The sequence below is a fragment of the Gossypium hirsutum genome, chromosome D12 (assembly GCF_007990345.1).
Source record: "Gossypium hirsutum isolate 1008001.06 chromosome D12, Gossypium_hirsutum_v2.1, whole genome shotgun sequence".
Classification (NCBI taxonomy): domain Eukaryota; kingdom Viridiplantae; phylum Streptophyta; class Magnoliopsida; order Malvales; family Malvaceae; genus Gossypium; species Gossypium hirsutum.
In genome coordinates this window covers 10624360-10696448 of record NC_053448.1, presented here as the reverse complement: position 1 = coordinate 10696448, position 72089 = coordinate 10624360, and the positions used below count along the sequence as shown (strand labels likewise).

Sequence of the window (72089 nt, the reverse complement as noted above, 5' to 3'; positions counted from 1 at the left end):
TGTGCTTAATATTGAAGAAGGAGACAATGAGGGACTTGTCTATCCTCTGGACTTTACACCCCAACAAGTTGAGATATACCTGCGTAGGTCCTCTGTTACCATTAATCCTCCGGGCGACGCTACAACGCAAATAAATTTCCAGGCGGGATCAGGCTCTAACCCCAGAGCCAACTTTGCTAATCCTGCTATTCATGATTTCGATGAGACGGCTGGAAAGGAAAAAATGAATGATGAATTACCAAAACAGCTAGAGGAAAAGTTCAAATGGCTGGAAGAGAAATTTAGAGCGATGGAAAGTGCAGAAGGCTACGATGGAATGGATGCTAAAGAATTGAGTCTGGTTTCGGATTTAGTACTCCCTTATAAATTCAAAATGCTAGGGTTTGAGAAATGTAATGGAACCAGTAGCCCCGAAGCTCATATTACCATGTTCTGCAGGCGAATGACCGGTTACATCAATAATGACCAACTCTTGATTCATTACTTCTAGGATAGCCTCATAGGGGCAGCATCCAAGTGGTACAATCGATTGAACCGTACCCAGATTAATTCATGGAGAGATTTGGCACAGGCGTTCATAAAGTAGTACAGCCATGTGACTGACATGGTACCTGATAGGATCACTCTGTAGAATATGGAAAAGAAACCAGGCGAAAGTTTTAGGCAATATGCACAGAGATAGAGGGAGGTTGCCGTACAAGTTCAGCCCGCTCTTCTAGAAAGAGAGATGACGATGCTTTTTGTCAACACATTGAAGGCACCATTTATTACACATATGTTAGGGAGTGCTACTAAGAGTTTTTCTGACATAGTTATGAATGGTGAGATGATAGAAAATACTATCAGAAGTGGGAAAATAGATGCTGGAGAAAGTAGCAGAAGGGTGGCCTCGAATAAGAAAGAGAACGAGGTTAACAACACGAGTTCATATTCGAAGACAGTTATAGTGAATCAACCGGGAAAAGTGGCTGTTAACCAGCAATGATCATCAAAGCAGAGATCTGATATAAGACAAAATACAGATAAAATTCAATTTAGGCCAATTTCAATGACGTATAGGGAGCTATATCAGAATCTATTCAATGCATACGTGGTTGCTCATTTCCACTTGAAACCACTGCAGCCTCCATACCCCAAGTGGTACGATGCAAATGCACGGTGCGACTATCACGCGGGAATTAAGGGGCATTCTATAGAACATTGTACGACGTTCAAAAAGGTGGTGGAAAGACTTATAAGTTTGGGCGTGGTAAAATTAGATGATTCACCCAATACAGAAAATCCGTTACCTGATCATAACAGAGTGAACATGATAGGTGGGAGCATGGGTAGAAAGATCAAGGAAGACATATCAGAGGTGAAAATTCCTTTGAGGTGGGTCTGGAAAAATATGGTGAAAAGGGGATTGATCATCCTGAGTTCAGAGAAATGCTTCGAAAGGGTGGAAAATTACTATAAGTTCCATCACGAGGAGGGACATAAAATCCAGGAATGTGCATAATTCAGAGCCTTGGTTCAAGACTTGATAGATAACAAGGAGATGGAATTTTATGAAGAAGTTAAGGAGGAGGGAAGCATTTGCACATCAGAGGCTTCGAAGGTTCCAAGAGTAGTGCGGCCTGTGGTCATTATCTCGCGACCCAAGAAGGATGAGGTGAGAACTCCAGCAATGCTAAGGATCATAATAAAGAAACCAGCAACCTTTCCTTACCAAGACAGCAAGAGGGTTCCATGGAACTACGAATGCAATACGACTGTCCTAGGAAAAGAAACTGCAAAGAACCAGTGTGTGAGTGCCAATCCAGAATCTATGAAAGAGGAGTAAAAAGGGAAAATAGTTGAGCTAGTGAACGAGGAAGAAACTGTGGAATTCCTCAAATTTTTAAAGCATAGTGAGTATAATGTCATTGAGCAGTTGCATAAATAACCGGCCCGCATATCTGTACTGTCCTTACTTTTGAATTCAGAAATACATCGAAATACGTTGATGAAGATGCTAAATGAAGCCTATGTGTCCAAGGATATTTCTGTCAGTAAGCTAGATCGGTTGGTCAATAATATCAGTGCTGATAATTTCATATTTTTCAATGATGATGAAATACCTTCTGGGGGCATGAGATCTACCAAAGCTTTGCATATCATTGCACGATGCAAGGGGCGTATTTTTCCAGGAGTACTGATTGACAATGGATCAGCTTTGAACGTATTACCGTTATTCACTCTTAACAGGCTACCCATAGACAATTCGCAGATGAAAACTTGTCAAAATGTAGTGAGGGCATTTGACGGTACAGAAAGGAAGGTCATAGGAAGAATTGAGGTACCCTTACTGATCGGTCCAACAGTTTATGAGGTAGATTTTATTGTGATGGACATCAAACCTTCCTATAATTGCTTATTAGGAAGACCATGGATACATTCGGCAGGGGCAGTACCGTCATCATTACATCAGATGTTGAAGTTAGTGTCAGATGGTCGGCTAGTGACAATAAAAGTCGAAGAGGATATAATAGCAGTTGTATCCAGTGAAACGCCATATGTAGAAACCAATGACGAGTCGATAGAGTGCTCATTTCGATCTTTGGAGTTTGTAAATACGGCATTTGTTCCTGAAGGGAACAAAATTTTGGTGCCAAAATTATCCAAAACTACAGAGATGGGTTTACAGTTGTTGATGGGAAAATGAGCTTTACCCGGAAGAGGGCTAGGGAGATATCTTCAAGGGAGAACTGAGGTTCCGGTGTTGAAAGAAAAGCAAGATAATTTTGGCTTAGGATACAAGCCAGATAGAGGACGGAGAAGGAAGGAGATAGAGAAAAGGCAGGAAAGATGAAGGGCGCGTTTAAATATGGAAAAAGCTAAGTGGGAGCCAATGATAATTCCCCACATATCCAAAACTTTCGTATCTAGAGGAATTATTCATCAGGAGAGAAAGAAATCGGTTGAGGAGACGTTGGGAGATATGCACATTAATGCCATTCATGAGCTTGGGAATGAAGAGAGAAGTTGGCTGGACATTTGTCCTTATGAGCCTGGGAGTGTTCTAGACAATTGGACTACGGAAGAAATACCTAAAGTCTTTAGAACTGTCTCAGAGTAATATTCAGAACAAACTTGTTGTTTTAGCCTAGAAATGACAAGAATTCTTTTGTGAAATAGGTTTATGTTTAAAAATTATTATTTTAATAAAATACATCTTTGCATTTGTTTCGAGTAAATATTCTTTCATTCTTTCATACGCCTAAATATATTCGTTCATTACATAAATAATTGTACATAAATTCATACATTCTTTTGTAACCATAATAGGTCTCTGTGTATCAATGACGTGAATAACACTGCTACGAGCTCAGAGTGCCCTTTTAAACGAAATGTGTGTTTAGAGGAATCGCATGACTTTGAAGGTGATGAAGAGGGTGGTTTATCTTTGGACTTTTTGAGGATGGTGGAACAAGAGGAAAAGCAAATCCTACCTCACAAAGAGTCAGTAGAAGTTGTGAGTCTGGAAAAAGGGAATGAGGTGAAAATTGGAACTGAAATCCTCGCAAAGACAAGACGAGACCTCATTGAATTACTCCATGAATTCAAAGATGTCTTCATATGGTCATACCAGGATATGCCTGGATTAAGTGCTGACATTGTAGTGCATCGCTTACCCATAAAAGAGGATTGCAAACCAGTTCAACAGAAGCTCAGAAGAATGAGGCCTGATATTGTGCTCAAGATAAAGGAGGAGGTTAAGAAACAGTTTAATGCTGGTTTTTTACTGGAGGTCAAATATTCTGAGTGGGTAGCTAATATCGTCCCAGTCCCTAAGAAAGATGAAAAAGTACGGATGTGCATCGATTACAAGGATTTGAACAAAGCAAGCCCAAAGGACAATTTCCCATTGCCACATGTTGATACTCTGGTGGATAATACAGCGGGATTTTCGTTGTTTTCTTTTATGGATGGATTCTCAGGATATAATCAGATAAAGATGCATCCAGAAGATATGGGAAAGACTACGTTCATTACTTTATGAGGAACGTTTTGCTATAAGGTGATGCCATTTGGATTAAAGAATGCGGGAGCAACATATTAGAGAGCTATGGTAGCCTTGTTTCATGACATGATGCACAAAGAAATCGAGGTGTACGTTGATGATATGATTGCCAAATCCAGAACAGAGAAGGAACATGTGCAGGTCCTGAGAAGATTGTTCTTAAGATTAAGGAAGTTTCAGCTCAAGCTTAATCCGACAAAGTGCACTTTCGGAGTCAGGTCAGGAAAATTGTTGGGCTTTGTAGTCAGTGAAAAAGGAATCGAGATTAATCCAGACAAAGTCAAAGCAATACGAGATCTATCGTCACCACGTACCCAGAAAGAAGTTCGAGGTTTCTTAGGAAGATTGAATTACATTGCTCGGTTCATTTCACAATTGACCGAGAAATGTGATCCCATATTTCTCCTTTTGAAGAAACATAATCCTGATGTCTGGAATGAAGAATGTCAGAAAGCCTTTGAAAAGATAAAGCAATACTTATCCAATACCCCAATTCTGTCACCACCCAGCCCAGATAGACCCTTGATTTTGTATTTAACAGTGTTCAACAACTCCATGGGATGCGTGCTGGGTCAACATGATACGACTGGATTGTGTTGCGCCTTGATTTGTGTTGCGCCTATTGAAAAATTGTGTTGCGCCTTGATTTGGACAACCAAGAGGTTGAGGCAATACTTACTCTATCATACGACTTGGCTAATTTCAAAATTAGACCCTTTGAAGTATATGATGGAGTCAACAGCATTGAATAGAAGAATGGCTAGATAACAAATCTTGCTCTCTGAGTTTGATATCGTATACGTAAGTCAGAAGGCCATCAAGGGAAGTGCGATAGCAGATTTCTTGGCTAGCAGGGCTCTGGAAGATTATGAGCCTCTAGACTTTGATTTCCCAAATGAAGATTTGATGTATGTGGCAAATGCTGAAAAGGATCCCCAAGAGAATCATTCCTGGAGATTAAACTTTGACGGAGCATCGAATGCATTAGGCAAAGGGATTGGGGCAGCCCTGGTGTCTCCGAATGGAGATTATCATCCTTTCACCAGTAGATTAGACTTTGATTGCACTAATAACATGGCTGAGTATGAAACTTGCATCATGGGTCTACGGGCAGCCATAGAGCGGAAAATCAAGACATTAGAGGTGTACGGAGACTCAGCATTGGTAATATACCAGCTAAGAGGGGAATGGGAGACGAGAGATCCGAAATTGATCCGTTACCAGAGATTGGTTTTGGGATTGATCGAAGAGTTTGACAACATTACCTTCTGTTATCTCCCACGAGAAGAAAATCAAATGGCGGATGCTCTTACTACTTTAGCTTTCATGATTAAAGTAAATCAATTAGATGACATGAAGCCTATTCAAATTAGTATTTATGAGATCCCAGCCCACTGTTACAGCATTAAGGAGGCAGAGAATGATAATCATCCCTGGTACCAAGATATATTGCAATATATGAAGAATCGCGAATATCCTGATCAGGCAACGGAGAATGATAAGAGGACATTGAGGAGGCTAGCCATTGACTATGTCTTAGATGGGGAGATCCTATACAAAAGGGGAAAAAATCGAGTACTGTTGAGATGCGTGGACGCTGTAGAGGCTAAGGAAATTTTAGAAGAAGTCCATGAGGGTGTTTGTGGAAAACATGCTAATGGATTCACCATGGCTAGACAGATTATGAGATCCGGGTATTACTGGTCCACCATGGAGGGAGATTGCATCAATCATGCCAAGAAATGCCATAAATGCCAAATTTATAGGGATAAAATGCACGCGCCTCCTTCTCCTCTTCACGTCATGACTTCTCCATGGCCTTTTTCCATGTGGGGTATGGACGTCATTGGACCAATATCACCGAAGGCTTCTAATGGACATCGTTTCATTTTTGTGGTTATTGACTATTTCACTAAGTGGGTAGAAGCAGCCTCATATGTTAATGTCACGAAGTCAGTAGTCAGTAAGTTTTTGAAGAAGGAGATCATATGTCGATATGGAATGCCTGAAAGGATCATATCTGACAATGCGTTGAATCTGAATAATAGCACAATAGCGGAAGTCTACGATCAGTTTAACATTAGACATCATAATTCATCACTGTATCGCCTGAAAATAAATGGTGCAGTGGAGGCGGCGAATAAAAATATCAAGAAAATCGTGGCGAAAATGGCTGAAACTTACAAAGATTGGCATGAGAAGTTACCTTTCGCTCTTCTTGCTTACCGAACATCTATCAGGACTTCTACTGGGGCAACACCTTTTTCGTTGGTTTATGGAATGGAGGCAGTGTTACCCATTGAGGTTGAAATCTCTTCCCTCCGGGTATTGGCTGAGTTAAAACTGGATGAAGCCGAATGGATCCAATCTCGATATGATCAACTGAACCTAATTGAAGAGAAAAGATTAAAAGCCATTCGTCATGGCCAAATGTATCAGAAGCGAATGATGCGAGCTTACAATAAGAAGGTTCGTCCCAGAGAATTTCATGAAGGGGATTTGGTTCTGAAAAAGATCCTCCCTTTACAAAAGGATTTCAAAGGGAAATGGATGCCAAACTGAGAAGAACCTTATGTTGTGAAAAAGGCTTTTTCCGGAGGTGCTTTGATTTTGAATGAAATGGATGGCAAAACTCTTCCGAATCCTGTAAATTCATGGCAAAAATATTTCGAATCCTGTAAATTCAGACTCAGTTAAGAAATATTTCACTTGAAGAAAGGGAGGAATCAAAGTGAAAACCCGTAAAGGGCGCTCTGATTTCCAAAAAAAAAAGGGAGAGGCCAAGGTGAAAACCCGAAAAGGGCACCTTAAGACCAAAGGGAGTTTGAGTTGAAAACCCGAAAAGGGCGGCTCAAACATTGTTAGATTGGGGCATATGGTGATCTTGCTAAAGTCAACAATAAAAGGATGTACGACGTCTTGGGGGCATTAACAAAGTACTGTAGATTCCCTAAACATATGTTAAATTCATAATGGTTCTTGGCTTGCATGGAGAAGTTCAAGCGGCGATATCCAAAGCACCTAGTCTTCATAATATTTGTACCAAGTTTGTTGGTTCTTGTAAAAAAACTTCATTCTTTCCCGTTCTTGAATATTTTTCTTTTCAGGACACTTACTATCAATAAATTCTTGAATTAATTCATCTCTTACTCAGTATTTTTGATTCTTGTGCAAGCATGTCACATTAGAATAATGATTGATGGACTAATAATCTTTCACAAAAGAAGTTTTGTATATTACTTTGGGAATTTCTAAATAATTTAGTAACCTGAAACAGAGCTATTGTTTAAGAACACCCCAAGTTCAAAGATTAAAGAGCCTAAGAAGGAGAAGTCCAAATTAAGACTGCTTTTTCAGATTTGGTTGTCTAAATATCGAATGAGACAGCAAGAAGTCCTGATGGGGATGGAAGAAATCCCCTATAGAAAGGAAGTTCCTCATTTGGGCATGAATATTTGGCAGAACACCCTGAGAGTGGTGTGAACAAATTTCATAATTCGTATCATTGAATTACAATAGGAGAAGATTGAGAAGAGTCAAAATTTTCCTACTCTTAAAGTCATGGGAGAAGGAATATAGTACGAATTCTACGTCCTAGAGAGTTGAACTTTGAGGTGCACAATGGGGAGCAATTTGATAAAGCGTTCTTTTTGGAAATATCAGCCAAGCAAAAGGCGTCAACGACAAAACCTTAATAAACTTCAAAAATGATAATTCTTGAAAAATGACATCCTGCATTCATTCAAATGTCACTCACACATGTCTAGTTAGGAGCACTTGATGTATTTTTATGTCATCCTACTCATTAAGCATAATTAGGTTCACTATACAGGTCATGTCCCCCAAAGAGCAGATCAGTGAAGATAACAGATCGCATCTAGTCTTATCTCCCTGAAGTTGCAGTGGAGCAGACTAAACAAAGCAAGTCTTATCCTCCTGAAGTTGCAGTGAGGCAGGCTGAAGATGGCAAATCTTATCTCTCTGAAGTTGCGGTGGAGCAGATTAAAGCCGACAGTGGAGTGGATTAAAACCTCAGATCTTATCTCTTTGAAGATGCAGAGAGTAGATCGCATGTAGTTTTATCTCCCTGAAGTTGCAGTGGAGCAGACTAAGCAAAGCAAGTCTTATCCTCTTGAAGTTGCAGTGAGGCAGACTGAAGATGGCAAATCTTATCTCCCTGAAGTTGCGGTGGAGCAGATTAAAGCCGATAATCCTATCTCCCTGAAGTTACAGTGGAGTGGATTAAAACCTCATATCTTATCTCTCTGAAGATGCAGAGAGTAGATCGTATCTAGCCTTATCTCCCTGAAGTTGTAGTGGAGCAGATTATAATCGCAGATCTTATCTCTCTGAAGTTGCAGTAGAGTAAATCACATCGGGTCTTAATCTCCCTAAAGTTGCAGTGGAGTAGACTCAAGAAAGCAAGTCTTATCCCCTTGAAATTGCTGTGGGACAGACTAAACATATCAATCCTATCTCCCCGACGTTGCAGTGGAGTAGATCGAGACACCAATTCCTATACCTCTGAAGATACAGTAGGATGGAATGTGGGGTTGAATAAGAAGAGCGCCAAGGTCCAGCATGATCGGGCAAAATTGGGCATTTTAAAGTCTTTGCTCTATTCCTGTTACACGATAACGAGCAAAGAGGGGCAACTGTAATGCCTAAATTTCGTCCGGCCCTTAATAAATAAAAGTCCATTTTTTTACAAGTCCAAAACCAGATAAGGTGGCCCAAAATACATGGCCCAAACTGAAATAAAACAGGCCCAAATACAATGGCCCGAAAAAATTAGAAACCCTAGGGTTTCTAGGTCATCTACGCCGCAACCACCAAGCTCGTTTGTGCCATAGCCGAATCTTCACCGGCAAACACAAGAAAGGAAAGAAAAATCAAATCGAATCAAGATCAAATCAAGCAAATTTCTTGTTTCTATTATTGTATTTTCATTCGGCTATATAAAGCCATAGACAATACTGTAAAAGGGGCCGGGATTTTTGAAATAAAAGAATACAAACTACTACTTACGCAATATCAAAAGCAAAGATTGAAGCAAAGGTTGATACTTTCAATTTCTATTTATTTTTCTACTGTTACATGTATTTTTCATTTACGTACGAATAAAATAGATAAGGGAAGGAAGGAAACAACCTGCGTTCGGAGCCTAAACCGTCGTGTGCCTCCGAGGCAACCGTCTCCGAGGAAAGACGGTCAAAAACCGAAAGGTTTCTCAAGTTTTTGAGGCATCTCTGCCTTTATTTTGAAAGTTTTAAGCCCAGATTTGGGCAAAGGGGGTCGAGAAGGCTAAAAGGAGGATTTTTTTCCCTTTTCCGGCCACCACAGACGGTGGTTCCGGCGTCGGAGAATGGCGGCCGGCGCGGTGGCTGGTGATCGTCCGATGACCGACTGATGGTCGGAGGACTGAAGGGCTGAGAGGTTTTTTTTCTGAAAGATTTGGTTTTTTTTAAAAATGGGTTTTGAAATGAAATTTGGTTTTAATTTTGGCTTAAATAGCCAATTGAAAATGGCGCCGTTTTGAGGGGAGGATCCGCGCGTCGACCCGACCCGGACCCAGGATCCGCGTGTTTTTATGCGGAGGGGCAAATTACGCTTTTAGCCCCTCCGCCTTTAAATATCTTTATAATTAGGTTTTTTATTTTTTTTAAATTCCCCCTTCAATTTATTTTAATTTCAATTTAACCCTTCTTGAACGACACCGTTTTAGAGGAGAAGGGAAAATTTCCCTTCCAGCCCCTCTATGTAATTCGCGTATTCAATTTAGTCCTCCAAACTTTATTTATTTGCGAAATTACCCCATATTTTTTATTTGTAATCCAATTTAGTCCTTTTTTTCATATTTTCTTCAAAAATCAATATTTTTTTTCTTTTTTTTGATAATGCAATTATTTTTATCTTATCTTATAATTCTTATATGTAATTATTATTATATTGTATATATGTTTTTAAAAAAAAACATGTAGTTATGCCCTTTTTTAAATTAGTATTTTTTTCGCGTACTTATATATATACTTGTTTTATTTATTTAATTATCTTTGATATTATTTATTTCAAACCTATGTATATGTATTTCTTATTATTTATTTTAATTATTCGCTTATTAATTTATGTTTGCATATTTTCTGCTCATTTATTTTATATCTTTTGCATGTCATTATTTATATTCATTTGTTTGTATTATTTCCATGCTATTATTGTACTTGTTATCATTGTTATTATGACATTTGTGCATATAAAATAATGTTGCATCATTTTATTTTTTATTTAAAAAAAACTCAAATTTAAAAATATAATTTTCAAAATTGAGATCATACTCGTATTTAGGATTGCTCAAGGAAATTGAGCCCTAACGTATTGGGTTCTGATTTTTTTTGAAAATCTAACAATTGAGGATTGCTCTTTAAACCAACTAAAAACTCATTATTGGGAATTCAACACGTTGTGTCCTAACGTATTGGATGTGACGCATTGATTTCTCGAAATGAAGATTTTTTAAAAATTATAAAGGAAATATTTCGAGTTTGAGATTTTAAAGGAATTGTACCCTAACGTATTGGATGTGATTTCTTAAATCTTGGACAAGTGGATGTTCTTTTAAAGTAAAGGAAATATTCCGAGTTTGGGATTCTAGAGGAATCGTACCCTAATGTATTGGGTGTGATTTCTTAAATCTTGGATAAGTGGATATTCTTTTAAAGTTTTATTGTACAAGTATTTTGGCCCAATTCATTTTTTGGGGAAAATTAGAATGCTGTGCCCTAACGCATTGGGTGTGGTATCTTCTTTCTTTGAAATAATAAGGGTATTAATACGTAGCCTTTTAAGTTTTGCTAAGGACTACGTTTTTCTAAATTTTCGACCTTAAGACATTAATTAATTAACTAGGTACCAATTTTTGGGCGTTACGAGGGTGCTAATCCTTCCTCGTACGCAACTGACTCCCGAACCCATTTTCTAAACTTGTAGACCAAAGCTGTTTTTTTAGGTGATCCAATCACACCTTAATAAAATATTGGTGGCGACTCCCAATTTTCATTTTTTTAAGTCGACAACTAAATTTTTTGTTTTCAAAAAAATGGTTTTGACAGAGAGTTTTAGAGAGATTTAATATGTATAATTTTGCAACAAGAAATTTTCTTATACAAAAAGGGGACAAATTTAGTCTCATGTAATGTCCAAAGAATGATATAGAATGAAAGTGAAATGAAAGGTATGGGAGAGGCATCCTATGTTATAGGAATTGAAATATTCCGTGATAGATCACAAGGATTGTTAGGTTTATCTCAGAAAAATTATATGCAAAGAGTTTTAGAGAGATTTAATATGTATAATTGTTCAACAGGAATTGTTATTATACAAAAAGGGGAAAAATTTAGTCTCATGCAATGTCCAAAGAATGATGTGGATTGAAAGTGAATGGAATCAATTCCTTACACTTCTATTATTGGTGGGATGTTTGGAAGATATCAAAGTAATCCTGTAATTGATCATTGAAAGGCTGCAAAGAAAGTTTTATAGTACCTACAAGGAAAAAATTTACATGATTACATATACGAGATATAATAAGTTGGAAGTGATTGGATACTCAAATTCAGATTTTGTTGAATGTCTTGATAGTAGAAAGTCCACATTTAGCTTCTTCTTTTTTTCTTTTTTTTGTTGAATGAGCTATACCATGGTAAAGTGCTAAATAGTCTGGTGCATCATCTATGATGAAAAAAGAATTTGTGGCATGTTTTGAGGCCATTATTCATGCATTATGGTTGCAGAACTTTATTCCAGGACTTGGGGTAGTCGACACCATTATCAAGCCACTGAAAATTTATTGTGATAATTTCGTAGCATTATTTTTCTCCAAAAATGACAAATATTCAAAAGGTGCAAAGAATTAGGAATTAAAATATTTTTCCATTGAGGAAGTTTAGAAACAAAGAGTGTTTATAAAGCATATCAGGCTGGATCTTATGATTGCAGATTTGTTAATTAAAGCCTTATAACCAAAGATATTTAAAGAATGTGTACATAGAATGGATATTGGTTATATTGATAAACGAAATTTTATGATGTTTTGACACTCTAAGCTCAATTATGGTGTTTTACTATGATTATTTGCACATAATTTTTGGAATTATTTAAAAATAGAAAAATATTTATAGTTACTTAAAGACCTATTGTATTAAATTGCAATGTTGTAGTATATAAAAGAAAGCATGTGACTTAAACTATGTACGACCGTCATAACTCACATTTGCAATTCACTATAATGTGGTAATTATGATGAGTGTTATTTTTATGCGTGCTCAACGTTTAAAGTTTATGTTTTACCTCATTGGGCCAAGTGAGAGAATGTAAGATTTTAGCCGAATTATGTGAACCCAATTAAGTCTAAAATAATGTAGCCCAGTTTAAAGGAGATAAGAGTTTTACTTTGAATAAAGTTAGATTCTGTCCATTCATTTGGTTACCTGATGGATGTACCCAATTAAAAGTTGATCATTATAAATTGATCCTCTCTCTACCTATTAGGATTTTACATACAAAAAAAAAACATTAAAAATTATAGCCTTCATCACTTAGGGTTTGTGTAATTAATGGAAGAGGTCAAGAGGGAGAAATCAATTTATTGGGTGTTCTTTATTTTCTTCATCAAGTCTAATGGTCAACTCTAATTTCACATCAGGTATTTTTTAAGCTAGTAAAAATCATATTATTCTAAAGATCCTAAAATAATTGTTTATACAATTTTAGGGATTTGATTTGCATAATATTTAGATCCAAAAGATTTTACACGCAACGCATCAATTAGTACCTTACAATTACGCTCCACCATGACGTTGTCAACGTGAAAGGACTTAAGCCACGAGAGAGCCTCACAAATTACCATAGTTTCAACCAACATCAGGTCCATCCCAACCTGCACCAAAACAATGTTTCACTCGATGAAATAACAGTGCTCATTGAAAATGATAGTTGCCAGTATCATTACTTGCCAATCCGATGAGATAACAACATTCACATTGCAATTAAAGTATCCAATCGTAGGTCTTGTCCGGTGCTGCACTTGTGAAGATTGTTTGGAAAAAGCACCTTGAACCTGTTGAAACACAACATTCGTCTCACTCCAAACATGCAAAAAATGAATCAACAAAGGACACAATACGATTAGGTTGCGTCACCACGTTCTTCCAACACAAAAGGTTTCGATGGAATCTAATACTCCACAAAATAGTGAGGTAATGTTTGCTACTCGGAGAATTCCAATGGATGATGTGTTACATGACTGTTTTGTCAATGATGACATGCCATTGGTGGTGTTGATAGAAAATATTAATATTTAAATATGACATAAAAATTTTAAAAATTTTAAAATCATTGTATATGTGTTGGATTATGATTAGCTATAAACTTCCTAACCAAAGCTTTCAACTTTTAAAACAGAGGCATTCCATATCTATTTGTTATTTTATTTATGGTTGAAATTATCTAACTCGATAAATAACCCTTTTTGTTTAGATTTTTAAGAAGTTAGTGTTAGAAATTAACTAAAGACCTTTAAAAATAATAGAAAACACAAATCTTAAAAACATAATATATAATAAAATTATATAAATAATTTAATATTTGTAAAAAATAAAATCTTCACTCCAACTAGCATAATTTTAGTTTTTAATTAATTTGGTAACTGATTTGATACTAAATCAGATTATTAGTAATACCTATTGCTTATTGTGGATTTTAAAATTAAAAATAAATAACTAAAAATAAATAGAACACGTAATAACCTATTATTCAATTTATAAAATTTTAAAAATCATTATCAATGTAGCAAAAGGAAATTCAATTAATTCTTTCACATTTTTTTCTTATAAAAAATTAAATGTTCATAAATTTTCTTATATAATTATTAATTGAACAATTGGATTTTTCAAAGTAATATTTTTCAATTTTGGATTTAATTTCTAATTTCAAAGACCAACTTCGAGGACTATTTCTATGTACCTTAAAGGAAATATTTACTATTAATAACAAGAGTAAATTTAAAGTGTTTTTTAAGGTTTTTTCATTTTCTTTAGCCAAAATTTTACCGATCAAAGGATTATAAAATATTATATTTAGAAAAAATAATGAAAAAAGGAAAAGGAAATAAAGTTTCAAGATAAACTCATTGGTATAAAAAATTGGCTCGGAAAACAACTCGTTAGTTGAGAGAAGTTTTTTTCCCTTTTTGGGTTTTACAGATTTATATACGAGGAACGTGTTTGTTTTAAAAGCTGAAAGCTTTGGTTAGGAAGTTTGAGGGTTAAATTGATAGAATTTATAAATATGAAGGGCGAAACTTATTGAATTATTCATAAATAAGATCAAATTGATAAAATATGTAAGTAATGAGGAGTAAATGTGTTATTATACTAGTTAGAAAAAGGTTTTCCGTTATCAATTTAACATAGGTGGCCAAAACGGGAATAAATTCAAACGTCAGTACCTAAATTGAAAATTTTTAAAGTTGAATGACCAAAACTAGAATGTGAGCATAGTTTGACGACCATTTGTATAATTTACACTATTTTTAAAAATAACCAAATTACTAGTATTAATTTCATAGACTTTAAAATAAAGTTGGTTGATATAGATACTTTTAGTTAAAAGTTTAAATTAAAATCACCATAAAAAAAATAAAGGGAGAGGTATTTCAGTCTTTTAATTTTAAAAAATCAAAATGCCTAATTCTATATTTTCTAATTATATTTTAAAAATAAAAATAAAAATAAAAATGACTACTTCCTACTTTTTTTTTCTCATGTATTTAATTAAATTAAAAATTTATTTTCCTTTCATATAATAAGTGTGCCATAAAAGTGATATATTTAAATCAACTTGATTCAATGAAGCCCTTCTTCTGAAAGTGGCCTGGCGTATCCTCACCGACAAGCATTGCTTTCTGACCAAAGTTCTCACTGCAAATACTGCTGCAAAGGTCCTTTTGAACTTGTTAAACCTAAACCATTCGATTCATGGTTGTGGAAAAGCATTCTTTCTGGTAGGGATATCTGTAACAAGGGTAAGATATCCAACTATGGAGCGGTCAAAATAGTTGGATATCAGCTGACCCACTCAAGCCTTTAATCGACACAATTGGGCATCAAGTATTTGACTCCCAGGCAAACTCCTACATTACCCCTTATAAATTCACCGTCGATCAATCCAAGGCCCTAGGCCTCCTTGACCCCGATAGAGTTGTTGATTTGATCACTAGAACTACTTCTATCCAATATTGGGAAGGATGACTTCAACGGTCTTTTTTTGGTTAAAAGCGCTTACTCACTAATTTACAAGAGCTATCATGGTGTAGCTCTTGAAAGACCATAACAATCCGGATGGAAAAACCTTTGGCGTTTAAAGATACCCTAAGATCATCATCTTTTTGTGGAAAATTTGCAAAAACAACCTTCCAACTGAGTATCTTCTTGTCAGGAGACTTTCGACCAATGACCCAATTTGCTCCCTCTGCAAAACTGATAAAGAAACTACGGATCATCTCTTCCTCAATTGAACCTTCGCAAGAGTAGTTTGGTCTGAATCCCCCCTGACCTTTCGAACTGACTCCTTAATCTGCATCCCCATCTCTAGATAGATACTCTAATGACGTTAAGAAAATGATATTCCAGCAGCATCTTGAAGAAGTATATACACCGCCACGACCTGCACACAATGGACCATCTAGAAACTTCAAAGTAACCTTATCTTTAAAAACTCTAGCCCATCCCCTCTGTTGACAACCAAAATTATCTCTGACCTAACCTAATAAATCCTTTCCTCATTCTCAAACAATTCTCCACCTGCTCCCAACCAAAGAACGTTACCTTTCTCTCCAGTGATCATCCTCAACACCCAAAAATGGCTACTGTCTCTCTACATCATTCAGAACAGACAGAACAACCTAATTGGAGGAGCTGCCATGGCCCAAGACCCCAACAATTTTCAACTGACAATTGTTCAAAGCTTCAAAACCAATAGCAAAAGCTCTTGTGGGCATTCTCATTCTCAGAGCTGCTCTTATTCTGCTAAGACCTTTTGGTATTAATTATTGCAAATTAACCAAATCCAGAAAGAAATGGCGGAATATTATCACAAGACGTTCCAATTTTGGATGGAAGCTACAACCGGCAATTGGAGATATCAAATTCCTTCTCCATGAGATCAACATCAAGTGGCAAACTTTAGACGTGGACAACATGAAGAGAGAAACCTCCCGTTGGGCTATAGATGTTTCAAAAGCCTTCATTAGTTTCACATGGCCATAACTCGATGTTTTTGACTTGTACCAAAAAAATCAACTTGAACTTGCAACCTACATTGTTTTCTTGTGGCTCAGTTTTATTTATATGAATAAAATACAATTTGAAGGCTGAATGAGACGAAGGCTCACCATTTGTCGATTCTTCATCCTCTTTATTCGCTTTACTTAAGATCCCATAGTAGCCAAAGAAGAGAGCCCATACCTATTACTACCATATAATCCATCAACTACTGATATTAAGTGGACCTTATTGGAGCAAGATTTGGGTTCATAATGAGATTACACAAGCTTCACCCAGTTCCAGACTCAGATAAATTCACAAGAGCCCATGATTCTTGTTTCAGAAATAACGTATAAAATCATGGTCTGAAATTGCAAGCCTGATGGACTTTTGTTTTTTCCTCGACCCTTTTGTTTATAAAGTCAGTAGAAGACGCATGAAAAACACGTGTTTGACTTGTAGTGGAGAGCAACAGGTTTCATGGACTATGATTGGACCGATCGAGAGCGCATCATCATCATTCATCACCCAATTCTTTTCTTTCCTTCCAACAGTATGTTATCATCTAGCATATTCGGCCTGACTCTAAATGTGCTATGTCCAATAGCTTCACATCAAGTCACAAGCTTATTTGTAATAATTATTTGATTTTATAAATAATTATACAACTCACATTTTCTTTTTAAGATATATTTATATATTTGCAAATTTAGGTATTTTACCAGATTTTATTTTTAAAATACTTTGAAAATATATTCATAATCCTTTATTGTTGATTTCTTTTAAAAGCATTTTCGTTTCCAGATCTTGTTCCTACCTTTTTAATTTCTTATTGTTAATCCGACATGCTTATCGTATTTTTTTTTTAAAATGCATTGAATTTTTCTAATATAAATAAGCTTAAAATGTTATGGGATGAAACTAAAAATAGGAAAATAAAGTAAGAAGCGTTAAACGATGAATTCAGCAGGTAGGGTGTCAAAGTAAACGGTGCGAATCCATTTACTAAAATAACCTGAAATAAACAATAAATTTAGGTTTTGAGAACCTAATTGTCGGCCACTACCTAGTGTTTTGGCCCCATCATTATCTGATGATTGAGTTAGGCTTTAAAAAAATATTTTTTGAGTTTGGGAACCCAATGACCGCCACCAAGATATTTTTTTAAAAAATCGTATCATACTAGTATACAAAAATATCAGTATTTAAAAAAATTGGTTCTGGCCATGTAATGGTCGGCACCAGAGACATTAAAAAAAAATTTTTGGTGCTGGTCAGTAGATGACCGGCACCAGGTACAATTTTCGGTTCCCAAGACACTTTTTTTTTACTTTGGGACACTGATGGCCTGCACCAGTGTATTTAAAAAATTAAAATTTTTGGTGATGGCCATGTAATGGTCGGCACCAAGTACATTTAATAAAAAATGTTTTTTTGTGCTGGTCAGTAGATGGCCAGCAGCAAGTACAATTTTTGGTCCCCAAGGAAATTTTTTTTTATTTTGGGACACTAATGACCAGCACCAATGTATTGTAAAAAAAAATTTTTTGGTGCTGGCTAGTAGATGGCAGGCACCAAGTTCAATTTTCAGCTCCCAATGCATTTTTTTTTACTTTGGGATACTGATGGCCAACATCAATTTTTTTAAAAAAAATTTGGGTGCTGGCAAGTAGAAAAAAACCAATGTCATTTGAGTTTTTATTTGTTTATGTTCATTTCTCCATCGAAATGATAAATACAACTAAAAAAGGTTGTGTATTTCAAAGTTGAAAAAAAGTAGGAATGAGATTCAACAAGTGTGTTTCGCTGGCAGATTTAAAACAAAAAATCAGTACAAAGATAGCAACCCGTTACGGAAAGTAAATGTTGAGATTGTTTTACAAATTTCCAATTTCAACTGATTTGCTCAAATTCTAAAAAATGGAGCTTGAAAATGATGATGATCTAGTGACAATGATAGCAATTTATTGCCCCCCTGAGATAGAAAATCCTAACCCGATTGAGTTGTTGCGGAGATAGCTGAACCGGATCCCATTCAAGTTGTAATTCTAGCAAGCTAGCGCTTTGGAATTGATTTTGATCTTAACGTCTCCTGGGAAGATCAATCGGGTTTTGGACGGTCAATGCCAACTCCAGAAAATCCAAACATCGATGGATGTTCATATAACTTCCCAAACTCGTGTACTCGTCTAGAGATCCATCTAGAGGTGTTGGCCACCATAGAATATAGTGATGAAGGGTCCGATAATGATGATCAGTCCCACCATGATCCCAATGATAATTTTAGTGACCCCGATTTGGATGATACCCCTGAAGACATAGACGATAAAAGACCGGTGGAGGGTGAAAATGCAAACCCCTATTCAACCGGGAACACGGACCCTGGTATAGTTATAAGAAATAGTCCAAGGTCCTTCATGACCGACGTGGATCCTGATGTGGCTCTTGCACACGATTTCCTGGAATATACTAACATTGTACTGGCTCACCTACTTAATGATGAATTCGACGATGAAGAGTTGTTCGTAAGACAACAATTCAATAACAAAAAAGACTGTTTACATGATATAAAACAACTTAGCTTGAAGCTAGGTGTGGATTATAAAGTAACGAAGTCGACGTAGTCTTTCTACGTAGGAGAATGTTGGAAAGCCTCAAGTGGTTGTAACTGGCGTGTTCGAGCCACGTTAATGCAGCAGACACAAATGTGAATGATAAGGAAACTAGAAGGTCCACACACATGCACGTCTACTCGTATGTCGCAAGACCATCAAAAGTTAGATGTAAAAACTATATGTAACTGTATCATCCCTTTGGTGAAAGAGTCGCCCATCATTCAACTGTCGGTCCTTATTGCAGACATGCAAGCTTGATTCAAGTATAAAGTGTCGTACAGAAAGGCATGGTGGGCAAAGCAAATGGCAATGCAAGAGTTGTATGGTGACTGGGATGTGTCATACAACAAGCTTCAAGGGTGGATAGCCGGGATGCGAGAGTATGTGTTCGAGACAGTGACTGATTTGCAAATGCAATCGTATAAAGGCCCGGACGGGGAGATACAATCGGGAAACAAGTTTTTCACCAATTATTTTAGACGTTCGAGCCGTGTGTTAGGGCCTTCCCTCACTGCAAGCCGATGGTGCATGTGGACGGGACCTGGTTGTATGGAAAATATACGCAAATACTCTTGATTGTTGTTGCACAAGACGACAACCCAAATATACGTCCAATCGATTTCGCCATCGTGGAGCGTGAGTGCTTCGAGTCTTGGAAATTTTTCCTTAAAAATCTGTGAAGGCATGTTGTCAGAGAAGACAGCATTTGTCTTATATCAGATAGATCGAAAGGATTACTTGCTGCAATAAGGCGATTGGGGGTTCTGTGGAGGTCTGTTTATTGCATCCGGCACATCGCAGCAAACTTCCATAGAGATTATAAGAATAAAGATTGGAAAAAAGAACTCGTGAACATGAGTAAAAAATATTGTTTATATTTATTTCAAAGATTCCTTTTCAAATTTTTCCAGCATGTAAGTTTTTAAAATACTGATTCCAAATTACATATGTAGCTCATGAGTTAGAACCGCGAAAATTTATGCAGAGGTTCACGAGGCTTGAATCTCAGATGTCATCTTTACCAACAGATCTCCGGACATGGTTGGGTAGCATGGAGAACTAAAAATGGACTCAAAGTTACGATGATGGGTTTTGGTATGGGCAGATGACGACTAACCTAGTAGAGGCAGTCAACTCTATATTGAGGCGCACACGTCATCTGCCAATTTCTGTTGTTTTCTCGGTAACATTCTATAGGTTGCCACATTGATGCCTAGGATGGGGTTGAGACAAGCTAAGCAGATCGAGGCTAGGCACGTGTACATTAAGGCCGTCCGAAAGGCCATGGCAGTAAATAGTCGAAGGGCACAAACAATGAATGCAGAATTTTATTCACGCGACTTAGAGACTTTCCGAGTTCAAGAGTACATCAGTCGTCATTCGGGTCTTCCACCTAGGTCATACGTAGTTGATCTGCGAAACAGACAATGTGAGTACGGGTTATTCCAAACTCTTTGATATCCATGTGCGCATGTTTATGTAGCGTGTGCGAGAGCAAACTTAAATGTTGAACAATTCATATACGAGATCTACATGTTGCAACGCACATTGCGTATATGGGGGAACGAATTTCCTGTAATCCACGATGTATCAAACTGGGAAGTTCCACCGCTTGCTCTTGAGATGGTGCCTGACAGTAGTCTCTGTAGACATCTTAAAGATCGACCACAATCGACGAGAACTCGAAATGACATGGACGTCAGGGAGACAGGCGAACCCAAACTGTGCACTATGTGTCGAACTTCTAGACTCAACCGATCAACTTGCTCACATTGTGTTTATGTTTCCGGTCAATCGTCTCGTAATGTCAGACTCGAAGATGACGAATGATATATTATTGAGCCCATGTTCTTGTAAAAACATTGTAAAAATATGAAAAATTATGCAAATGATATACTTTATTCAAATTATACAATTGATTAAATATAATACAATATACATACATATTTAATTTAAAATACATTAAATGAAATAAATTACAATGAGAGAAAAATTATTATTAAAAAAACGTAAATTAAAATGGGAAGAAAGATAATTTAAATGAAAAGAGAAAAAAATAAATTTAAATGAAATGAATGGAAAGGTAGATAATTTAAATAAAATGAGAAAAAATTAAATTTAAATGGAAAAAAATAATTTAAATGAAATGGAAATGGAAATGGAAATGGAAATGAAATGAAATGAAATGGAAATACAAATGAAATGAAATGGAAGAAATGAAATGAAATAGAAATAGAAATGAAATGAAAAAAAAAAGAAGATAAAAGGACATGTTAGGCCAAGACTGCGTCAGGCCTGGGAAATGGAATATCAGTGGCTGGTACCAGCAGGCCTAGTGCTTACAATTTGACCCAACATTTCAAGCCTAAAAAACCCAAAAAAATGAAATGAGAATTTTTTTAAAATTTAAATGAAATTAAAAATTTTGTAATTGAATGATATTTAAATTGAGAAAAAATTTAAATAAAATATGAAAAATTTTAAATGACCCTGATATTGAGACTACTTCTAATTAATATGAAAAAGCATATGAATTGAATTGAAAAAAAATGAATTGAAAAAAGATAAATTGAAATGAGACTACTTGTGATTAATATGAAACTTTTTTTGTATATTAGGAAAAATATAAATTTAAATGAAAAAAAAATTAATGAAATGAAATGTTAAATGAATATGAAATGAAATGTAATTTATAATGAATATGAAATGAAATGAAATGTTAAATGAATATGAAATGAAATTATGATTATGAAATGGAATGAAAGTTTAAATGAAAATAAATTATAAATTGAAATGAAGACAAAAACTGAAATGAAAAAAAAAAATTGAAAATGAGAAAGAATTAAATTTAAATAGAAAAAAATAATTTAAATGAAATGAATATGAAAATGAAATGAAATAAAATGAAATGGAAATACAAATTAAATGAAATGTAAGAAATGAAATGAAATGGAAATAGAAATGAAATAAATAAATAAAACAAAGGATGAAAGGACATGTTAGACCAGGCCTGCGTCAAACCTGCGGCAGGCCTGGCAAATGGACAATCAATGGTCGGCACCAGTAGGCCTAGTGCCTAGGATTTGACCCAACATTTTAGGCCAAAAAAAAAACTAAAAAAAATCCCAAAAAAATGAAATGAGAAATTGTTTGAATTTAAATGAAATTTAAAATTTTGTAATGGAATGATATTTAAGTTGAGAATAAATTTAAATAAAATATAAAAAACTTTAAATGACCCTGATATTGAGACTACTTCTAATTAATATGAAAAAATATGAACTGAATTGAAAAAAAAATTGAATTGAAAAAAGATAACTTCAAATGAGATTACTTGTGATTAATATGATTTTTTTTGTATATTAGGAAAAAATAAATTTAAATGAAAAAAATTAATGAAATGAAATGTTAAATGAATATGAAATGAAATGTAATTTGTAATTAATATGAAATAAAATGTTAAATGAATATGAAATGAAACTATGATTATGAAATGAAATTATTATTATGAAATGGAATGAAAGTTTAAATAAAAATAAATTATAAATTGAAATAAAAACAAAAACTGAAATGAAAAAAATGAAATGAGAAATAAATAAATTTAAATGGAAAAAAAATAATTTAAATGAAATGGAAATGTAAATGTAAATGAAATGAAATAGAAACGGAAATGGAAATGGAAATGAATGAAATGAAAAAAAAGTTGTGGAATAAATACTATTGCACCATAAATAATGTCCATTTGTGTTGGACATCTCGGTTAGCCATCTAATGGTATAGAAAGTCATTCAACCCTTAATGGCATAACCTTTAAGGTGGACATGACAATATATAATTCAACTCCTTTAAAATATGACAGTATATAATTCAACCCCGAAATTCGGTTATACACTACGAAAAACTCTCATCTACAATCCACTACAATTTTTTTTAAATATTGGTGCCGGCCATTACATGACCAGAACCAAATTTTTTTTAAATACTGGTATTTTTGTATACCAATATGATATGATTTTAAAAATAAATACTCTAGTGCCAGCCATTGGGTTCTCAAACTCAAAAAACTCATTTTTTAAAGCTTGACACAATCATCAAGTAATGATGGGGCAAAAACACTAGGTAGTGCCGGGCATTGGGTTCCCAAAACCCAAATCTACTGTTCATTTCAGGTCATTTTGGTGAATTTTTTTGAACCAGAGTCATTTTTATAAATATTAAAATTTTTGGGTTAGATGGGTAAAATAGTGTGAAACGGTGCACTTAGGGGAGTAACAATCTTAGCTGTTAAAGGACCAACGAACTTCCGTAATGGTCATTTCCCTTCCCTCTTTAAGCATATGTTGCATGGGGAAGTTGGTTATCGAATTTTTTGGGCAATTCAAATCAGTGCACGGAAAAAAAATTGAGTACCAATTCCAAAAAAAAAAAATTGTAGACACCAATCTGAGAGAAGTAGACAAATTCAGAGACTAGTATTAAATTTTTTTCTTTTTAATTATGGACCATTATGATATTCAATTTTTTTAAGTCTGACCATCACTAATTCTTCCATTTATTCCAGAATCATTGCATCGTTTTTCATTCTCCAAAAAAATTGCCATAACCACATTGGTTACATCGGTTCAAGGAATATGTGCCCACATTAATTGAAGAAGCCCAAGAATTATTATGGTCCAATGTTGGTGTACTAAGCTTCCTTCATCACCATTGTCTGTTTCATGTTTCTCACTTATTTTTACTATTTACATCTTTATTGTTCAATGAAAAAATCTTATGGCTTTGCAATCCAACATAAAAAGATTAGCTTTGAAAAAAATGTTTATATCTTAAACCCTAAACCTTGGTTTTAAAATTAAGTTTATTAAGGGTTAATTGATCATCACAATTTGCCGATAATCAGATGAGTTTGTCTATCCTTTATGTCTTTTCTACTTTTTTGCACTAAATTCTCCTGTGGTTTGAATATCAAAATTTTTAAAAGACTCATCTGTGGATTTCACACTTTTATTAATCGGTGATTGTACCTCTCCCCTTCATTTGCTCTTTTCTTTTCTTTTTTTTTTTCTCAAGTTTCTAAGAGTCATTCTTGATCAAAGTTCATCCTTGACCTCTTCAAGAGTTTTCACTTTCTTTGCTTTTACTTATGAACCTTTATCCTCTTCAATTTATTTATTTTTAGTTTAACCATCATTATTTGTTCCATTAATTTCAAGGTTATTGTATCTATTTTCATTTTTTGAAAATTTGGTCATAACCACATTAGTTAGATCAATTCAAAGGATTTGTACTCATATTAATTGAAGAAGCACATGAATTATTATTTTCCAATATTGGCATACTAAGCTTCCTTCATCTCCATTGATTGTTTCACTTAATATTGTTTCTTCATAACTACTTCCACATAAATCCTCAACATCTACCTTTCACCAATACATACTTGATCATGTTTGATATTATGTTTATGTTTTTTCATTATTATGTTCTACATAAAAATTCCCAAAACCAATTCATTAAATGCGCCATATCTTTTTTTATTAATTTCACCACTTACACAAACACGTTTATTTCTTTCTCAGATTTATTTCTTTGATAAAAAAATCCACTTGATTCAACATCGAATGGAATTTTAGATATAGATTGTTAGAATACTTTTCTAAACAAAAATATTAATAGATGCCAATACTTCTCTGTATTCGGATATAGAGAACTGAATGCAATCACAATTGAGTACCAAAACCTCCTCAATATGACTTAATTGATTAGTTAAAATCTTCATATTCATTTTATTGTAATCATAACTTTGTACGAGTGATTCTTCTCTTGATACTATCTCTTCTCATAGATCAACAATGTTTCATATAGTTCAAATGCATTGATGGTTTCACCTCTTCAAATCAACTCGGTATCAATCCAATCCCCACTTAAAAGAGACATTTCTTTAAACCCATTCACTTGAAATTGAAGAAGAGATTGCTTGTATGATATTCTCCTTACAAGGATGCCTTCTAGTTTTTCCTCAAAACTTATCTCCCAAGCAACTATTTTGGTATTTAAATTTTTTTGGCTCCGAAAAAAACAGTTTATTCTTCTTTTTGTCTTCTTTGTGTAGTTTTGTTTTGCTAATTTTGGTATTTTAAAATATGATTGTAAGCTTTACGAATTGTACGATGAATTATTGTCTTTTTTTGAAAATATTTTTATAGTGCATGGTTTAGATTTCACTACACCAAAATAAGCTTTTAGCGGTATTTTTAGTGGCATTTGAATAAAAAACGCGGCTAAAAATCAAGCATTAGCGGCGCTTTACATAAAACGCCGCTAAAGATTGAGCATTAGCGGCGCTTTAACGAAAGCGCCGTTAAAAATGAGCATTAGAGGCATTTTTTGAAAAAACGTCGCAAAAAACCTAAGCCCAATGACATTATTTTTTACCTTTCGGGGCTTTAGCAGCGTTTTTGGAAAAGCACCGCTAATGCTCTGGTCTTTAGCGGCGTTTCTGAAAAAGTGCCGCTAATGCTCAGGGCTTTAGCGGCGTTTTTGGAAAAGCGTCGCTAATGCTAAGGGATTTAGCGGTGTTTTTGGAAAAGCGCCGCTAATGCTTAGGGCTTTAGCGGCGTTTTTTAAAAAGCACCACTAATGCCCGGGATTTAGCAATGTTTTTGAAAAAGCGCCGCAAAAACATTTTATCTATCTAATTACTATTTAATTTGTTTATTTATATTAATTAAAATTCAATTTATTTTTAATTGAATATTTGTTAAAATGGATAAATTTGAAATAGTGACACGTATAAATAAATTGAAATAAAAAACATAGAAAAATATTTGTTAAAAATGGAAAAAATAAATACTATTATTTAAAATAATTTTAAAATTTTTTGGGTACATGACTGATTGATTTTTAATTTATATATTAAATAATTTCATATATAATTATAAATGATACGATAGTATTAATTTTAAAATATATAATTCATTATTATTATAGTTTAGGGTTTAGGATATATTGTTTAAGGTATATGGTTAATTTAGGATTTAAGGCCGGTTTAGGAGTTAAAATTTTAAGGTGTATAGATTATGGAATTAGAGATTATGGATTAGGGGTTTTGGTTTAAGGGTTGTGATTTAGGAGTTAGAGATTAAGAGCTAGGGATTTAGAGTTTATTGATTCAATGTCAGGTTAGGGTTTAGGGTTTAGATTAATTAATGTGTTTTAATTTATATTAAATAAGGTTTAGGGGTTAGGGGTTAGGGATTCAGGTTAGGGTTTAGATTAATTAGTGTTTTTTAATTTATATATTAAATAAGGTTTAGGGGTTAGTACTTAGGGGTTAGTGGTTTGTGGTTAAGGGTTAGCAGTTAGAGATTAAGAGTTAGTGATTTAGGGTTTAGAGATTCAGGGCTGGGTTAAGGTTTAATGTTTAGATTAATTAGTATTTTTTAATTTATATATTAATTAAGTTCTTATATAATTGTAAAAGAGGGGTTAGGGGTTTTAGGGTTTAAGAGATAGGGGTTAAGGGTTTAGATTAATCGGTATTTTTTAATTTATATATTAAATAATTTCTTATATAATTGTAAAATAGATAATGTTAATTTTAATATATTAAAATTATGATTATAGTTTAAATTATTTAATAGATAATAGATCATTTTTATATATATTAAATGGTTTAGGATTTAAGTTTTACTTTAGATATGTTAAATGATGAAATTTTATACAATTAATTATTATTTTTATATTTAAAAATATTTAATCTAAATTTAGATTAAATGGTTTAAACCATTTGATATATTTAAATATTAGATTTTAAAAAAACTGATAAATAAATAAATTAATGTAACATATTGATATGGATATGTAAGTATCTATTTTGGATAGGACTAATTTATAACAAATAAAAATGAAATACAAAAACTAAAATCATTCCACATTGAACATCTAGCAAAATAGCTATATTTTAGTTTGCAAAATAAAAGATTTTTAGTAGAGCAAAACAACGCCGTTTTGTTCAAAATAAAATAATTTTTTGTGACAAAAAATAAACAATAACGGCGTTTTTATAAAAAACGCCGTAAAAATCATTTTATTTTGAGAAATCGTGCCATTTTACCAAAAATTTCCCCCGTGAAATCCCTAATCTTCCATGGCTTATAAAAACGCCGTAAAAATCATTTTATTTTGAGAAATCGTGCCATTTTACCAAAAATTTCCCCCGTGAAATCCCTAAGAGCATGTTTGGTTTGGTGTATTGGCATAGCCAATACACCCCTAATCGGTGGGCCCCACCTAATGCGACTGTATTCCATCGTTTGGTTTGATGTATTTCTAATACGGGTGTAATCCTTTACCTTCCTAATCGGTGAAAACCACCGATTTCTAATCCCCCTCTTTTCTGCAGATTAGTTGCCCCTTCGGTTTCCCCTCCCTGTTTTACCCTTTCTGCCGATTTGCTCCCTCTGTGCGCCACTCAAAATTCATTCCATATCCTAAAACCCAATTCTCTCTATCTCCCTTTCCTCTCTTTCAACCATGGACGCCTTGCTTTCTGCCCCGGAAATCACTTCTCAGTCGCTCTCTACCTCTCCAGGTTCTTCTTCCTCTTCTTCTTCTTTAACTTCGAATGATGATTCTGAGTTTGTAACTAGTTCAGTAAGTGAACGTACTTTGGAAGATAATGGGAATGGTAAAACTAATGATAGTAACGAGAATGGTGAGGGGAAGTTTGAAACAGTACCCGAGAGGCCATTTTATGGCTGACCCTGATGAAGTAATTCCGACCGTGAGGGATGTTAGTGATGCCCCTTTTGTTGGTTCTGATGGTTCGAATGTGATTTTGAATGAGGACTCGTTTGGGGATGGCGATAATGGTTTAGAGGAATATAGAGGTGAGGGTTCGATGGGGAAGGTTGATGTTGATAGTGTTGGTAATTGGGAAAAGGACGATAAGGTGGAAATGGGTTCCATTGGAGAAGTCGACCAATCTGTTTTATCAATGGAAAGTGGAGAGGAAGGTAGAATTGGGATTTTTGAGAATAATTTGGTGTTAGATGGTGGAGCTAAGGGTTTCAATCCTATGATTGTAGAAACAGTAGATCATCAGGTAGTTGAAGTCGATGGTTCGAAATTTTCTGGCGAAGAGGAGTTGGCTGTCGATGCGAAACCTTTGACTGGAGCTGCTTTAGGCATTGTGACATTGGTGATGAAGGAGACAGAGGTGGTTCCAGTTGACGATAATGCGAGCTTGGATAACGGCTTGAATCATGCTGATGGTTCGAAGTTTTCCGGCGGAGACGAGTTGGCTGTTGATGCTGAGAATAAAGCTGATATTGCCAGTGGGGTTATGCTTGGTAAAGACAATTCTGGGACTGAGCTAAATGATCTCAAAGATGAGGAGATCATAGATATTTTGGAACAAGCATTTGCTGAGAAAGTAGATGGAGGGGGTGGAGATGGAATTCAGGCAAAGGATAGTTCTGCTCAACCTACAGAAATAATGGCAGCTCATGAAACAGAGAATTTAGATAGTGATTCTCAAAGCAAAAGGTCAGTAACCCTGCCAGGAGAAGAATCTCATTGGCCTGAGTCAGTGGAGCAAACTACAGTGGCTGGAAAAGTTAGTTTTGAAGGTGAAATGGAAGAGAAGCAGCATCAGAATGAAGGCTCAGAGACTGATGGAGAGGCTGAAAGTATGTTCTTTAAGAATGCTGAAGCTGCTAAGCAATTCTTGGAGGAGCTAGAACGAGGATCTGCCATTGGTTCTCACTCGGGTGCTGATACTTCTCATAATCATATACAGACAAATGCTATTGATTCAGATGAAGAAGGGGATACGGATGAAGAAGGAGAGGGGAAGGAGTTATTTGATTCTGCTGCTTTGGCAGCCCTCTTGAAAGCAGCAACTGGTGCTGGCTCTGATGGCGGCAACATTACTATAACCTCTCAAGATGGATCTAGGCTTTTCACTGTTGAACGTCCTGCAGGCTTAGGATCCTCACTGCAAAATGCAACATCCGCACCTCGATCAAACAGGCCTAACATATTTAGTCCTGCTGTAACAAGTAGGGGAGATTCTGACAACAACTTGACAGAAGAAGATAAAATAAAATTGGAAAAGTTACAGCTTATAAGAGTCAAATTTTTGAGGATTCTTCAAAGGCTCTTCGTTATTCTGTTTTTGACTCCTATAGCTATGTTTGTTTATTTAATGAAGATTTAAGGATATCTTTCAAGAGGTTTATGAGGCTAACTGGAAATCAAAATATGAGGCTGCTGGGATATGGTGAGGATCTTTTTCACTTTGATTGACTTAAATTAATTTTCTTTATATTTATGTCAAATATTGATTTAGATTATTTAATTTAAGGTATGAACACCGTCTTATTGATGATATGGTGGCATATGCTCTAAAGAGTGAAGGTGGTTATGTTTGGGCATGCAAGAACTATGATGGTGATGTCCAGAGTGATTTCTTAGCCCAAGGTTTGTGTCACAAACTAGTAAAAGGGGAAAAAAATGTTCCCCTTTCAACCCCAAATTGATAAAATTTCACATTATTCTTGCGGCATGGTAGCTATATTGCTTTTCTAACTAGACCTGAATTGCTTTTTGTAGGTTTTGGATCTCTTGGATTGATGACATCTGTGCTGGTATATCTCATGTCAACAGTTTATTTAATTTTATTATCTTCTCTGCTGGTGATAAATAGTCTTCTTATCTTCCTCCTGCGTTGAAGATGAATACTAAACATGGGATGATGTAAATTCAATCCTATCCTGAGCACCATCTTACATGCCACTTACCCTACATGATGAATTTGTTTGTGTTTCAGGTTTGCCCAGATGGGAAGACAATAGAAGCAGAAGCTGCTCATGGTACTGTTACACGGCATTTCAGAGTTCACCAAAAGGGTGGTGAGACCAGCACGAACAGCATAGCATCTATCTTTGCTTGGACGCGTGGGCTTGCACACAGGTAGTACTGATGGCATCTTTCTTTTTCACATGGGCGGCTAACAAAATTATTTAAATGTTTTACTAGAACTATTATGTTGTTTGCAGGGCAAAATTGGATGACAATCCTAAACTCTTGGATTTCACTGAGAAACTAGAGGCAGCTTGTATTGGAACTGTGGAATCTGGAAAGATGACCAAAGATCTTGCACTAATCATTCACGGCTCTAAGTAAGTATTTGTCAAGCATGTTTTATGCAATTTAACCGCCAGTGATTTTTATGGTCTGTTAACTTGCAAATGATCCTTTATAAGAAATGTTTGTGCATGTCAGTGCGTACTCATATAATTCGTTTTTGTACTTTGCATACATGTACATATATGTTATAATGAACTTGGTTATAACATTGACATGGATGCTGCAGGCTTGCTAGGGACAAGTACCTGAATACTGAGGAGTTCATTGATGCTGTTGCAGCAGATCTAAAAGCAAGACTTTCTTAAGCATAAATTTGAACATGGTAACTACTCCTAACCATCAAAGTTCTTTGTGCTTGTTTTGCCCCCTCCACCTTGTATAGACCAATTTATTGGGAAGATAAACATATGAAATTAACTTATTTGCGTAATTGTTAAGTGAAAAACGTTTTATTAGCAAGTTGCACATTTTGCAATAGATGTTTTAACTTGGATAAATATGAGAAATTTTTTTAATAGCATGTTTTGTGCTTCTTGATGTTTGCTTTGGTGCCGGGTCCTTGTAATATAGACTTGGGAGCAAAGTTGTAAAATTTTAACTGACGGTAATTTAAAAGGGACTAAATTGCTCAAATTTTTTTCATGTTGGAGGGACAAGTTTGTACTTAAGCTTTATTGTACAAGGATCTGCTGGGAAATTTAACCTTTACGTTTGTGTTTGTGGCCTGATGTTTCTTTAGACATTGATGGTAATGTTTGCGTTATTATCTGTTGCAGGTCGAAAATGGAAGGGGGTGGTTTTGCGGGTTTGCAGGAAAAATAATAATAAAAAGCATCAGTGGAGGTGGCGTGGATGAGGTGAGGATGGCGGTTGTCAATAGATGAATTTAATCACCATTTTATGAGATACAGAGACGAGCACTCTCTCACTTGATTCATCTCATTTTTATGTTTTGAAGGGTTTCGATTTTTAATGTAACATTATATTTAAGGATTTGGATTTTGGTTAAATTTCCGTCGTACACCATATCTGCACCCCTACGATATGCATGATGCAACAAATGGATGAAAACCGACATAGAAAATATTTAAAAACAAAAGAAAATGGGCATGGGCATGGGCATGGTAAATATAATTAACTGCCTCGCCTCATTGGAAGTTAATTTGATGTTGTATTACATGTACAACAATATTTCTATTATAATGTTTTATTAATGTAACAAATAAAATGTAATTTGGTTGCATGGTATATACCTACCTTGTGTAATTATAATCTTAAATTTAAAAAGTATTCAGCAGCAACTTTTTATATATTTTAAAACTTGATTAAAAATAGTTGAGGATAAGAAAGAAAGGAAAATAAATTAGAGGAAAGCTGAGTAATAAATGGTAAGAATTTCATTAAATTATATATTTTAATTAAAATATATTTAATAATAATTATGTTAATTTATATTTTACAGTATCATATATTATGATTTCAGTAAATTAATATAAGAATATTAATTATTAAGAATTTTATTAAATTATATATTTTAATTAAAATATATTTAATAATAATTATGTTTAAATATGATTAAATTATTTATTATTGATAATAATAATCTTATTATAATTTAAATTACAATAACAATAATCATTTATCAAAATAAATTTATGCTAAGGGTATTCTAGTCATTTTAGTTTTTTCCTTTATGCTATTACACCTCTATTCCATTCAACCAAACACAAGATTACTATTACGCCTCTATTCCATTACATTCAACCAAACAGTGGATTAGCTATTACACCTCTAATCCAATACACCTCTAATCCCAATACACCTCTAATCCAATACGCCTCTAATCCAATACAGCGAACCAAACGTGCCCTAATCTTCCATGGCCGACAATGTTTTGAACTTTCGTTTGATACCCGTTCCTTTTCCATTCACCAAGTCCTTTCTCCTATTACCTTTTCCCCTCTCCCTTTCTTTCTTTCCTCTTCACCTGACCCTATCAAAGGAACCCAGCTTTCCATCTCGCTACCAGGCGACGATGTTTTGAACTCCTTCTTCATCATTTTCTCTACTTCCCCTTCTTTTTCTGCTCTCCAATGGCTAACCGACAAATACGAGTCCCCACCCATTCCACCAAACATGTTTATCTTGTCATTCAGAACAAAAGAAACAACACCACCAGCCTAAGCCGAAACAGATCCGAGCTTTCTATTTTGGCTAAACCAAGACTAGAGCTTGTTCCATACTGTTGGTGGGTCTGTTTGTTTCCAAAGATTAACTTCACTGCATTTTCTCTGTTTGCTTTTTCCCAATGGATGTTTTCTAGCTTCTTTTCTTTTGGAGGTTAGTTAGCTTCTTTTCTAGGTTTTTATTTCTATTTGGGGTTCTTGTTTTTGGGGGTTCTTTTCTGGGTTTAAATTTCAGGCATATATGTTTGATTATGTGTTAAGGCATGATACATTGAGACCTGATATATGTATATGTATGTATTATTCACCTCATTACCTTTGCAAGGATTAAAGATTGTTGAAATTGATATTGGAAATATAAATTCTCTAAGTGGGAATTTGTAGTCAAATAGGTAGAAGGAACACCTGACCAAGGTCTTAAAGAATGATTTCTTACAAGTTATCAATAACCTGGAAAGACAGGTGATAAACTGTATGGTTTAGGACTACTTGCTGTCTGAAACTTGAAAGTTTTCGCCTTTTTTGTTGTTCAAATATATACTTTTGATTTCAATCATTTCATACAGAATGCCACCATAGATGTTCAATTTCTGACACTATCTTATATCGTTGATTCGTAGTTAACTGCAAAATATGATCCCAAATATTTCAAAAGGAAAGCTAGTAGGTTAGGTGTTTGCTTGTGGGCTACTGCAAAATATGCTTAGTGCGCTGTAACTAAAGATAATTGGGTGATTCTCTAGTTTGGCACTGTCGTTTGCTAATTCTAGCTACTCTAAAAAAATACTGCATGAAGTTGCTGTTTCTATTTTGTCTGGTTCATTTCTCTTTTAAAATGAAGGCACCATATATAATAACTTTTGCTTCTGTAGTTTATTAAATCGAGGTATTCTTGTATATTCTTATACTTCCATGCTTACTTTTCTTCTGAACCTTGGAGTTGGTAGCCTTCCGTTGAAGGGTTGGCCATTAACCGTAAGCTTTAAACTAGACTTGTGTCCTTAATTTTTATTTTCCATATCTGGGTTATTGTCCTTAACCGACTCTAGGTGATAAAAAATAAAACAATGGAAGAGGAGGAAATGTTTAACGTGTATGCCCATTTATGATTTTCTTAGTTTGGTTTGAAAATAAGGAATTTGGTTGGAAAATCATAAAGTTGAATTATTTCTTTATATGAATTTATATATATTAATAGGAACTCATTATATCCATATAAAATTATTTATTTATTTATTTTTACATTATTAATATTTTAACTGTTAAAAGATAGAAAATTATATTAAAATGTTCATCTCATTTGATTTCATATTGTAGAAATCAGAGTATTTGATACTAAATAGAACATAAATCAGAGTTTTTATATACAACCTATGACACTACTTTAGGAAACTCTAAGTTAGGAAAGATACTAAATAGGAGATATGATCCCTTAAAATAAGGGATTTTAATAAAGAAAATATCTACAAAATATTCCTAAAATATTTACAGAATATTCCTACACTCCCCCTCAAGCTGGAAAATATACATTGTATAATCCTAGCTTGAATAGGAATTTATTGAACACAGGTTTTGGCAAAGCCTTGGTAAGAATGTCTGCAATCTGTCCTTCTGAAGGAATGTAAGAAAGAGTGGCTGTCTTTTTGTTGACTTGATCAGCAATAAAATGCCTATCAATTTCAACATGCTTTGTTCGGTCATGTTGAACTGGGTTCTTGGCAATCTGAATGGCAGATTGATTATCACACAAAACTTCAAAGTGATCCTCCTGATTTGTGCCAAGTTCTTTTAGTAATTTAAGTAGCCAAATTCCTTCGCATATCCCCAAAGCTAGTGCTCTAAATTCAGCTTCAGCACTACTTCTTGAAACAACAGATTGTTTCTTACTTCTCCAAGTTGTAAGGTTACCCCAAACAAAAGTGCAGTACCCACTAGTGGATCTTCTTTCAGTGAGATTTTCAGCCCAACTAGAGTCTGTAAAAATCTTAACAGTTCTGTCTTGTGTCTTCTTAAACATTAAGCCGTGTCCTGGAGTTTTCTTCAAGTACTTGAGAATTGTATTTGCTGCTGCCATATGCTCTTCAGTAGGATTAGTCATGTGTTGACTTATCACATTTACGGGAAAAGCTATATCTGGTCTTATCAAGGATAAGTAGATTAGTTTCCCAACTAACCTTTGAAATTTCTCTCTGTCTACTAAGGACTCATCTTCTTTATTGAATCTCAAGTTTGCCTCCATTGGTGTATCAGCCGGCTTACAGCCAAGAAAACCAGTTTCTTTGAGTAAATCAAGTACATACTTTCTCTGGTTGATCACAAGTCCTTCTTTTGATCTTGCCACTTCCATTCCTAGGAAATACCTTAGCTTTCCCAAGTCCTTGGTTTCGAATTCCCTGTTTAACAACTTCTTCAAATTGTTAATCTCTTCCTCATCATCTCCAGTAAGAATGATGTCATCCACATACACAATTAGGATAGCTTTCTTATTTGTAGAAGTTACCTTGATGAAAAGCGTATGATCGGCAAGGGACTGCTTGTAGCCATTTTGAAGAATGACTTTAGTGAACCTCTCGAACCAAGCTCTGGGTGATTGTTTTAACCCGTATAGAGACTTGTTGAGCTTGCAAACCTTGTTGCTACCTTCAATAGACTTTGAGCCAGGTGGCAATTGCATATAAACTTCTTCCTCAAGCTTGCCATTAAGAAATGTGTTTTTTACATCAAGTTGGTGTAATTTCCAATCGCAATTTACAGCCAAACTTAGGAGTACTCGAATAGTGTTAAGCTTTGCCACAGGTGCAAAAGTTTCTGTGAAGTTTATCCCATATGTTTGCGTGAAACCTCTGGCCACTAGTCTAGCTTTGTATCGTTGGATACTGCCATTGGAGTTATACTTTACAGCAAAGATCCATTTACAGCCGACAGCCTTTTTTCCTTGAGGAATGTCTGTAATGGTCCAAGTAGCATTTTTCTCTAGTGCACAAATTTCCTCTTCAACAGCCCTTCTCTATTTTGGATCCTTTAGAGCTTCAACTATGCTTGTGGGAACCTGTTCTTTATCCAAAGTTGCTGTAAATGCTTGAAAAAACGGCATCAATGAATTATAACCAGTAAATTTTTCAATAGGATGCTTGGTGCACTGTCTAACCCCTTTTCTAATAGCAATAGGAAAGTCATCTAGAGTAGTGGACTTACTGATTTCTTCTTCCATTTCGGCAGCTGGACCTAAATCCAATTCTCGGCAAGAATCAGATTGCAAAACAGTCTCAGGGATATGTCTTCTTTTTCTTGTGTAGACACGAAGCTGTTTGGGTGATGGTGTTTTTTGAAAACTGTCAATTGGAGTAGGTGTATTTTCAGGAAGAGTGTTTAAAGTGGGTGTAGGTGAATTAGTCATAGGTACTACAGGAGAATCAATGGGAGCATTCACAGGTGACAGATCTGCAGGTAATGGCGAACAAGATGGCAATTCTGAAGGTTGAGAATGAAGATTAGAAGGAGATACCTGTTGTGGCTGAAAATCACTCCATGTTTCCCCCTGAATTTCAGCCTGAGTGAAATAGGAATCCTGCTCATAAAATGTTATATCCATAGTGGTGAAAAATCGTTTAGAAGGAGGATGATAGCATTTATAACCCTTCTTAAGTGAAGAATACCTAACCAATACACTTTTTAAAGACTTAGGATCTAACTTGGACTTATTAGGAGCAATATTTTGGATAAAAACAGTGCAGCCAAAATTTTAAGTGGCAGAATGGAGGAGATAGGCTTAAAATGAGAAAAGTGCTGCAAAAATATAGATTGAGGCGTTTGAAATTTTAAAACCTTACTAGGCATCCGGTTGATTAAATATGTGGCAGTTAATAAGGCTTCTCCCCACAAATATTTAGGAACATTAGTGGTAAATAGAAGAGAACGAGTAACTTCAAGAAGGTGCCTATTTTTTTCTTTCGGCAACGCCGTTTTGCTGTGGGGTTCCAACACAAGAACTAATCTGAACTATGCCCTTTTCCTTAAAAAATCACCTAAAGACCTAGCAAAAAATTCACTGCCATTATCAGATTTAAAGAGCTGGATTTTAGACCCAAATTGAGTGAGAATCATGTTATAAAATTGCACAAAAACACTAGCAGTTTCAGATTTATCTTTCAGCAAATAAGTCCAAGTTATCCTACTGTGATCATCAATAAAAGTGATAAACCACTTACAATTATCAGCATTCTTCACCCGAGAAGGGCCCCAAATATCACTATGGATCAAAGCAAAAGGGTAAGAAGGCTTGTATGTAGAAGGAAAATAAGATGATTTAGTATGTTTGGCAAGAGAGCAAACTTTGCAAGAAAAAGAATTAGGCCTTTTATTAATGAATAGAGCAGGAAACAATTTTGCAAGGTATTGGAAACTAGGATGGCCTAAACGAAAGTGCCATAACATAACAGTATCAACTTTTCTTAAAGCGGTAAATGACTTGGAGATCTCGATTTTAGGAGAGGTAGGGAGGATGTAGAGACCATTATGCAAGCTGGCCTTACCAATCATCTTCTTCGAGTTCAGTGCCTGCAAAGTACAATCACGATCATTAAAAATTACAGAGCAGTGCAAGTCTGTGGACAATTTACTAACAGAGATGAGATTGCACGCCAGATTTGGTACAAAGAGAACATTTTTAAGTGCAATCTGTTCACTGAGAATAACAGTGCCATGTCCCTCTATTATGCACAAGGTACCATCAACCGTTTTGACAGCTTCACCAAAGGTATGGAAAAAATTGTGAAACAATGCCTTGTTACCAGTCATATGATCCGTAGCACCAGAATCGAGGATCCAATTAGGAGTCAACTGGGAGGAGAAAAATGCAGTAGAAGAAAGGTTACCTTCTGGATCTTTTATGACCAGATTACCTTCACAAGACCCTTCAAGAAAATTGTTGCCATTCAATCGATGGCAGGTGATAGTCAGACCAGACGAATCTGATGGAGCATCGGAACCAGAAAAATTTTCTGGATTTGAAGTAATCTCCGAAGTAGGAGAAGGAGTTTCGGACATGGTCTAGGTTGAAAAAGAAATCGTAACCTAAGCTGATACCATGTAGAAATCAGAGTATTTGATACTAAATAGAACATAAATCAGAGTTTTAATATACAACCTATGACACTACTTTAGGAAACTCTAAGTTAGGAAAAATACTAAATAGGAGATATGATCCCTTAAAATAAGGGATTTTAATAAAGAAAATATCTACAAAATATTCCTAAAATATTTACAGAATATTCCTACACATATTGGGCAGCAAAATTGGATTAGTCTTAATCACTTTGAAACAGGAAGACTAGGAGAGTTGACCGAGTTTCTGGTTAAAGGTCGAACTTGGTTGGTTGTGTTTTTGTCCTTTTTTCCCCGGTGAAATTGAATTGAAGGACTTTCCAAGTAAGGCGCAAAGAAAAGTATTACCCAAATTGCAACCAGTACTTTGGTTTTCTGCTAATTGTTAGGTTTGTCTACATTATTCATCTTTCAAACTTTTTTTATTTTATATGTTAATATTTTTTTGAGTTTTAATTTGTACTATTTTAATCAAATAAATATAATTTTGAATGTAAAAAAAATTAAAGAAAATATAAATAACCATCGTTATTATTCTAATATTTTTAAAACCATGGTACAAAAGAGAAAAGATCAGCTGTTCTCAGGTTAATAATTTATATTATGTCTATTACTTTTGGTTCTTCAATTGTCAATTCTCTATAGTCCGTAGAGGAAATGTAATTTATTTTCTTGGTTACAGGTTGCTCTTTACCTCTGTTATGTCATAATGTTTTATAAATTGGATATAAGTGACTATTTAATCTTTGAATTTTAAAGAGGAACTTATATGTTATTTAGGGTCCGTTTGATTGTGGGATTTGGTTTTTCAGAAATTATTTTTCAGATTTTCCGGCGTTTGTTTGGTGGAAAATGAATTCCACAAGGAAAACCTTTTACAAACACGGGTAAAATCACTTCCTTAGTTTTGGAAAACGTCTTACCGATTTTCCTTCCGTAAGACATTTTCCATTCCCTTCTCTACACTCTCATCATCTCAGCTTCAAAAATTTCTTTGCAGGCTTTCTTTAGAAATGTATGTTTTCTATTTCCACTTTCATTTCTACTCATTTTTTGTGGCTTCTCCCATTCCAATCCATTCTTCATTTCGATTCCCTCAATCCTTCCCGCTCCGACCCTGTACCCGAATTCCAATCCATTCTTCATTCTCATTGAATTATTTCTGTTGGTGAATTAATGCAATTTCCAAGCTTCTACGTGATGGGTTTGTAATTTTCTAAACCTCATAGCTTTTATGGGTTTCTTTTTGTTATTAATTTTTTATCTTTTAATTGTATTTCTCGGTGTTCTTAACTTTTCTTCCATTGGATTGTGGTTTCGTAGCTTATGGCTTTGTGGGGTTACGCTTGTTCTGTTTATAGAGTTTCTTCCATTGGATTGTCATTTCTAGGCTTTTAGCTTTCTTGGGGTTCTTGTTTTTAAGTCTATTGATGATGCAAATTCATGTTCAATCCTCGTTCGTGCGCTTCATGTGCGGTCAAGGATATGATACCTGGATTCTTGAACTCAGAGGTGCTGGATTGATTACACAAGGAATGGATTTTGGACAATATATAGACCCTTTAGATTCTATTTCTCAGAGGAAGGGTTTTTATGGTAAGCGTACAGATTATAAGAGGTTTTCAGAAACAAAAAAAAAAGATATGCTTTTTCCAGTCAAATTACGGATTTAATTGAAAAGCTTGTAAATATAATTGAAGAAGCTGAAAGATCATCTCCAGTACGGCTTTTGATATGCAAAACAACATTTCTACAACACTAAAAGATATGCAGAAACAACTTGATCTTATTTCCAAGTATGATTGGGACTTTGACAACTACCTAGAAGAAGACGTCCCTGCTGCGGAGAGGTGCCATCCCTTTTGCGATGCGTACACCAGCTGACAATTCGTAAGCCATGACAACTAACTTGAGTATTGTTAAACTAAAATTTTTATCTTAGATGGAATACATAAAGGAAAAGAGTGAACCAAAGGATGGCAAGTTACTTGCAATTGGTCATTCTATGGGCGGTATCTTGCTATATGTGATGCTATCACGATGTGGTAAGATTCTGTAAAAACTTGCTTGTTCAGCTACATTTATGACCTATGTAAAACCTATTATTGCATATCCTTTTGGCTATTACCTTTTTGGTATTGCAAAATAGTTTGCTATATTAACACATAACTACATGTGTAATTTCTCTGTTCTGTTATGGTTATAATTTATTTAGCATTTTGAAGCTAAGACCAACTTGAATTTCATTCCTTTGGACACAGCACCGACTGAAATAGACTTGTAAATAGTTTATAATCACTTCTTAGACCAGTTAAACATTTTAACAGCAATTTATTTATAGATAAAAGAATGGAAAACTTTGTGCACAAATTATGTTGATCTAGGTACTGATAATATTGGTTAAACTCACAAAAGAAAATGCTACGCTTGGTTCAACTATCTGATGCTTGAACCTTTTTATTTTACTTATTGAGGCTGATCTAAGAGTTCAAACTGTTGCGTTTTAATTATCACAGCTAAAGCATGTCAACTAGGATGATTTTGAGTCCTTTATGAGTAGAGCCAATTAATTTTGAACTCTTTAAGGCCCTTAGATGGAATCAAAATCGTTGCTGTATAAGTCCAAAAGAGCTCTATATGTCCCGATAGGCTACTTGATGGAATAGTTTTATAAGCAATTTAAAAGAAAAAGTTCCTTACATAGTCACAACTTCAAAAAAGAACGTTTGTCTCTCTAGCTGTGTCTTTCTCTCTCTCTCTTTTGATACGTGGCATTACTAGGATCAAAACCTGAACATTGGAATAAAGAGTCTGTCCTTTACCAACTACACTGTTGTTGGCTAAAACAATCAGTAAACTTTTCATCTTATTTTGGCTTTATATCTTGAACAATATATAGGAGTGCTAAAATGTCTTGTTTTTATAAGGTTATGAAGGAAAGGATTTTGGATTGGCAGCAGTCACTACGTTGGCATCATCATTGGACTATATGTCTTTTAGATCGTCACTCAAACTACTTTTACCCCTGGCAAGTGTTATTGAAGCAAAATTGCTTAAGCATTGTTTCTCTGTGAAGTGTTATTATCAGCTTGTATATATATTGACAATAATCTGATGTTATTTCTCTTCGATGAGTAGGCAGACCCTGCACAGGTCCTAAATGTTCCTGTTATTCCAATTGGAACATTGCTTGCTGCTGCCCATCCTTTTGCAGCTAACCCTCCCTACCTCCTGTCTTGGTTGAGTCCTCAAATTTCTGCCCTGGACATGTTGCAGCCAAAGTTGTTTGAAACGCTTGTTACGGAAAACTTCATTAAGAAAATATGCTTCACCTTTGGCTTCCAGGATAATGCACAAATGCTAAATGTAGACTCTGGCATTGATGCTTTTAACTGTCATATTGCTCACTATGATATAGTGGGTGCCCAACGGGTAAGATTTAATACTTTCATATTTGATGCAACATAATTAGCTTCTCCTAAATATTTACACTTCCTTTTGATACAGGCCGTAGATCTAATGTATCCTTGTATAATATAATTTCTCAATCATCATGACGCAGCTTGAAGTTGTTGAGACTTCTTCTTCATTCAAGCTTCGTTCTGTATTTTTTCCCCATGAAGGAAGGAGCCGACTTAAGAAGAATCTTCAAGCCAGTCTTGCCCTTAAAATTCTACATCAACTAGTACATATACATACATAAAAGGAGGTAAAGGATCAATACGAAGCATGTAGTTGTATTGTTGTATTAAAGTTTGTTAATATGTACAGACATTTAGAAAAAGTAGTGTATGTTTATATGGTATACATATATCACTACTCTCTCTCTTAGACAACAACATGTAGTTGTATTGTTGTATTAAAGTTTGTTAATATGTACAGACATTTAGAAAAAGTAGTGTATGTTTATATGATATACATATATCACTACTCTCTCTCTTAGACAACAATACTTCATCTTTTGTAAATGGTTAACCATTAGAAATTTTGACTCTCACAAAACATTTGATGATCTTAAGAGAGATGTTCGATTACCATAAAGCTTATACTTCATTTTATAGAGAAGGTTGAATTAATTGTGTCAAACTCCTAAGCTTTGATTGATTTTTGACCAAATTAATCACAAGTTTAGTCTATTGGGAATTTAATTATTGCTCAAGAATGTTGTATTGTATGAAGTTTACTTCCCATTTAATAAATAATAAAATAAAAAAGGTAAATTTTTAGCCATTTCTCTTCACTTTTTTCCAACTAATAAGAAAGCATTTTTTTTCAATTTATAACGATCAATATTGTAGCTTAATAATTGAGTATTATTATAAATAAATCATTGCAATATATGTAAAAACAATTTAAAATATAAAAATTTATTAATATATGTAAAAACAACTTTTCCGAAAAATATTTTCAAGAAATCTGTCAAACAGCAGAAAATATTTTACACAGATTCAATCAAACACCAGAAAATATTTTTCAGTAAATCATTTTACAGAAAAGTAAAACATTTCCCAGAAATTATTTTACGGAAAATATTTTACTGACAATCAAACAGACCCTTATTTTAGAATTGTTTTTCTTCAGCTGAAATAACCCTTGACAAATGTGACATTGAATTCCTCACTTTATTAGATTTGATGAACTAGAGACAGCATTGATGGAGATGGTTAAGCAGGACAATCGACGCCAATTATGTGCTAGGGTAAACTGGAATATGTTATTCAATTTGCCAAAATTTACAGTCAATTGCCGACTTGTTTTTAAAGATAATTATAAAACTATGTAATTCCTATCATGCAAATCATTTTGCTTGCTTTTACCTGGCACCTTAGGCTTCTTCATGAAATTTAATGTCAATATGCATTACCAGAACTTGCTAAAAAACCCGTGTTTCTGGTTTTCATGAATCATGAATTGGAAGTTGCTAGTTTTCTTAGCTGTTTGAAGATTATTTTCTTGTATCGATATGTATGTCTTTATGATAATGATGTTTGTTAAATATTTCATAGATCTTAATGCGATTTGAGCAAGATCAAAAGGAAACAGAAGATGCTTGTAGATTTGCCGAACAAAATGCAGTTGCATAGAGATATTCTGTTGAAGTGCTTCAGGTACTCATCATGTTCAAGTTTCTTGTTTTTTTGTTTATAAATTTTCCCCTCAAACATACCTTATTGAGGCACTTAAAATTTTTTTTTCTTGTGAAAAGTAAGCAGATATTATATGTAATTTCCTGGTCTTTTTATAAGATTCAACCCCCCACCAAAATATATATTGGGGTTAAAATATACGATAAGTCCATGTACTCTTAAAAATTTTGATCCATTTTACACTTAACACCTGTTTCTTTTATTATAATTATTTTTATGGCCTAGCCATAATCGAGAAGGTCGCATTTTTACTGGTTTTGTTTCATTGTTTGTTCTTGGCTACCACCATTTCAAGTCAATTTGTAAATTCTTGGCTTGTTAAGTGTACATTAATCCTTTTAAATGTCGCTTAAGATTACCAATTATTTTATATTTGTTTGCCTAGTTGCTGCTACAGGGGGATCTCTTTTTGGATATGATCTTGGTGTTTCTGGTCAGATTTCTTTTCTATGATTCACTTTTGTTTTCCTTTTTTTCATTGGTTTTTTTCTTCAGCCTGTTTATGAATTCTGTTCATTTATATTAAGTATTAGCAATTGCTGAAATCTTTTTAGATTTGTATACTATCTTCCAAATTTACTGATTTGCTTTTCAATCAAAACGATGTCTTGAGAAGAACCCTCTCTACACAATTTCTTTAATCATCAAAATATAATCTTCATATATTATATATTTGGTATTTGGGGATTATCACTGATTCCTAAGCTTCTTGCATTATAGATTATGTATTTGTTTCTGTTTGTTAGAAGATTTATGTTATTTGATTCAAAAGAGCTCAATAAGATGCTTATTTCAAGATGATGACATTGTTTATCTTTTAATATTGATTGCAGGTGGAGTGACTTCCATGAATGATTTCTTGAAAGAATTCTTCCCAAAGGTATATAGAAGGAAACAAGCACATCTTCATGAAACTGACTACTGCAAATATGACAACCAGCTCCTCACACTTTTTACGTCTTCGCTCTACTTCGCAGGCCTTGTTTCTACATTTGGAGCCTCCTATGTTACTAGAAACAAAGGGCGTCGAGCCAGCATCCTTGTTGGTGCAGTCAGCTTCTTCCTAGGAAGAGCTATCAATGCAGGTGCGGTGAATATCACAATGTTGATCATAGGACGCATTCTTCTTGATGCAGGCATCTAAATGTGTTTGGTATTTTAGGTATCCAACATTTATTGATGCACTTAGAGATTTGGATGATCCTCTTACAATGGTGCACCTGTTTGCAATGTTAACTTTGAATCTTTGGATTTAGGATTTGTTTGAATTATCCTTCTAATTAGTTACTTTTCTCATTTCCTACTAGATAGAAATGTGTTTGACTCTGGATATTTTCATCATTTCAGGCAAAAAAGATTGATTTTTATTAGTTTGATTATGGTTTTAGTCCCTTTGTTAGGATTGACGTGAATTTAAAAAAAAAGGTAGATATGTGAATTTATTATTCGTTAGGATTGATTGAAATTTTAGGTGCTCATTTATTTAAACATAATATTTTAATTCTAAATTTAAATTCATTAATTTTTATATTTAGCTTTAAAGTTAAAATTTTAATAGAAATTTTAATTTAATTAATATTTTTATCCTTAAAAGTATATAGTTTAAAGTTTAAATTTCAAAAACAAAACATAATATAATATTTATCATGGAAATAAATATTATTTAATTAAAATATTTTTTTAAAAGTTAGTGGCGTTTGTCAAAAAGCGCCACTAAAAATCATCTTTATAGTGGCGTTTGTGGTATAAGTGCCGCTAAAGGTCATGATCTTTAGCGGCATTTTTAGTAGAAGCGCCTCTAAAGGTCATGATCTTTAGTGACGTTTGTGGGAGAAGCGCCGCTAAAGGCCTAAAAAAACGCCGCTAAAAACCTGTTTTGGTGTAGTGTCTCTTACAAATATATATAGAGATTGTGTACTAATAAATAAGATAAATACAATAATTTAGTTTTAGGTTTTTTGATATTTTCTTTAAAAATATATAATTTTGATTCAAAAGCTTTAACTACAAATTAGGGATGAGTGTTTGATGGAATCGAGTGAAAAAATTTAGGGGAAAAGCTTCAGAGGACGCGATTTGTTGCCATGTCAGCAAAGCGCGCTGACGTGGACGCGATTTAGGGGAAAAGGGCCCATTCCGATAAATAATAAAATACCGGGCCCATTTCGGTAAATTTAAAAAAAATTGGCTTTTTTTGGTATTTTGCCCAAAACTTTCTTCTCAAATTTCCTCTAATATGGGGAGTTTACCATTAAAAATATTCTTCCTACTTCAGGCTCGTCTCATTTTAATTGGTAACTTGATATATGTACGTTTAAAAGGGAAAATGCAATTAAAAATATTAAATGGAAGAATAAAATATTAAGTAAAAGAATTTTACATTAATAAAAATATTAATAAAATAATGCAATCAATAAAATCAATTGATATTTTAATTTAATAAAAATAGAATTAACTAAAGTTTAAATATTTAAAAATTATCAATAGCATAGAATATTGAGGGCAGTTCGTCCAGTGATCCGTGAATGATCTTTCACAAATTTGTTGGTGAATTGGCCTACAGACAGTTCGTAGCTCACCCCTTGTCGAGGTTACTTGGGTTTAATAGTTTCGTACAATCTTAAGGAATGAGTTGTTAGACTAGAACAATCTACGACACTAATGTGACCACACAGTAAGTACAATGGGGACAACCAACTTGTAACGGCATTGACACCTGACCAACCCGCATAATCGTCAAGGACACCGTACGAATTGCTATACCGTACTACAAGACAAAGGCTAACCCACTATATAAGCTTAGGTGCATGAGGGAACAAGGATCCAACTTCACTCTCACCACCCTATCACCTCCTCCTTTACTTCCACTCACCTACCATCGATTCTCCGTCTTATCTAGGATAACCGGTAATCTTCTTCACAGTCCCCTTTTCCTTGTTGGTAAATTATAAAAAAAAAATACATACTTAAGCGTATTTAAATTTACATCCTCTGAATTATTGCAATAATAACAAAACCAATTAAATTAAGACTGAAATAATTTTTTTTAACAAATGTAGTGATCTGATCCTCGAAAGGAAATCTGCCAGAAATGGAATAGACAATTTTGAAACGGCAAACACACTACCTTTCAGACTCAGCCAAACCATATCTTGATAAAGCCAAAACAGAAGGCCATATTACACTACCATCTTTGTTTATCTTGGGAATTTCTTTGCTCAGCAATTTATTAATTATTATATCTGTTGGATAATCATAAGAGCTTTGGTTGAAGCCACAATGAAGAAGTAATCCGAGGATACACTAATCGTCATGTGAAAGCATCCTTTTTGGTTTTCACATTACTCGTATGATACAATATTCTTTGTATAGAGAAAAAGTAACCAATGAATTTAAAGAAAAAGAAAGGTTAAGAAGCAAAGAATCGAGCAAAGCTTTTTCATAAAGAATGGGTGTTTGTTTATTTATTTTAATCATGAAAACCAATCATAGTGGAAAATCATGACAATGAAAACATAATTAAACAAGTATGAAACGCAGAAATTAAAAAAGAAAAAGAGAAAAAGTAAAAAAGAGAAGGTTAAAAAACTCTTATCTACACGACATACCGCACATCCATGGAGGTTCCTTGATGTTGATAGCAGTAAGCAAAGAAATCCCTAGTCTGCTTATATATTAGTTTGATAAGTTTTATCATTTATTTTTGGTACGAGAATGCATAGAGTTGGCGTAATCTGAGCACCAAAATCCAGGTTTTGGAACAGATAGTCATGTTTACATCACAAAACTTTGATAAAAAGAAGCAAAATTGACCCAGGATATTATTTACTTTAGATTTGATTGGAGTTTGGTGGCTTAATTTTGTTAGTAAAACACAACTCGTTGTACAAAATACTGGTGTCTTTCTCAAGTGTGCATCATCCACTTTCCACGTTACTAGTGGTTGGGTAGGTAGACATTCATCAGATTTTGGAGGCTGTTAAATTAGAATATCTAGGTTGTTGATGATTTGCCAGTGATGGATCTAGCCTAGAGGTACCTTTCGAGGAAGGTAAAAGAGACTTGGAAAATATGAAATTTTGCAGTTGGAGGTGTCAAAGAGAAAGAATATTGTACGGCGATTTTACTATAAATTTAATTTTTAACATTTCTATTTTTTAAAATTGGTTCTTATTTTTTTCTTTAATTACATTTGATTTTAATTGTTTCTTAATGAAAATGTTAATTAAATTATTAAATTTTTAACGATGTTAGCTTGACAATCTATATAAGGCACTTCAATAAATAAATTAAAAATTATAAAATATTTAAAAATAAAAAAAATAAGTATCATAAAGTATACGTGGATTGGCATGCAAGTTATTATGCATGTTTAAAAAAATTAACATTTTAATCAATATTTTCATTAAAATAAGCAATCTGATTCTTTCTGAAAAGTTAGTGATCATGATATTTGACTCTTTTTCAAATTTTGATAATCAATTGCAGCTAAAAGATTATAAGAGTCAAATTGACAAAAAAATAAATATTAAATATTAAATTTATCATTAAGTCAATGGCTAATCTTCGAAATATTCAGAATGCTTATTGCATGATCATTAATTATTCATTAACATAGTCTGCATAGTGACTAGTTTATCGACCGTGTAACTTTAATTGACAAAAGTTGCTTGTTCTTACCTGTTGGTTACCATGCTAACAACTGATCTTGTATGGAAATTTTAATAAGGGAATGTCTTTCCAGAAAATCATCTTTAAGAACAGTTACCCTCCCCTTTCGACTGAAGATACTTTATTTTCAAGATATAATGTATCCATTCCCTGACCACCAAAACTGTGAGAAAATGTTTTTTTGGCAATTTATTGAACAACTTATATGGGCTATGGTGAATATATAGATGATGTTAAACCCATTATGGAAGATCGGACTTGGAGAATCATATATTAGTGATTGGATTGGGTCGAACTACCTCAGTCAATCCCTTAAATTGTAGACATTGAATTGGATTGGAACTCTATTTGTTGAGTTGCCAAGAGCCCATATTTACCTTTATGGTCATTATTATATTATATTTAGCTTATCTTATTATTATATTAAAAAAGGGGGGAAATAAAAAGAAGCAAAATTTCAAGAAAAAATTGGAAACCATTCAAGGTTAATGAAACTACTATATAAATTTCTATATCTACATTCTTTCAGTTTTTTTTCTGATTTTTTTCCTTTTTCGCTCTTTTTTGAATTTTATGTTTTTTTAAAAATTATGTTTTTATAATTTTTGAAAAATTCTATTGTTTTTTTTTTATTTTTAAAAAAAATTGAGATTTTCTCTGAAATTTTTTCTCTTTATAGTTTCCCATTTTTTAATTTATTTCACAAAAAAATGTGCAACGTGCTGAGCTTTTTTGTAATGACATTAATGGTTGGAATAATGTGTATAATGATTTGAAACTTTAGGTACTAAACTGATAATTAGATATAATTTTAGGGGTTAAATTAGGTTTGAACCTTATATATATATTATATACAAGGGATAAAAGAATATTCAGTCCATGGCAACTTTTGCTCACATTAGTCCTTAAACTTTTTTTGGTCCATATTAGTTTTGGAACTTGACAAATTTTTTAATTTGATCCCTAAATTTGAATTCTGTTATAGTGTGATAACGTGATACTTTGAACTTATGTCATGTCATCAGTTGAAGAATTTTAAATAATTTATAATTTATAAAAATTTTAAAATTTCTATTAACGATAGAGTGCCAAGTCATAGCATGTCAATGAAATCTAATTCAAGGAGTAGATGGAGAAAATTGTTAAGTTCTAAAAGAACAAAATTATCAAATTCAGACACTTGATCTCCCATGGAGTTGTGCTTTTTAAGATTGTGGTCATACTCACATACAAAATAAAGATAAATGGCAAAAGGGTTTCTGGAGACATCCACTGTCCACCCACAATTCGAAGAACTCTGCACAATCAGGTAACTATGGGGCACGAAAGGGGGGCTTTATAGTTTATCTGAAACAGTTTTTAGGTCACTTGAAAAGGTGGACAAAAGCAGCCCTACTGGTAAAAGTTAAGCATCCCATAAAGCTCTGTTAAAATTAAACAAAAAACGAACTTGGATGGAAGTTGCAGCAAGAAGTGTGAAACATGCATGTGATTCACCACCACGACCTTGCAATAACCTTAGGACAGTTGTAGGTCGGTATTGCCAGTCAGAGATTTGTCCATGTCCAATTGTTAGACTCTGACACTGCACTTTTTCTTTTTTTCCCCTTGACTATAAAGATGTTTCAGTTTCATGCACGAGACCTGTGAGACAAGTGCACTTAATGCCAAGAAGAAAAATTTTGGAACCTGACATGCTTCGGAAAGAAGCTATCATATATTCATGCTGAATGTATATTTTTCCTCTGATTAGGGTTACTATTCAAAGGGACCCATGAGAGAAAATTGATTGCTAGAATAAACAACTTTGTTATATGGTCATAGCAACCACCTAATCACCATGTGATTCGCCTCCTCTTTCCAAAGCAATTCTGTCATGACTCACCGACGGATCGCGTTTTACGGTGTTGGTCCATAAGTTGGTATCGTCCTCTTAAAGTAGTAAGGCACCCGTAAATCTTTTAAGAGTTTGTTTCTCAAAGTATTGTCACTTGAAGATAAACTTTTGGATGACAAAACCTTAAAAAGGATCTCGAAGAAAATAATAACATCGGCTGTCTTCCCAAGGCAAAGAAAAGAAAACCTGGTTGGTCGTGGTGTGCAGCGTGCTTGGAGAGGTTTCCAATAATTGATCAGATGATGATGAAAGAAGAGTATAACTGACAGCAGGGGAAAAAAGGGTCAAGAATCATTAGAACATTATAAATTTGTTTTATAAATCTGAATTTAAGCTCCAACAGTCTCAAATATATATACAAAAATTGCTTTAAAAGATTCTTTTTCAGCTCATTGAGGGATCACATCTCCATAGGATCGTCTTGAACATGTTTTTGACATATTAGTTTATAAGATTAACTCTCAGATTTTCCTGAATGATTCCATAAATATAATGTTATTGTAAAAGCAAGAACTTTGATACATGAATAATAGAGGAGTGGTGGGTGAATGACTGAGAGTGGACATGGAAGCCTCACAAAGTGGGCAGTGGGGGTTCTAATTTTTGCATAGACAAAAGAAAAAAAGTAGTATTTATAAAGAATTTGATTATTACCTTTATGAAAAACTTTGTTATGCAACCAGAATTGTACTCCCATTAATAAAATTTTATATTTTTTTAAAAAGAAGGAAGGCCTAATTAGTAGGTAAGAGGGGCCAAAGAAGCAAACAAATAACAACGAGGCGGTTTTTTTGGCAGTGTCCATCACTATCTTTGGCTCCCTATAAATAAGGAAGAAGTGCAGATAATTAGATCCCCCCCACCACCACTCAACTCAGCCTTCTTCCATCCACTCTGTTCTTTCATGAGGGAAGGCTCAAACAAATATAGAATTACTAGAGAGTTTTATGGGTGGTAGTCTCAACCATCTTCTCCATTATTTTTCTTCTTATAGACATTAGCTTTGCTTAATCAAAATTCCCTTTTTGATTTCCATTCACAAAGTTCCGTTTTAGATAAATAAGTGAAGACAGAAACTTCAGAATAGAAACAACCATTCAACTATAAGAACAGAGAATATATTCCCCATGGCTCTGTTCTCCGGTCATCAGCATTCTATTATCACCTTCTTCAGCATCATTCTCCTTGTGTTTCTTGAAGGCAATGAGAATATATATATTTTTAAGAAATGGGTCTTGGTTCACATTTTTGTAAACTTTGATTTATTTTCTTTTTATGGGCAAACCAAACTGATGCTCTGTTTTCCTCTGTTTTTTTACCTGCAGGTGTTACGGCAGCCACCTTTACATTCATCAACAAATGCGATTACACAGTATGGCCTGGAATTCTAGCTAATCCAGGAAGTCCAAAACTTGAAAGTACAGGTTTTGAACTCACAAAAGGCAGCTCTCGTTCTTTCCAAGCTCCTACAGGTTGGGCAGGTCGCTTCTGGGGCAGAACAGGATGCAATTTCGATGACTCTGGCCACGGCTCATGCGCTACAGGCGACTGTGGCTCTGGCGAAATGGAATGCAACGGAGCTGGATCCATCCCACCGGCCACCTTAGCCGAGTTTACACTCGGTTCAGGATCTCAAGACTTCTATGACGTGAGCCTGGTTGATGGTTACAATTTGCCCATGATTGTGGAAGGAAGTGGAGGGTCAGGAGAGTGTGCCACCACCGGTTGCTTGACGGATTTGAACAAAAAGTGCCCGTCTGAACTGAAAATTGATGGCGGTGCCGCATGCAAGAGTGCCTGCGATGCCTTCGGCAAACCAGAGTACTGCTGTAGCGGAGCCTACAATAGTCCAACCGCTTGTAAACCATCCATGTATTCGCAAGTGTTCAAGTCGGCTTGCCCCAAATCCTATAGCTATGCCTTCGATGATGCCACTAGCACTTTCACTTGCAGTGGGGCTGATTATGCAATTACTTTCTGTCCCAATGTTCCAAGGTAATTTTCCAAATTTGGTTCATTAAATTCATGATGTCATATAAGTTTTGACACTTGGAAAAAGATTGGTAGTTCCATACATATTTAATGTAGTATTAATTTTGATGCAGTTTGAAATCTTCAAAGGATCCTGCTGCTGCAAAGGCAACAGGGTCGGACCCGGATTCGGATCCCATGCAGGCATCTGCACTGGCAAGTCAATGGCTAGCAAATTTGGCCACCGGAGACTCCACCGAAATCCGACCGTTTTCCCTTATCCAATTCGGTTTTGCCATCACTATTTTTCTTGTACTCTCGTTTTTATTGTAGTATTTAAATTTCCCAATTCAAGTTCCAACAACAACAACAAAGAAAAAGTAGGACAAAATTCCAGATTGTAAAATTTAGGTCATCTTAATGTTAAATACACACATTAATATGCAAATCATTTTGATTCAGAAATGGAATACATATGTATTCTTTTTTGGGCACTACTCCTTTTCTCCTGCTTTCAAACTCAAATATCATGGTTCACAGCTGCCAAAGATTCAAACGAACACAAAGGAATTTACTATTTGGTGACTTATGGAAAAGGTGGTGCTTTCATAAAAAAACAATCTGAATCTTGAGGGAATGGCCACCAGCTTTTTCATTATTTAACGGATATCTCAGATTTACTAATAAATACATGAAGTTATGCATTCCCCATTCACCGAACATTAACCTTTGCTGGGTCAAATTTTACTTGGAGTTGTTCTTTTACTAAAAATTGCTTCCACATTAAAAATGTATTCGAATCATAATTTGTTGTTAAATTACTCATAATTTGAATAAAATATATCATACCTAATTGATTTACCAATGACTCGGACTCGATTCATAGAAAACCAACCATCCGAAAAGACAACACTGTAGGTTAAAAATACATGAACTTTTTAGGAGTTGGGATTTTATGAAATTGGTATTAATAATTTAATAATAATAAAATTTTAATTTACAGGAAGTAATCTAGAGAATCTTTAAATGGGCTTTTTCTTTTTGCTTTTCTTTATGAATACATTTTGGGGTATATCTTAGCTGTGCTTACAGCTGGGCAGAATTATGAATAGGTTTAGAAACAGTTTGTGGTTAAATTGTAAAGGCAAAGGAGGAGATATTTTCTCTATGAAATTTTGCCTTTATTATTTCTTGGTGATATAAGATCCCACTTTTATCAAAAATCTTGATCAATCATAACAAGGTTGAATAAATCATCTCTGCTTTGGCAACATTCTATTAGTGGTTTCTTCAAAGTCAAAAAATTAGCTTAAGATAATTATAATTCATTGGGTTTTTTTATTAAAAAACTCTTTGATTAGTTCCAACTATATGTTTAAATCATCCAATTCTCTTTTGTTCTATCATTTTAATAGTACCATAAAGTATATGCTAATCATGTCATTAGAGAGATTTACTGAATGGTTTTTGTTTCTTTTCACATATTTAATGAATGTATTGAATTCCAAAAGGTTAAAAATAATAATTAAATAAATTTTAGTTGGTATTCATAAACAATTGAATTAAGAAAAAAAAGAAAAAAAAATTACTTAGTTTTTTTAATTGTTTTAGCATGTAACTTCAACTCACTATAATAAATTCAAATCATTCATTAAATTATAATGAAGAATCAAAACCTTATATTATCAAATGAATGGAAGTAGGCAGTAGATGAGCACTTAAGAAGGTTCGTTAGCTTGAGGATGACCTACCGGACGTGGGAGAACCAAAGGCTATGGGGAGAGATGGTTTGTTATCTTTCAAAGTTGTACTTACGGGGTAGCAGGCTGAATGAAGAAGAGACAGAGGATTATGAGAGTGATGATTTTGATCTGAATGAGGGTGATATAATTACGTCTATGCTTGATGGTCTGAAAGAGTATTTCCAAATCTGTGATTATCAAAATGTTGGGGGAAAATTGGTTTCAATAATCTATGTAGCAAACTTTATGCAATTTAGAAACCAAGTCGGAAGTTCCAACTAATGGACTTGGATAACGATTATTATATAGTTAAATTCCTAGCCAAAGTTGATTATTGGAAGGCGCTAACAGAAGGGTCGTGGGTGATCTATGGGAAACATTTGATCGTACAACCTTAAACTCTTTACTTTAATACTCAGGAGAGATACCTGTTTCAGGTGGTCGTGTGGATACGTCTGCTATGTTTTTTAGGGGTGTGATATAAGAGGTGTCTCTTGAAGGCAATGGGGAGTATAATCGGGTAGGTGGTTAGGGTTGATGATAACACGGAAAATGGATACCAAGGAAGGTTTACAAGAATGGAGATTAGTGTTGACCTATGTTGGCCTTTGATTTCGAAACTGAGAGTGAAGGGTAAGATTCGAAGGGTTGAGCATGAAAATTTACCTAACGCCTGTTACGAATGTGGTTGTTTTGGTCATATGAAGGATATGTGCCCGAAAGTTCGTAAGGAAAAAGAATCAGAGGATATGGGAGAGGAAGACAGTGGGTATATGGCGACATCGGCAGTGAAGCATCCATTGATGGCGGAACTAGATAGGAAAGTGAAACGAAATCATACGAAGATTGGATGGTTGTATCCTGTAATTTTAAGAGGAATTTGAGGAAGAATGTTGCTGAAATTAAAGGGAAACAATCGGTTGGGACAGGATCAAGATTTAAGGTAATCTCAAACTCTATTTATGAAGAGGATGAGTCAGCCGAACAATTGGATAGGTCAGTTGAAGGGGGTGTTGAGTTAGTTGATGGAGGGGAAAATAGTAATGGATTTGGGCTGATAGATGGTTTGAAACCCGTTGGCCTAGGTAAGAAAGTGTTTCTTCAGAAGGGAAAAAGTGTTGGTTAATGGGGCAAAGTTTTTTAAATCTGGTGGGCTAATTAATGGAAATAAGATTTGGCTAGCGAGATTGGGCAAAACATAGGGTCTTCTAATAGTGTGGTAATAAGGGACGTGGGTAGGAGGCAAGAAAAGGTATCGGGTAGGGGTTTAGCTAGTCAAATGCAATTTTCAAAATAAAATATGAGTAAGGTGCTAAATGGGGATAATCACTTGGTTGTTGTAATAAAAAATCCCAATCATGAGAGGGCTGCTATAGGGACGATGGGCACAAACGATAATCGCAAGAGGAAACTCCGGGTGGCTGCGTTGTCAACGTCCATTCCGTCGAATTTACAAAAGTTAGGGATTGATGGTCGGGCTTTTGGTTTGGTTGCAGTGGATACGATTGTGAATGTGATGATGGCGCCAATAGATATGGTGGTCGATGACAAAATTACTTATAATGGTATTGTTGGGGTGGAAATTGTAGAAGGCATAGAGCCTGAAGGTAGTTTGTTGCAAAATTGATGGTGAGTGTGTCTATTTTTTTCTATACAAATAATTCTATATTTTTTTAAAATTGCCAAAGTTGCGCACACCCTAAGTTTTATCATTGTTTGAAGGTATATATGAGGGATGATAGGCTTGATTTTATGGCGTTGTTGGGAACCCAAGTGATGTGAACCAGCTTGTGGACTTAGCTGACACCAAATGAGATTCCATTGAGCTCCCTATTGGTCCAATCACTAGAGCTCGAGCTAAAATTTTTAAGGAATGAATATCGACCCTAGTGGAATGAATTTAGGGGAAACTACAAAGGGGCTGGACGACTCATCAAGAAGCACCTTCAATTTATTAAAAGCTGAATTCGAATTTGCTAGCTAACTTAGCTAGCTAGACTTAGACATCTTAATTACTTTATCTCATTTAATTATGTTTAGTTTACTACAGCTTGATTAGATCTATTAAATGTGTCTTAGTCCATTACGTATTTAGTTGTATGTTTAATTTGCTTTTAATTTATCTTAGCAGGATTTTAAGGTATACGGCTAGACAAATTCATGCACAATGCCGATTGAATGAAACTCATTCAATGTGGCACATGAGCCTGAATATGCATGAACGTTGGGAGATGATCATTAGCTGAACATACATGTATCTTCTAGGTTCATCAAAGCTAGTTAATGTGGAAGCATGTATTCGTCAATGCATGTACGGAGAGCACTATTCCTTTAGCGGAACATACATGTATAAAGCTGATACATTGTAGCTAATTAATGAAGGATTCATGCACCCAATTGTGCATGTACCTTGGGCTGCTTGGTGCATTACTTCAACCGAATTATTCATGAACTCTTGCCAAAGATTATGAGCTAGTTAGCTACATTTTCAAGTGTTTATTCGATTCTTGCTGTTCACACCTACAAAATTGAATGTTCACACTTTAAGACCATTTGGCTGCCCACAAGTTCATTCATCAGCAAGCTTCCATTCGGTGCACCTACAAACATAAACTCTATTCACCTAATCAAGCTACATTCAGCTCATCTATCAAGTCATGAATCAAGACCGATCATCACTTCCATTTCACCAAGTACATTGTTTTCAGCTGGACATTAACTTAGCTTAATTATTTTCCTTTATTGTTTGCCTATTCGGCTGGACATAATTCAGCCTATAAATAGTTTTCTTTTGTAAACTTTAGACACAACTTTTGACATATGAAATATAACTTTATGAGTTATTCACTCTTGATTTTCTTTGAGATTCAACTTGACTTATCTAGCTAAGCTAGTGGCGTCAACCTTGTTTCTTTCTTGAACTTATCACTCTTCCAAGTGTGGCGTTCAATCTTGTACCGTTGGTTCCTATCTTGCTAGATAGTGGGTCACGGTCCTATCTAGCTATTCATAATTTTCACCTTAAAACTTATAAGATGCGGGTCATTAATTGCTATTAAGGGTTATTTCTTGTTTTAAGTTCTTTTATCCACCTTTTTCCATCAAACTATCTTTATTTTATCCTCTACCTATTTAAACTATCTTATTAAATTTACCCCTTTGTTAAACTAAAATGAGAAATACTTAATTTTTGACCGGGCAATCAAATGACTCAATTACATCCTGTAAGCGAGTTTGTATTATTTGGTATCAGAGCTTTTAAAATTAAGAAATATTTTTATCATTTTCGTACTCTTTAGATTGAAGAGAAGTAAAAAAAAGGAATTTGATTAAAAAAAGTTTCAAATATAAAAAAAATAATGTGCATACAAAAGTGGGAGTTTGGATTTTGTGCGATTCAACAAAAAAGAAAAGCTGGTTTACAAAGTATTTCAAATTCCCGATCTTTTTTGTTTATTCTTTAAAACCATTTTTGCAGCTACACTCTTAAAATTTTCTTTCAGCCTACCTATTACCTAACATTAATCCTTTGTTTTGAAGCCTTTTCAGGTTGACCTACGAGTTTTCTAAATAGGTCTAACGAAATCTCCAAGAACTTCGAAAAGTGAATTTGAGTGGAAAAAAGTACGAGTGAAAATTCATCAAGAGGTAAAAGCCAGCATTAGAGTAAAATACGAGTAGAGTGTCATCTTTTCTTTCTTTGAGAGCGATTTAAGTGAGGATTGAAGTGGGGAATTTAAGCATCATGTCAAGAAATCTTGAATCAAATGTTGCTATTAACGGTGAGGTATTAGTCATTAAATGAAGTCTTACTCTTTAAAACATGGAAAATGAGCAGCAAAGGGAGAATATCTTCCATACACATTGCCGAGTAGAAGGAAAATTTTGCTGCGTTATCATTGACGGAGGTAATTGTACCAATATAGCCAGCACGACAATGGTGGAGAAGCTTGGCTTAACTACTACCAAGCATCCACATCCTTATAAGCTATAATGGCTTAATGACGGTGGCAAATTAAAGGTGACCAAACAAGTTCTTATTGCTTTTTCCATTGGGAAGTACCAAGATGAAGTTTAATGTGATGTTGTGCCTATGCATGCCGGACACTTACTACTGGGACGACCTTGGCAATTTGACCGGAGAGTCATACACGATGGCTGCACTAATCGTTATACCTTCAAACATTTTGGAAGAACGGTAACATTAGCCTCACTTGCACCGAAAGAAGTCTACGAAGACCAACTTAAGATAAAAGCTTCTATTGAAAAGTCAAGAGAAAACAAACAAGAGAAAAAGAATGAAAAAGAAAAGAAAAAGCAAAAGCAAAGAATGAGAAAAAGAAATTGAAAAAAAATAGAAAAAAAAAAGAGAAAAAGTGAAAGTGAAAGCAAAATTTCTTTGTAAAAGAAAGGGACATCTGAAAATCCTTTTTGATGAAACAACCCTTATTTGTACTTATGCACAAAGAGAGTTTGTTGGGAACTAACGATTTTGATATGAATCTTCCTTCTTCTATTTTAATGTTGTTACAGGACTTTAAAGATGTTTTTTCAGAAGAGATCCCGAGTAGACTACCACCAATTTGCGGGATAAAACATCAAATCGATCTAGTGCCAGGAGCTGCTATTCTGAATCGACCTACCTACCGAAGTAATCTCGAGGAGACACAGGAACTTCAAAGGCAAGTAAACAAGCTACTTGGGAAAGGCTATGTACGAGAAAGCCTCAGTCTTTATGCCGTGCCTGTTCTTCTTATTCCCAAGAAAGATGGAACATGGTAAATGTACGTGGGTTGCCGAGATATTAATAAAATTTCTATTAAATATCGGCACCCCATTCCGCACTTAGACGACATGCTAGATGAGCTTAGTGGAGCCCAATTATTTTCTAAAATCGATATTAAAAGTGGCTACCATCAAATATGAATGCGCGAGGGAGACGAGTGGAAAACCGCATTCAAGACTAAGGATGGGTTGTACAAATGGCTAGTTATGCCATTTGGCTTAACTAATGCCTCGAGTACCTTTATGAGACTCATGAACCATATCCTTCTCTCATTTATTGGTCGATTCTGTGTAGTTTATTTTGCAGATATTTTAGTCTATAGCAAAACTTTGGATGAACATGTGCAGCATTTAAAAGCTATTTTGGATGTTTTGTGGAAAGAAACTTTATATGCAAACCTTAAGAAATGTCCATTTTGTACTAACAAGATTGTATTCTTAGGTTTTGTAGTCAGCTCGGAGGGTCTTGAGGTGGACCAAGAGAAGGTGAAAGCAATCCAAGAATGGCCCCGATCGACGAATATCTCACAAGTTAGAAGTTTCCATGGTTTAGCCAGCTTCTATAGGCAGTTTGTACCCAATTTTAGCTCATTGGCTACTACTTTGACCGGGGTAATCCGTAAGAATTCTAGTTTTATTTGGGGTGAAGAGCAAGAAAATGCTTTCCTACAAATTAAGGACTGTTTAACTCATGCCCCTTTGTTGTCTTTACCAAACTTTGACAAAACTTTCGAGTTGGAATGTGATGCTTCAGGCTTAGGGATTGGAGCGGTGCTAACACAAGATGGACGCCCCATCGCTTACTTTAGTGAAAAACTCAATTGTACTGCTCTAAATTATCCGACTTATGACAAGGAATTTTATGCTTTAATTCAGGCTCTCGAAACTTGGCAACATTATTTCTGGCCCAAAGAGTTCGTAATTTACACCATCACAAGGCATTGAAGCATATAAAAGGACAACATAAGCTGGACAAACGACATGCTAAATGGGTTGAATTTCTCGAAACCTTTCCCTATGTCATCAAACATAAAAAAGGTAAAGATAATATAATAGCTGATGCATTATCGAAAAGGTACGTCCAACTTAATATCCTGGATTCTAAACTGCTTGGATTTGCGCTTCTTAAAGATTTATATGACATTGGTACTGACTTTAGTGAAGTGTTTAAATCATGTGAGAAGGGAGCTTTTGAAAAGTTTTATAGGTACGAAGACTATTTATTTCGAGAAGGAAAATTATGCATTCCTCAATGATCCACTCGAGAAGTTTTGATCCATGAGGTACATAGTGGTAGATTGATGGGACATTTTGGAATAACTAAAACTCTAGCTACATTACAAGAACATTTTTTTTGGCCGAAGATGAAGTGAGATGTGGAATGATTCTGCGAACGATGCATTGCTTGTAAAAAGGCTAAGTCTCGTATTTAACCACACGGTTTGTATAAGCATTTACCTATTCCTGAAACTCTTTGGACTGAAATTTCTATGGACTTTGTATTAGGCCTTTTGAGGAGTAGAAATGATAGGAATTCTATTTTTGTTATAGTTGATAGGTTTTCCGAGATGGCTCATTTCATAACTTGCCACAAAACTGATGATGCTGTGAATGTAGCCAATTTGTTCTTCAAAGAAGTGGTTAGGTTGCATGGCATGCCTAGAACCATTGTGTCTGATCGAGATGCGAAATTTTTTAGTCACTTTTGGCGGACCTTGTGGGGATGGCTAGGTACCAAGTTGCTGTTTTCCACAACCTGCCACCCTCAAACAGATGGCCAAATTGAAGTCGTCAATTGAATTTTATCAACTTTACTCTGAGCCATCATTCAAAAAAATTTAAAAAATGGGAAGAATGCCTACCTCACATTGAGTTCGCATACAACCGTTCTATTCATTTGGCTATGAAACACTCTCCTTTTGAAATTGTTTATGGTTTTAATCCATTAACACCACTTGATCTAATTCATTTACCTTCAAACCAACTTGTGAACACAGAAGGAAAGCGCAAAGTTGAATATATGAAACAATTACATCGGAAGGTAAGGAAAAATATTGAAAAGAGAACCGGAGAATACATGTAAAAGGCCAACAAGGGACGAAAGTGAATTATTTTTTAGCCGGACGACTGGGTTTGGATGCACATATGAAAAAAAAGGTTTCCTGCGCAAAGGTGGTCTAAGTTACTTCCGAGAGGAGATGGCTCGTTTCAAGTCCTAGAACGAATAAATGAAAATTCTTATAAATTGGACTAGTCAGGTGAGTATAATATAAGTGCAAGCTTTAATGTATCTGATTTAACTCCTTTTGATGTAGGCGACGCTTTGAGGACAAATCGTCTTGAAGAAGGGGGGAATGATGCAAACCAGCCTACGAACTTAGCTGAAACCAAACGAGATTCCATCAAGCTCCCTATTGGTCCAATCACTTGAGCTCGAGCTAAACTTTTTAAGGAATCAATATCGACCCTAGTGGAACGAATTTGGGAGAAAGCTATAAAGGGGCTGGACGACTTATTAAGAAGCATATTCAATTTATTGGAGGCTGAATTCAAATCTGCTAGCTAACTTAGCTAGCTAGACTTAGACATCTTAATTACTTTAGCTCATTTAATTATGTTTAGTTTACTACAGCTTGATTAGATATATTAAATGTGTCTTAGTCCATTACGTATTTAATTGTGTGTTTAATTTACTTTTAATTTGTCTTAGCAGGATTTTAAGGTATACGGTTGGACAAATTCATGCATAATGCCAATTCAATGAAGCTCATTAAATATAGCACATGAACATGAATATGCATGAACGTTGGGAGATGATCATTAGCTGAACATACATGTATCTTCTAGGTTCATCAAAGCTAGTTAATATGGTAGCATGTATTCATCAATGCATGTACAGAGAGCATTATTCCTTCAGCTGAACATACATGTATAAAGCTGATACATTGTAGCTAATTAATGAAGGATTCATGCACTCGACTGTGCATGTACCTTGGGCTTCTTGGTGCATTACTTCAACCGAATTATTCATGAACTCTTGCCAAAGATTATGGGCTAGTTAGCTACATTTTCAAGTGTTCATTCGATTCTTGCTGTTCACACCTACAAAACTGAATGTTCACACTTCAAGACCATTCGGCTGCCCACAAGTTCATTCATCAACAAACTTCCTTTCGGTGCACCTACAAACATAAACTCTATTCACCGAATCAAGCTACATTTAGCTCATCTATCAAGCCATGAATCAAGACTGATTAGCACTTCCATTTCACTAAGTACATTATTTCCAGCTGGACATTAACTTAGCTTAATTATTTTCCTTTATTGTTGGTCTATTCGGCTAGACATAATTCAGCCTATAAATATTTTTCTTTTGTAAACTTTAGACACAACTTTTGACATATGAAATATAACTTTATGAGTTATTCACTCTTGATTTTCTTTGAGATTCAACTTGACTTATCTAGCTAAGCTAGTGGCGTCAACCTTGTTTCTTTCTTGAACTTATCACTCTTTCGAGTGTAGCATTCAATCTTATACCGTTGGTTCCTATCTTGCTAGAAAGTGGGTCACGGTCCTATCTAGCTATTCATATTTTTCAACTTAAAACTTATAAGATTCGGGTCATTAATTGCTATTAAGGGTTCTTTCTTGTTTTAAGTTCTTTTATCCATATTTTTCCATCAAACTATCTTTATTTTATCCACTACCTATTTAAACTATCTTCTTAAATTTACCCTTTTGTTAAACCAAAATGAGAACTACTTAATTTTTAACCGGGCAATCAAACGACTCAATTACATCCTATAAGCGAATTCATATCATTGAGTGAGTGGGAAAAATGAATTTGGTAATCAAGAAAATGAGTTTCAAGTTTTCGCATCAAATTGAGGCGAGGGGTTTTGTTGAGGGAATATGGTTGTTGTGGAATGAGTCATATATGGTAGAAATTGTAAAGAGTCATATACAATTTGTACATATGAAGTTGAAGAAAATGGGGTTGGTTAATACCTTCGTTTTTACAGTTGTGTACTACAGCTCAAAACAAAGCTTGTAGAGAGATTTGTGGGAGTAGTTGAATAGTTTAACTAGTGATATGGAGAAACCCTAGATGTTAGTGGACGACTGAAATGTCGTGTTATCGAATAAAGAGTACAAATGATCCATTAGTGGACGACTGGGATTTCGTATTATTGGATGAAGAGTACAAATGGTCCAAGAAAAATATGAAGCATAGTTATGGTTTTTTCCATAAGTTTTTATTTGACTATGGATTATCTGATATGGGGTTTATTGGTCCAAGATTCACTTGGCAACGTGGTGCAACATTGGAAAGGCTTGACAGGGTCATATGCAATTTGAAATGGAATGATGTTTTCCCAACGGCTCAAGTGAAATATTTACATCATTTGAAGTCCTACCGTGGGCATTGTTGATTGAAATTGATGATAACGTACAAAAGAAGCTGCAGCAATTTAGGTTTTTTCAGTATTGGCTGTTGAATGATACATTTAAAGATATGGTAGCAGAGTCTTAAAGGAATAACGAATCAATGAGTGAAAATGTTGATCGGTTTTTAAAAAATGTCAAGGTATGGGACAAAATAATGTTTGGAAACATCCTGAGAAGAAAGCGTAGACTGACTGGGCGTTTGAAAGGAGCCCAAAGGGCAATGGACGGTGAAGTAACTAAGAATTTACAAAAATTAGAGGTGAAGTTAATTACTAAACTGGAACAGGTTCTTGACTTTGAGAAATTGTTATAGAAACGGAGATCGAGGTGTGATTGGATAGTTGATGGTGACCGGAATATGAAATTTTTTATAACCGAGCAGTAGCACGACAAAAACATATTAGAATTGGGGGGTTGAGACTAAGTAATGGGGAATGGTGTTTTGAATAGGATCGTTTGAAAAATAAGGCGGTTTATTTTTTTCAATATTTATACTCAAATGATGATCATAGTTCTGATAGCTTACCTGATTACGGGTTTTTTTGTGAGTTGCATTTGGTGGATAGATAGGCTTTGAAGTCGAGGTTGACAAAATTGAAAGTAAAGCCAGCACTTGATTCTATGACACCCTTAAAAGCATCGGGTTTAGATTATATCCATGCAAAATTTTACCAGAGTTAGTGGGATGTAGTAGGAGAATTTGGGTATAAAATGGTGGCTGACACATTTGAAGGAAGACAGTTAGAGCTGATAATCAACAAAAAGGTAAGTCTTACTTTCAAAGATGGATAGACACGAAACACTAGCTCAGTTTAAACCCATCAGTCTGTGTTCAGTGGCATAAAATTATTACAAAAAATGGTGGTGAAGTGATTGAAGTATATTATGTCTAGGTTGGTGGCTCCTAACTAGGTCAGTTTTGTGACCGGGCGATCTATTATTAATAATATCTTGGTTGCTCAAGGTGATTCACTCAATGAGGTAGGTCGGATAAGAGGAGATTGAAATGGATGGCTATTAAGATTGACCTCGAGAAAGCATAAGGCCAAATTAGATAGAATTTTTTTAAGGAAGCTCTGAGGTATGTGTAATACCCAATTTATGCCCGGCCCACATACATAAAAAAAATAATAATAAAATAAAATAGAAAAAATAAATGTCCAGTTTTGTTACAATAACAGACCCAATTAATTTACCCAAACCCAAAATACAACAAACCCATTAAGCCCCAAATTAACCTGAAATACAAACCCAACACCAGCCCAATGGCCCAAATTTCAACTGAATACCCCAAGCCCAAAACCCCAAACAGAAACCCTAGGGTTTCTGAGATCTCAGCCGTTATTGCCTTCACGTGCCCCATGAACACAGCCTCCAGCGCCTTCGATCTTCCTCTCTACGTGCCCCACGCCAACACCTCCGTACGCACCTCCGTACACTGTGCCTACAAGTGAAACAAAGACAATGCAACACACAAAGAAACAGAAAGGAAGAAAAGAAAATAACAAAATAACAAATAGAAAAAATAGGAGAAAAACAGAAGAAAATTGATGTATTTTCGAGGCTATAAAACCCCATTTTCTATATTGTTTAAGGATCTTTTTTTTTGTTACACACATATTGAAATACAAAAACAAAAGACGAAATCGAATACCAATATTTTGGAAGGTGATTCTCAGTTTTTTTATTTTCTTCTTCGTTTCATTTTATGCAAAAATAATAAAAAGAGAATAGAGAAGTGAAGATTCACCTTTAGGTCGACCGTCGCATCCCTGTCCACTTCGTCGCGATCGGAGTTTGGACAGGGATCGTGAGTTTCTGAACGGTGGCATGCTCGAGCAGCGGCAGAAGTTAGGGCAAAACCCTAGCAGAGGAAATGGCAGCACCTTTTTTAGCAAAATGAATACTACTTACGTTTTTTAGAAATGTTTTGTTTTAATGATGATGCGATACGGCGCCGTTTAGCGGCCTTAGACCCGCGCAGTGACCCGACCCGAGGGCAGGATCCGCGTGCTTTTGCTGATTGGTCTATTTGCGCGACGAGCCCCCTCTTGTTTTGTTGTGTTTCGATTTGATTTTCTTCAATCTTTTTTATTTGAATCTCATATTTGATTTTTTTTTTCAATTTGATCCACGATTATGCGGTGCCGTTTCCTGTGTTTGGTTTTGATTATCATTTTTTGCGTTTAATTGCCGTTTTGATCCCTCAGTTTTGAATCAATTATCAAATTAGCTCGTTTTCTTTCTCTTTTAATTCTAGTGGCAATTTAGTTTTTTATTTAATTCTAAATCTATTTAATTCTTACTTTGACATATTTATTTCTAGAAAATCTAATATTATTTTAATATTTAAATTTGATATTGTTTTAAAATTTATTATTAGTGTAATTTTAAAATATAATATGCCATTATTTTAATTTGTTAATTAATATTATTTAAATTTATTATACATTGATGTTTTAAATCCATTAGGTATTTTGTTTGAAATATAATATATTATTATTTATTTCGTTATTAAGTATTTTATGTATTTTATTGGAGTGTATTGTAATTTGAATAAATTTTTGATATTTTATTTTATATTGTTTTTATTTTTTTTATATATTCCTATATGGTACATCTTTACATAATAATATTTGTTATAATGCTATTATTCATATAAGTATATAGATTATTAAATTATTTTTTAGTACGTATTAATGTTTTGATTTTATATGATAATTAATTTTAAGTGTTTTTAATATATTTGCATATGTCTTTCAAATCTATTTTATTTATATATAATTAATTCCTTTTTTAGAATTTTGTAACATATTTTACTTACTTTTTTTATATATTAGTATGTATGTATCATTATTTTTATATTTTATGTCTAACTAATAAATATATATTGCTTACTTTAAATCTATTCCTAATTTGTTCCAAATACTAATTATTTAATATTTTTGAGTTTATTTTGAAGTCATGTATGTAATTTTTCTTGAATTTTTGTATAAAGGATATATCGATTATAAATTATTATTTTTCATTGTTTTGAGGTATCTTTTTAGGAGATTGATTATCAATTTACTTGATGATTAATTATTAATATTGGTATTTGTATAATATTAAACTCATTATTTCTATTTGTATTCACCTATCTTACTTAGTACTTCTTAGTGTAGGTTTGGGTTGCTATTTATCTTTTACATTATGTATTGTTATTCAATCATGTTTCATTTGTAAAAATTGTATTCTATTAAAGCACTACAATCCTTTCATTTCATAATTTTCAAAAAAAGCCTGGTGTTCATAGTTATGGAGAGGATTGTGCCCTAACTTACTGGGCTTCAATTCTTCTCGATGAATCTAGATAGCCAAGTGGTTTTTTTATTAAAACCATACAATTTTAAAATAAAGCTTTTAAGATTTCAAAATGTTGGATCCTAACTTACTGGATATGACATTTTGTTATCTCAATTTTAAAGTAAAGGCAATATTTGATGTTTAGGAATTTCGATAAATTGAACCCTAACTTACTGGATTCTGATTTCTCAATTGACCTAAATAATCAAATATCCTTCTCAAAACATATGAATTTATAAAATTTAAAAAGACAAATCTAACTTCAAAGATTGAGCTGTTGCACCCTAACTCACTGAGTGTGACAATTTATTTCTTTGAAATGGGTATGTCTTATTATCCAATTTGATTATTCAGGTTTTCATTTCAAGGGATCGTATTTTAAAATCTTCTCAAGTTTTGGCACTAAAACATTAAATAATCAATTCGGTACCAATTTTGGGCGTTACGAGGGTGCTAACCCTTCCTCGTGCGTAACCGACTCCCGAACCTATTTTTCTCTAAATATGTAGACCTAAAATTGTTTTAAGGTGATCCGATCACACCTCAATAAAAGATTGGTGGCGACTCTATTTTCAAAAATCGATTCTCGTTTTAAAAAAAAATGGTTTCGACTGTATGTAAAGCTACCAGAAGAACTAAAAATATTGATTATGAATTGTGTCACAGAATCGTCTATGCAAATATCTTGGAATAGAGATTATATGAGTAAATTTAAACCAGCGAGAGGAGTGAGACAGGGTGATCCCCTATCTCTATATTTGTTTGTATTGTGTATGGAAAGGTTAGGGCATCATATTCAGCAGGCTATGGAGGATGAAAAATGGTGTCTCAAATGTTTATCGAATGACAGACCTAGTATCTCTAATTTATTGTTTGCGAATGATCTCCTACTTTTTATGAGGCAGATGTACAATAGGCTAGAGTGGTTGATGACATTTTGCAGAAGTTTGGGTGATGTTCTAGTCATTGTCTGAATAAAAAGAAATCAAAAGTGTCTTTTTCGACTGTGATGGATGAATAATTGGCTTTTCAACTTACAAATAGTCTTGGTGTGGCGCGAGTTGCTGATTTGGGACAATATTTAGAGGTTTTGGTCCTCCATAACTGGGTAACCAAAGCCACATATTCTTTTTTGATTGAGAAAGTGCGTAAAAGGCTAAGTGGATGGAATGCTAAGATGTTGTTAGCTACGCGAGTAACACTAGTGAAATTGATTTTGTTTTCCATACCAAGCTATTTTATGCAATCGGCGCTGATCCCAAATGCTTGTGTTTGGAAATTTAGAAGATTATTCGGAAGTTTGTATGGGGTGCCTTGGGTATAGGCCAGAAGTTATCACTGATTACTTGGGATAAATGTTGTATACCGGTGGACAAAAGAGGGCTTGAGTTTCATCAACTTTATTGCCAAAAGAAGGCGTTTCTTCTAAAATTGGGTATGAAATTCATTAATAATAGTTAGGTGTTTTAGGTAAATATGTTGCATTCAAAATATAAGGTGGTTGATCGAGTGCCACGCAATGACATGAGTGGTAACGTAGCTATGTTTGGCGATCAATGAGGAGCGTTTGGACGAATTTACAGGAAAATACAGCTTGAAAGATAGGGAATGGGAGAGATGTTCGATTCTAGACGAATACTTGGTTTAAGGATGTAGGACCTTTAATTGCTTATTGTACAAAACAAAGACCTACATTTTCGGATGCCACAATTTTTGCGATGGTATCATTAGATGATGATTAGAATTGGTCTTATTTTATTGGTCAATTATCGTATGAGATCATTCACTTACTAGTAGAATCAAGACCGCAACTAGTTGATGAAGAAAATGATAGTTGCATATAATAGGCTCCCGCATCGAGGGCGTACACAGTGGCTAGGGGATACAAAACTTTAAAAGAGGAGTCGTGGAATGATGTCAATGTGAAATAGAATAGAATTTGGAAAGTTAGGTCCCACAAAGAATAACAATTCTTATGGATGTGCATGCATGGTTGGTTGTTAACAAATGTGAAAAGATGCAAGAGAGGCCTAACAGACGATGGATCATGTTTTATTTATGGCCACGTGGTGGAAAATATTGATCATGTGTTGAGAACGTGTTCGGTGGCTCAAGCAATATGGAAGAGGTTAGTCACTATTAATCTCCACAATGATTTCTTTACTATGAATTTTGAGGACTAGTTGTTGCATAGTGTCTTAAATGAGAAGAAATCTTTGGTGAAAGGAATCCATTGTGAGTTTTTTTTTTCTGATATCGTAGAGAGACTATGGGAAGGTAGAAATATGACTATTTTTAATGAGCAAAATCTAAGTATGGATGTAGTGGTTACGATGAGTCTATCATGGGCAAGGGTGGCTATGCGATTATGTTTTGATTCATGAGATTCAGCAGCCCTAAGGTGGGAGTTTCCACAGTTAAAGTGGTTAAAGCTTAATACGGATGGTGGAGTTGACTTAGGATCTACAATCGTCACTGTCGGGGGTTTAGTGAGGAATCATAAGGGAGATTTTGTGTTTGGGTATGGTTGAAATTTGGGAGTTAACTCGATGTTAGAAGTTGAACTTCATACAATTGTGGATGGACTCCAATTGGCATGGAAGCAAGGGGTGCGTTGTTTGGTTATTGAGAGTGATAGTAAAACAGTGATGGATTTAATACTTAGGAATGAGAGAGGGGGAAGCTCTTGGTTGGGGTTGGAGATTTGTAATTGGATGGCGAAGGATTTGTATGTTAAGCTTCGATTTGTGCCAAGAACAACAAATATGACAGTTGACGCTATAACTAAGGAGGTTAGGAGGCACACAATGGGGTTTCTTTTCTTTGCTCATCTGCCTACTACCTCCGAAGGTTCCAGATGTGATCATACAAGATAAGTACTAAGCAAGTCTATTTTTAATTTTTCTGTTGAACCTTGCCATTCAACTTCCTTTTTGTAACAAAAAAAAACCCCTTATATTATGACTAGATTATAACACACTCAAAACATGTGTAAAAAATCATGTAAAATATATATTTATAATATATATAATAATTATTTTGTTCAAATAGTAAAATTTAAAATTTATGAGGTTTTAGTTTCAAATATCATTACATGTTTTAAGTCAATTCATTTAAATTTAAATTTCTGTAATTTGAACCCAAACTATTTAGAAACAAAATGATCATCCGACCCATGAATAGACCTGTCCATGGGTCGGGCCGAGCCCGGAAAAATTTTCGGCCCGTCTCCTAAGCCCGGGCCCGGCCCAAAATATAGGCCTGAAATTTTGCCCAGGCCCGGCCAGGGAAAAATATCATAAGCCCGAGCTCGGCCCGGCCCATTTTTTAATAAACATTAAAAAATTATTTTAAAAATAAAAAAATAAAAATAAAATTATTTTAAAATTAAAAAATAAAAATAAAAAATATATATTTATTATATTCGGGCAGGGCCAGGCCGGGCTCAGGCCAAAAAAGTGGTGCTCAAGGCCCGGCCCATTTTTTAAACGGGCCTCGTTTTTTTGCCCAAGCTCATATTTTGGGCCTATATTTTTATTCGAACCCTCCCATATTTCGGGCAGACCGTCGGGCTAGGCCGGGCCACCCGGCCCATGAACAGGTCTACCCATGAATCACCATATCTATTTTACTCTTTTAACATTTTCTTTCTTTTCTTTTTCTGTTTGGAAGATACTATATATATATATGCAGTGAAACGTCAACATAGGTTTGATTACGATAGACAAATTATAGGGAGAATAAATATAGAAAAATTTGCTATTTTGATGGCCATGCAATAAAGAAATAGAATAAAAAAGGCAATACACCCAAACACAAGTAACCATCGAAATTGCCGACCAAAGGACTGTGAGATTCCTCTAGGAAATGATTCTTCACCCAACTTGTTTTAGGAAGGAACAGTGCCCGTCCATGCAAATTAAATTAATAACATCAACTTAATTCATCCAAAAAAAAAAAAGCAAAATCAAAACTACTTTTTTTGAAAGGAGATTTGAAGTCCCTTTCCAAACATTACCATCTTTGTATTTTAAATAATGTCCAAGTTCAAAGAAATTAATCATAAATCATGATATACATACGTGTATATATGTATAAAGGCACCAACCAAGATTATCCCATTGCTACCAGTTGTCTATAGAAAATGACTGAAAAAGAGAATATGACGTGAAAGCAATGGTCGAGTACTTAGAAGGATACACTAACTTAGTCGTTTCCATTCTTGATATGCCTTTGATAAATCATCAGGTTAATTAGGTTTTCCACTTGTCTAACTTGTTTTGAACGATTAAGAAGTTACCCGCTTCAATCACTTCCTTTCATTGTAAGGATTTGAACAAACTTAATCTCTTTTTTTGGGTAATTGAAGTTATTCGAGATTCAACCTAATGAATTTAAACTTTACCAATTGTTGATACAAGTCTCAACAAGAGAAAAGTTAAGTAGGAAAAGATGGTGGAGTAAAAGGGACCGGTTCACCAAAACAGACGAAGAGTTAGAGAAGTACAAGAGGAGGAAGAATGTTGTCGTGAAGGCTAAGAAGGCTGAATACTAAGAGCAAGTATTCAAGGTTACTTGTGAGGAAGAGGATCCCTTTCTCTTAAAATTGGAGGGTATTTTTAGGAGATGCCTCCTGTTTTGTAGTGTTGACGTGGCAAGGTGGTTATAATCATGGAGTACGTGAGGGATATATACAACGAGACCTATTTTGTTATGTCTTTTGAGGGAGTACAAGGTTGTTATGTTCAAATGAAGCCAAGTGATCCCTAAAGAGAGTGTTCACACTGAAAAGCAAGTAATCAAGCCACAATAAGTAGAAAGCCTGATGAAAGGACATTCTCACTGTGAACGGATAGTCTCACAGCTGGTGATTAGTCTGAGAGGTTGAGTGGTCGAGGACAATCCGACTAACAAGAGATGGAAGACCATCTTTAAGTGTCCAGTTAGTGCCTCCTCAGAGTGTCACGAGTCTAGCTTGCGTGGGGATATAGCACCAATAAACATAATATATAATTTTTTTCTTTTTTAATATTAAATCTATATTAAAATTGGAGTAGAGCTAGGTTGGAAAAGCTCTCCTAACACTAGGTTTTTTTCATCCATAAAACTTGAATCTCAAACTTACTTAAGTGGCATCAGGTTACTTACTGCTCAACCCAACATTAGTAATTAGCTCTAGACTTGCTGTTTGTGTTTGTGTACAAAAGAAGATGGAAATTGAGAATTAATCAAATAAACTTTTGTTAGTTTATTGAAAAATAGCCAAAATTTATTGAAGAAGTTGATGAGTTGTGACCTCATTATGGTCAAAAACAAAAGCAGAAGATTAAAAGAAAAGGCAGCGCTTTTCGTAGCAACTAAGGTTCAAGTTAACATTCATTTTTTCTTTTCACGATATGAAGAACAGCTAAAGTGCAATGAAATTTGGCAATCCCTGCAAAAGTGTTAAGCACTCCATTACTGGAACATCAAGTTGTTTAACTTATCTCCTCTAGTCGAGGACTGGAGCTGGAAGGGTCCTTTTTATGTTATTGGCATATGCATATTTATAGCTTTGTTACTCAAAAGATAGATGAGGAATATTCCATGGAATGTATGGGTGCACTCATCCATGTTACAACTTCAAAAAGGGAAGTCACCATGAATAGATAAATCATAAAGAAAACATCAGTTCCCTTTATGTTCCCAACATTGAATTTAGTTGGGCAAGTTTATGCTTTTATGTGTGAATCTTGGTGTCTTGCAAGATAACCAGTACGTGAGCAAAAGCAAGCCATCGTCCTCCTTTTTCCTACAAGGAACTTACCCAATGAATTACATCCGTTGTAGCGCTTATGAAAAATATAGCTTTAGAGTCAGTGTCCCAAATATCTTTTTCAACAAAGCTGAGATATTCAAGCAAATATATTTGTTGAAAAAAAGTGGTATTGAAAATCCAATGTGAAATTAAGAATAGCAATGAAGAAAAATGCAGGATTACGTCACTACGTGTGCAAAGCATACAGGCACTTTTTGTCAACCAGTGAAGAGAACTTTGGACATGAATACATCACTGACCCACTAATAAATGCAACCAACAAATAAGACTTTTTTTTAAGAAAATTTCGGTTTTAATTAAATTTTGAATCAAGTTAACTTGATTCATAAACAAAGACAAAACTCTCATAATATTATTTTCTCCATCAACAATATTTACTCCAATAAATTAATTGGGTATGAAGGAAAATCCTAAAAAAAGGATATGAAAGAAAAGGGTACACTATGGATGATGCAAATCAATGGATATGGACAGGCATGTACATGCAGCAGGGGATTGGAGTGATTGTGACGACCACTGTTATTCATAGTAAAAGAGAAGATATAATTTGGCTGTCACAAAGCACTGACAGCACAGTCAATGGTATAAAGCAGGCATGTATGCAGTCAATAGAAATTTGAGGATTGTCTTTGTAAGATTCATATTCCATTTCTGACAAGGAGTGAGATTATTGTGCTCTTTGTTTGATTGCTATTTAGCGGACTGCTCTATAATGTTGCAGCATTTGACATGAAATATGTCAGAAAGCAATTTCACTGGTGTTCCACCAAAACATACATCCACAGTGAATAAGAATGGAAGAAAAAGAAGCAACTGTTAGCTCCACAAATTAAGAAAACCACTG

The 72089-nt window shown here is 34.6% G+C and overlaps 3 protein-coding genes across 14 annotated transcripts; all 3 read left to right on the top strand.

Annotated features, from left to right (window-relative positions):
- The first annotated feature begins 28176 nt into the window (after positions 1–28176).
- LOC121224670 (cytosolic isocitrate dehydrogenase [NADP]) lies at positions 28177–31138 on the top strand. 2 transcript variants are annotated; one of them, XM_041108447.1, is made up of 7 exons: positions 29135–29259; positions 29344–29459; positions 29592–29626; positions 29809–29951; positions 30038–30160; positions 30355–30450; positions 30905–31138. In XM_041108447.1, the coding sequence occupies exons 2-6, from the start codon at positions 29369–29371 to the stop codon at positions 30431–30433; spliced, it is 471 nt and encodes a 156-aa protein (XP_040964381.1). In that variant the 5' UTR covers positions 29135–29259; positions 29344–29368; the 3' UTR covers positions 30434–30450; positions 30905–31138. The 2 variants fall into 2 exon arrangements, with proteins under 2 accessions (XP_040964380.1, XP_040964381.1); XM_041108446.1 differs by lacking the exons at positions 29592–29626; positions 29809–29951; positions 30038–30160; positions 30355–30450; positions 30905–31138 and having other exon boundaries at positions 28177–29259.
- An 863-nt stretch (positions 31139–32001) lies between these two features.
- Positions 32002–41331, top strand: LOC107942685 (uncharacterized). Of its 11 annotated transcripts, none has more exons than XM_041108444.1 (5): positions 32002–32468; positions 37605–37806; positions 40345–40449; positions 40556–40849; positions 40980–41331. In XM_041108444.1, the coding sequence occupies exons 3-5, from the start codon at positions 40348–40350 to the stop codon at positions 41118–41120; spliced, it is 537 nt and encodes a 178-aa protein (XP_040964378.1). In that variant the 5' UTR covers positions 32002–32468; positions 37605–37806; positions 40345–40347; the 3' UTR covers positions 41121–41331. The 11 variants fall into 11 exon arrangements, with proteins under 11 accessions (XP_040964378.1, XP_040964379.1, XP_040964369.1 ...); XM_041108441.1 differs by lacking the exons at positions 32002–32468; positions 37605–37806 and adding exons at positions 37880–39267; positions 39360–39462; XM_041108437.1 differs by lacking the exons at positions 32002–32468; positions 37605–37806 and adding exons at positions 37881–39013; positions 39118–39462 and having other exon boundaries at positions 40345–40445.
- An 8571-nt stretch (positions 41332–49902) lies between these two features.
- Positions 49903–51600, top strand: LOC107945798 (thaumatin-like protein 1). The gene is made up of 3 exons (XM_016879928.2): positions 49903–50332; positions 50458–51127; positions 51238–51600. The coding sequence occupies exons 1-3, from the start codon at positions 50260–50262 to the stop codon at positions 51434–51436; spliced, it is 942 nt and encodes a 313-aa protein (XP_016735417.2). The 5' UTR covers positions 49903–50259; the 3' UTR covers positions 51437–51600.
- The last annotated feature ends 20489 nt before the right edge of the window (positions 51601–72089 follow it).

Coding starts and splice junctions, on each gene's coding strand:
- LOC121224670 (XM_041108446.1), top strand. CDS start 28,180: ATGAAGGAGACAGAGGTGGTTCCAGTTGACGATAATGCGAGCTTGGAT.
- LOC107942685 (XM_041108435.1), top strand. CDS start 32,222: ATGGCTAACCGACAAATACGAGTCCCCACCCATTCCACCAAACATGTT. Junction 32,469..40,344: donor TAGCTTCTTTTCTTTTGGAG/GTTAGTTAGCTT, acceptor TGTTTTTATAAG/GTTATGAAGGAAAGGATTTT. Junction 40,446..40,555: donor TCAAACTACTTTTACCCCTG/GCAAGTGTTATT, acceptor TTCGATGAGTAG/GCAGACCCTGCACAGGTCCT.
- LOC107945798 (XM_016879928.2), top strand. CDS start 50,260: ATGGCTCTGTTCTCCGGTCATCAGCATTCTATTATCACCTTCTTCAGC. Junction 50,333..50,457: donor TCTCCTTGTGTTTCTTGAAG/GCAATGAGAATA, acceptor TTTTACCTGCAG/GTGTTACGGCAGCCACCTTT. Junction 51,128..51,237: donor TTCTGTCCCAATGTTCCAAG/GTAATTTTCCAA, acceptor ATTTTGATGCAG/TTTGAAATCTTCAAAGGATC.